General features: G+C 26.2%; 2 protein-coding genes across 2 annotated transcripts in view; one reads left to right on the top strand and one right to left on the bottom strand.

The window, feature by feature from the left end:
* The window catches only part of LOC135924260 (large neutral amino acids transporter small subunit 1-like), an 18,659-nt gene extending 10,886 nt beyond the window's left edge, over positions 1 to 7,773 (top strand). Inside the window, exons 5-9 of the mRNA XM_065459315.1 lie at positions 4,107 to 4,230; positions 4,300 to 4,403; positions 6,960 to 7,056; positions 7,300 to 7,449; positions 7,585 to 7,773. Of these exons, the coding sequence (XP_065315387.1) occupies positions 4,107 to 4,230; positions 4,300 to 4,403; positions 6,960 to 7,056; positions 7,300 to 7,449; positions 7,585 to 7,773 (664 nt within the window). The remainder of the gene's footprint in view (positions 1 to 4,106; positions 4,231 to 4,299; positions 4,404 to 6,959; positions 7,057 to 7,299; positions 7,450 to 7,584) is intronic.
* A 13,041-nt stretch (positions 7,774 to 20,814) lies between these two features.
* LOC135924568 (uncharacterized) lies at positions 20,815 to 62,312 on the bottom strand. The gene is made up of 3 exons (XM_065459634.1): positions 62,121 to 62,312; positions 21,706 to 21,805; positions 20,815 to 21,663 (listed from the first exon to the last, which is right to left on the bottom strand). The coding sequence occupies exons 1-3, from the start codon at positions 62,185 to 62,187 to the stop codon at positions 20,940 to 20,942; spliced, it is 891 nt and encodes a 296-aa protein (XP_065315706.1). The 5' UTR covers positions 62,188 to 62,312; the 3' UTR covers positions 20,815 to 20,939.
* Positions 62,313 to 72,089: the final 9,777 nt, after the last annotated feature.

Genomic DNA, 72,089 nt, shown 5'->3' with positions numbered 1-72,089 from the left:
TGAAAGTTTTTATGCTCCTTACCAGGATTTACCTTCGTCCTTCATCGTCCTTCTGTTTCTAAGCATACATCTAACCCATAAGGCCACCCCGGCGATACCAAAAAAGTATAAATATATAAGGGCAAATAAATCAAAAATAAACACTTAACCTGTTTTGCTATATGTGCAGGGCTGTAGCCAATAATTTTCAGCTAGGGGGGCCATCTGCTTACTTAGAGGGGCCACTATTTTTTTAAAATAAAACAAATAATTAAGCATTCGTAGAAATATTTTGCTATTTTTATTAAAAATTTTTAATGTAATATGAATACAAAATAATACTATTATATAATACGACGATTTTTAAATTATAACATAATTGAATTTAAGGATAAATTTGTTATTTTTTTTCCATAAGCCAACAATACTAAATTTTGCTTAATTTGAACTTCATCGACTCTCTAGTACTCGATAGAACTCCTCTCTTTATTATAGAGAAAGAAGCCATAGAAGAAGCCGTTGGTACCCCAATGATGATGGCTGCTGATTAGCATTTATACAATTCTTTAAATGCATGATGATATTTTTTAAAATATTTAAGGTATTTTCAAAATTATGTGTTTAACTTCTACAGCTAATTTTTTGGCTATTTCATTTCTTCATGTAACGTTTCCATATTTAAGTTTAATAATTATTCTAACCCGGTCATTTTATTCGATATAAAATAATCAGGGTCAAAGGGAGACAATGTATTGAAACATGATAGAAGATTATAATCTTTTTGTATAAATCTATCTAAAAAAAGATCAACAAAGTAATCCATAATTTCATAATTCCTTTTTAAAGAACTCCAATTGGATTCTTATTCACAATCAAATTGTAATTTGGTCTCGACTTAAAAATCTTGATAATTTATAGGCGTTTTACGTACGTTTGATGATTTTTGGGGAGTGAGATTATATTTTGTTAAAAATTCTTCAGCCTTAATTCTAATCAAATCAATAATCGCTTCTTCTATTTTTAATATATTGATTGTAGAATCAATGCAATTTTTAGTATCCACTAGATAAGTACATACTGACTGTAGACACTTATATAGTGGATTCATTGCTATTAATATCTCATAAATTATTAACGCATTGAGATATATGACCAGAGGCTTCCACTGAATTATGAGTGAATCCCTCTGAATTAAGAGTTCTATTAGAAAAGTAAAATAATACTTCACCAATAGCCTCAAAATTATCATAAATGATGCGAGGTGTTTCTAAATGACCAATCCACCTCTGGTCTTCTTAAGAGTATGGCCTGCATATTTACAGGATGATACGTTATAGCGCCTAAAGATTATACAATGCATTGGATAAATTAAAAAATACTAGAAATGATAACAATATTATTATACCAATTTTGAACCACATGATGCAACATGTGGTTGTAGCAATATATAAAACGAACCTTTTTATTAATTTTTTTTGAAGCAGGATTTGCACTCCTCGGCCAGACATAACGTTTGCACCATCATATGCCTGGCTTATTATATGCATTGAATTATGATTTAACTCATTAAGTTGCTTTAAATGCATAGTAATGCTTTCAGCAGAAGGATACTGTAAATGAATAATTCCTATTAAATTTTCATGGACTTCTCCAGAAAATAGAGCGAATAATTATGCTCAGGATTTCATAACCTGATGCATCTTTTGTCTCATAAGCCTTAAGACAAAAAAAGGCATCTCACTTTTGTTATATTTATCTGAAATATAATCAAGCATCATATCTGCCATAATAGATATTACTTCGTTTTGAATCTTGGGTGATGTATATCGGGTATTTTTGGCTTTAAATTTCATAATCTTATTTAATTCAGGATCTTTTTGGATGGTGTAAGAAAACATTGCTATAAATAGTCCAGAAGAATAAATTATGTTTCTACATTTGCAGCTCCGTAATTTTTGTTGAATAGCTCATGTAATCTAAGAAATAGATAGTAACGATTGCGGTTAATTTGTTATACCAAAATTGTTGTTATCTCAGTATTTTCTTCATAAATCTAAAATATTCACCACTGTTTTAAATAACTGGTTATATGGGGCATACTTAATATTATTTTGTCTATAATCGGGCCATTTTTAAAAATCAACCCAAATCGGGCTGTTTAGAAACACTACTTGCACAACAATTACCAAATTTTATAAAAATTTTATAAGACCCTTTTTTTTTTTTAATAAATATTTACGGAATGGTATCAATCTGTTTTCTTAGATTAGGTATATATATATATCATGACTTGAGTAACCACTTGATTAGCTTCAGAAAATGGCTATTTTTTATGTTTTGTACCCAGATCTATATCAGAGACCTTCATAAGATAATAATATTGTGATTGAACCATAATAAATAAAATAATTATCATTGAAATAAGTATTACAATTAAAACTTGATAATTAAGCGCTTATATAATGTTATACACAAACATACATGAAAATAATAAAATATTATAAAACAGGATAGTAAGAAATTTACAAACTAGACATGTTTTTTGAATAAATATTTAAAATTTATTTTAAAAATATAAAAATAATCAATTACAAAATTTTTTAATTAGGGGGGCCGGAAAAATTTATGGGGGCCAAAGATTTTTTCTAGGGGACAGGTTTAAGGGCCAAAATAATATTTTTTTTTTGGGGGGGGGGGGCTGGCTCCCTTTTTCCTCTGGCTACGGTCCTGTCTTGATATGGAAACTAAAGATCTCAAGCCCGACACAAGTTGCCTGCCCAGCTCATTTTTATCCTGCCCGGCCAGTTAAAATTATCTTATAAGTTCTCAACAACCCTAAAAAATTTGTACGGAATTTCCTGCACATTTATAATATCTATAAATGTGCTTTTCTACCAATGACAGTTAAGCCTCTTATATCTTTTTTCTATGCCCAACTATTTTTACAATAATTTTTTTATAAATCACTGTGTTTGATATCTGTATTTTATATTGGATATCATAAATAACTTGTTTAGTTCCCTGTTAACAATTAGACAGTCAAAACATATTCAAATCTAATCAAAATATTAGCTTTGAAATTCAAAAAATATATCAAAATGTTAATGTCCCGAGCTGTTATTAAAATCTTACAAAAACTCAGAAATTTGAAATACTCTGCCTGATTTATAAATATATATAAATAGCCACACCCGACCATGCCCAATTTATTTATCTAATTTCCTTGCTTGAAAATATTTATGTACGACAACCGACCGTCTCCGGTACAATTTTCTCGGCTTTTTGTTAGGCTTTTTTATTATTTTTTTGAATTTCGCGGGTTAGACTTTGCAGATCTCTAATAGGAACAACTCCATACCCATCTTAAATAAAGAAAATATCTATTTATTATAGTTTGAATGATACTACTATATATCCGAGGTAAAAATTTTAACCCCCCCCCCCCATTCTTTCCGACCCATATATGATTAAAATATATATTATATACACCCTTAGTTAGTAGTTTTATTTTATTTTTATATATATTACTGATTTATTCTCCGATGACTTTTATTCTTCCTACAGATTTTGTTTCCCCAAATTTTTAAAATAAAGTTTCTTTCCTCGCCCTGTGAGATTTTTTCACAGTATTTTTCTGTTTTTTTTTGATTTTTTTTCGTTTTATACTTTAACCTCATTATTTGAACGTTTTTTTCCACAAACTATTTCCCCATTGCCAATTCTCGTAAAAATAACAATACAGCGGGAATTATACTTAATATAAATTTTAACTAAATAAAATTGAATACAAGAATTTAACATAGCTAATATTTATAATTATTTTTATTGATAATTATATGTATGTTATGTACAATGCGCCCCCATCTGGGAGAAATAATTTTTATTATTTTTGGACAAGAGTTTTTAAGCAAAATATATCAAACTTGGAAAATTTTCCAAAGGATTAACAGTATTAAGAAAACATATAGAAACTACATTGTCATATTTAAGGTTTTATGCTCGAAAGCAAACGGACTATTTGAATTAACATTTACCCCATCAATCGCTCTACCTCTGTCTCTCCTATCTTTTTATCCTTGTTTTAAAATTTTAAAAATTATGAACAAAATTTTATTTTAATTTTAAAGGAATTTGCCTAGAGCAATTAACATATCCATACCTCTGATTACTATAGTTTATTTGTTGACAAATATTTCATATTTCACCGTTCTATCGCCCTTTGAGATGGAGACTTCCAAAGCAGTGGCAGTCGTAAGCATCTTTTTCTTATTGGAAAAAAATTTAAATGTTAATTGTTCATATTTTAATATAATTATAAAGACTTTCGCTAAAAACTCACCTGGAAGTTTGACTTGGATTATTCAACTTTTTGTATCTGCTTCTACGTTAGGAAGCCTGAATGGTTGTCTTTTTACTTCTTCCAGGTATATGCAATTTAGGTTTGTGTTAATAAAAATTTTTTAAATAAAGGGGACGCCCTAATGTCTTAAGAAGGAAACCCCGCCTTTAGTATTTCATCTCAATTTGTTTTAGAAATAGAACAAGAGGTCAGTGGTCAAATGTTTTTAATTTTTATAAGTTGTATGTTTTGCAAATCAAATTTTAAAATTATATATATCAGTGTTCTGCAGAAATACCAATTGCATGGTCCGGCTCGGATTTATAAAAAAAATTATGCAAATCCAAGTTTTTATCTTTAAGCCCGGCCCGGGTATTTAAAAATATTATTTAGACCTGGCCCGGACTTATTTAAAAACCCGGGTGTAAAATTTTTTTACGAACCCGATTTGTAAAATTTTTTAAAGGCCCACGTTTAAATAAAATTTTCGGAAAAAATATACCTATTCGGCATTTATATTTTCTAACAATCGATGAAATAGTTTTGAAATGAAAATAGGAAGTGTAAGAAGTGAATTTATGTAATAAATTATTCCATGATTCAACAATTTTTAATATATTTTTTTAAATTTTTATATACAACAGAGACCTGCAGAGGTGCTATTTGCACGGCGGCCCAGCCTGGATTTTTTTTAACATGATCGGCCCGGCCCTTATTTTTTTAAAATATATTATATTTATTTTTAATTTTTATAGGCAATAATGGCGATTTAAGATATTTGGTTTTAAAATATACGGCCTGGCACGGCCCGGGTATTTCTCAAAAAAATTTTTAGGTCCGGCAGCCCCGGAGTATTTGGGTCGGGCTACGCCTGATCGGGTCGGGTGACCAGGCCTGCAGATATAATATATAATAGTCGCAATTTAAAATATATTGCTTAATCTTTTTTTTTTAAATTTATGCCTCGGGTTTTGGGCTGGACCTGCAGGTCTCTGATATTTATATTAGAATAGTTTATATTTATAATTAAAATATTTTAGATAAAGATATTTAAAAATAAATTTTGGCAGGGTTTCAACTTCAATTTTACTATGCGCCTTTACAACTCAGATAAATTGATTAAATTTAAATATATAATAAAATATAGTTACTACTGTTGGCTCCAATTTTTATTTTTAGAGTTTACTATCATAGACTTATAATATAAATCAACTGCTCACTCATTATATTGATTCTGTGAAAATCATGAAAATATATAGAATCTTCCATTTCTGAACAAGAAAAGCTTAATTTATTAATAATAATATGTAATAATTTATATCTTTATAAATCATTTGTATAAATTAATTTAAAATCCTTTAGTTTGAAAGAAATATAGATGAATATGATAGGTATTTATATTTTATTTACCATAAAATTTCTAATGCAAGTTAGCGTTAGCCTTTTATAATATAAAACATTTTTAAAAATCAGGTCTTAATAAGAAGTATTGGTAGTACAGTGTTACAAATATCTTGGGAGGTTAAAACAGATACTTTTTTCCCACAAGGGAAGAAGTAAATTTTTATAAACAACTTGGTTTTGGACCTGATTGAAAGTTTTAAATAGAAAGGTATTAATATAAATCTTTTGGGTGTAATTTAAAGATGATAGTGGTAATTTTCTTTACTCAAAGAGGGAAAATAAAAATTTTTAATCAACTTGGTTTTGGACCGTATAAAAGATTTTGAGCATGATATAAGTTAAAACCTGCAAAATAAAAATTTTCCGCCTAAACCCGTCCTCCTGTGCCAATTTTTTTAGATCTAAGCCCTACCCATGGCCCGATACGGCCAGTTGTAAAAAGCATATAGTGAAGAAATTTTAAACTCAAAATATTAAGTTTATATACTCTATTTAAATGTTATGTAGTAAATTTATATATTCAGCAATGACTTTGATAATTTAATGATGTTATCTATTTGATTCTATTTATCACAAATTATTATAGGAAAATGTATAGAAAATATTTCCCATAATACATTTTTTTAGTTTTTTATTTCTTAAATTCATTTTAAACTAGTGATATTGAATTAGGTAAAAAGGACGAATAGGAAGGAAATTTAACGTTATTTTCTAGCTACAGGCCGGTATTTTCTTGATGTTATTACCTGTTTGGGCTGACGAGCCGGCTCCTTTGCCTTAAAATTGATAGATTTTGATTTCGATAATAACTTGATCGCATTTTTTTTATCATAAATTATAATATTTTTTCTGTTTAAAATTAGATGTGCAATAAAGATGTTAATAATTTCTGTCAATATATTTTCATATGAATTATTTTATAATATTAAAAAAAACGAATCATTCGAGTAATTCAAATCGAATACAAATAGTAAATTTATTATTCGTGTGAACAATTCTTATTGAAATTTAGTAATATCTGCCCTATCTAATTAAGTTAGAGTGCTAAAATTTGGCTTATTATTATTTAAAAAAAGACTTCCCACCCCCTTCCTTTACTAAACTTTTTAAGCCATGCACCTAATCTACCCTTCATAAGTCGCAAAATTTAAGCAAAGTCTGATAGCTATTGAATTGCCCAATATTGAGTATTTATTTATATTTCATATCTTTTTTGATGTTATTTAAATCTTTTTAGATTATTCTTTGTAGGAGCTCGAGCTCGTCATTTACCAGAATGTGTGGCAATGATTAATATAAACAAATTTAGCCCTATTCCAGCTATACTATTTACGGTAAAAAAACAATTAAAGAAGAGAGGAAGGGAGAGTAAATAGAAAACTAAAATTTAATAAAGAACTCTCCTCTCAATATCATGATAAGATTTTTTTTTATAGGGAAAGTAGCATGAGGGGAGTTAATTTAGATAGCAAATCACTTATTTAAATTCAGTATTTTAAAATATTATAATGGTATAAAATATTAACTCAAATAACAGTACAATTTAATTTTAACCCATTTGCTTAAATTATTTATAGGCTTTGATGTCAATATTGATGTGCATATTTGAGGATATTTTAGCACTCATAAACTATTTGAGTTTTGTGGAATCGGTATTTGTAGGCTTTTCGGTTGCAGCTCTCTTATGGTTAAGATTTAAAAATCCTGAGATGTATCGACCTATCAAAGTATAACTACTTAATTTATTTTATATAAATAATTTAGAAAATGTTGTTATTTCAATTGTTTGTAATTCTCGAATAATTAGTTAAATCTAATCCTGCCTGTTTCTATAATTTATTTATTAAATTTTAACTACATAGGTCAATCTTATTTTACCCGTATTATTCTTCTTAATGTGCATATTCTTGGTACTTCTCCCTCTTGTAACTAGTCCAGAAATTTGTGGTATTGGACTCTTAATGATCTTAGCCGGTATTCCCATATATTATTGCACTATTGAGTTTAAGAAAATGCCAAAATGGATTAAAAATATCTTTAACAGTAATTAAAAAAATATAGATAAAAATCTTTAGAATTATTTTTAGAACAACTTACGATATTCACTCAAAAGCTATTATATTGCTTACCTGAAAAAGAAGAATGAAATTTATATCATTCAAACCCTATTTTATTTTGAATTCGATTTACAATATTAAATTATTATTAGTTTATGCTCAATTAATGGATTGATTATTCATTAAAAATAAAGACTTATTTTTACAATGTGTTATCTGACTATGCATATATCTCAAAATTTTTATAAGTATTTCTTAAATTAAGCTGTTAATTTTTCTAAAGGTGCTGCTGAACTAAAATTTAAAAAAGTAATAGGGAATTTTTTCTTGAGAATTATCCGCGATTCATAAATTATAATGTTAGGTATTTTTTTTCCTCTTTAAAATAAACAAAAATATTTTTTGTACAAACTTGTGATATTCAAATTAATATTTTTATACAAAAATGTCTTATGCAAATTAGAAGAATTATATATTACATATGTTGGTTAATTTCATATTATAAACTATGTAAATTTTAATTTTTATAGGAAAATTATTTTTTTTTTGGAGTTTGGATAAATTCTTCTTCTACGTTTTTTTTAACAATTTTTATTTAACTTTTAACTTTAAATTTTTCATTTTTTAATTATTAATATTTTTTTATAATTTCATTCTTTTTTATATTTTTAATAATTTTTTTTTTAATTTTTATTTTATTTATACCTTTTACCCAACGGATTATAATTATGATTATTGGATTAATAAAGATTATTAAAGGGATTATATATTATTAATTAGAACCTTTATTATTTTAATATACACTTTTCTTCTTTACAAAGGTTACACCAAACTTCGTTTTTACACAAACAAACGAAATTTTTTGATTAAGAATTTTACATTATATATGAAGTATGAGATGTTTTGAAAACAACTCTAAGCCTACCCGATTAACCACTTACGGCTAATTAGAAGTATTTTATGATTTAAGGCTCTGGAATAATTTTTGGCATATGTTTTATTAGCCTAACATTAACAGTTATTATGGCTAAAAATAATTGGCAGTCGCCATTTTATCGAATAATTAGTTGGTTAAATTAATGAAAAATTGGTCGCCATATCAATCTATATTGATTTTGTTTTAATTAACAATCGCTCAATCCTGGAGTGATGGTAAAAAATTATTTATTGTAATCGATTTATCGCATCCATCTTATTTGGTTTCATATTTTTCAAAAAATGTCTTAAGTCTTCGTTATTAAATTACAAAAATATTAAAGCTACAGCCAGAGAACAAAAAGTCATATGTTAAAGTACCATAAAAAATTAATTTTTTATATTGACGATAGTAGGGGGGGGGGGGATAGATAATATTCTAAATAAAATAATCTCAATCATGCGCAAAAATATTAAAATTTAAAAAACATATAATGAGATCCTAGGAGACTAAGATAGTTGTATCGAGACACGGCGATTTTAGTTGATTGTTATATTTTAAAAGAGGATCCATGATCCCCATTCATTTGAGAATTTTTTTACCTAAAATCATAAATAATGATAGCCCAAGGGTAAGAACCCATTGGTGGAAATAACTATTGGAATTAAGTGAAAATCGGAAATGTGGTACTTTCTAATTTTTAATATTTAGGCTGTATAATGACTAAATCAATGGTTTGGGTTAGAGGAAAACTGGGAGAGTGAAATCCCAAATGAAGTGTTTTGAACCAATGGTGACCCTATCTGGTCCTTTCCCATCACATAGGGATAGATGAACGGGTTTCAGGAGATTTGAGCAGTTGCCCAACCCCTTCGAGAATTATAGAGTTATTAGCTCTGGTTTAGAATATAAACAGGTTAGACATGTCGGACCTTCAGATAGATACCTTATCGCACCCTTTACATTCAGTTGTTCCTACAACGGGAGGGGTGGGGGGTCTGAATCAACTGCTTTTTAAAATTTGAATGGGGTACTTTATTTCATTTTTACACCCATCCATAACGCCAAAAAATATTAACCAAAAAATATACAAATTCTTAATTAATATTTGACGCATAATATAAGAGATGATAAATGGACAGACCATAATAGAAAAAGACATGGTGGGCAAAGTTTTAACAATATAAAGAAACAATTTGAAATAGTAGCTTTTAAAGACATTATTGAACTATTTGCAAATTCTGAACCTGTCCGCAAATTGTAAAAAAATGAAGAAAAAAGAAGGGAGAAAAAATAAAAGGATTATAATCCAATTTATATTCTAATATAATGTTTCATAATAATATAAATATAAAAAAAATTCAAAAAGAGAATAGGTGTTTTTCAATAATAGTTGATGGTACATATGATGTTTCGAAATTAAGCTGTAGCTTTGTTAGTAAGTTTTATTGAAAAGGGTAACACAACTGGTCTTGATATATAAAAAATATAATATGCTGGGTAATGTATGATGGTGCTTCAAACATGAGCGGAAGAATCATAGAAGTACAGGCTTTGATTAGAGTTGATATCTCAAAGGCAGATTATTTTGGTGTTATTGTCATCGATTTATCTAATCATTTTGTTCAATTGTGCAAATCGATAAAGGAACTAAGAAATGTTTTAGGGATCTTAGACGAGATTCACGTGTATTTCAATGGCGTTAAAAGATATGCAGTGATCAAAGCATGTCAGAGTGAAGTGACAAAATCGTAACAATTTTTACCCATCAAGAATCTCTGACAATATTATATTATTTGTTTAGATATAAAATTTTTTTATATTTATAGTAGATGGCTATCAGCATATAAAGCTATTGTAAAAAAAATTCATTTTATAATTCCTTGAGGACAGCTTTGAAATATTTAAAGGATTCTGAAGATTCTGCTACTTCTATTATAGATAGTGCTATTGTTTTTAGAATAGAAAAATTTTATTCTATTTTATCACTTTGTGTATTGGATAAAATATAGTTGATAGCAAGCTTGGCCTGTACAAAATTCCAAACTATTTCGAAGGATATAACAATTGCAATAAATCAAACTCAATTGGCAAAAGATTGTATGATAAATTTGACAAGCATAATTTAAATCATTGTCTGGTATCATTTTTTAATCCTAATAGATAATAACACTGAATTTGTGAATGTTATTTCAGAGGCAGAAGATTTTATGAAGGGGAAAAATCTACCTTTTGATCTTTAAAGTTATAAACTTCATGCATTACAGTCCAAAAAAGAGATTTATATATGCTTTCATTATTAAATATAATATTTTATTTAGCTATGAAGCCAGTTTATGCTGGACTCATGTACTGCCGAAAAGGTGTTAAAAAATAATTAGCCGTTTTTGTTGAGGGGGGGGGGGGGGTATTCTGTTTCGATCGCTCAGAAAGTGTAGGGTTTATTTACATTTATGGAGTTGACGTAGGTCAAAGCAGTGTCTATACCCTAGGGCCACCTTCAGCTCCTCGCCGGGTAACAAAAAGACAAAAATTGGCAAATGGGACAGCTTCAAGCCATTTATGGCCAGAGATTTGTCCCATGTAGGAGTGTCTTCAATGGAGAAATTAATCCTCACCAATTTCTTAAGGCTAACAAAATTTTATTTATTATATCAATTTTAAGCAAGGATACAGAACAAAGACATTTTTTGTGCCTAGTTCTATTTTACCGTTTGGGTGAAAAAATTTGTTCCACCCCCGTTCTGTTTCACGCTTTTTTGAATGTTATGGAGAACGTTTATAATTAAAAATATCTAATTTTATTTCTATTTAACTTATAAAATTTTTTATACACTTGTTAATATAATCGAACAGATTTCATTGTTTTTTTATTTTACATTATGTTAACTTAAATTTTACCTTACGGATTATTTCTTTCACTTAACATTATTTATCCAATAGTTTCATTGATTATTATATTACTAAATTGAATTTTTAAAAAGTATAATATAGAAATAAATTTATTAGATTTGTAGTTGTATTTTAAAATGAATTAAATCAAAATAAATTTCGTTTTATTATTTATTATTCTATCATACACTCTCAACTTTAGCAACATTACAATTTTTATGATAAAAATTAATAATTGTATCTAACTTACCTAAATATGAATATTAATTTAGACATTCTTTAAAGAACTATTATTTCGCGGTAATGTTAATACAAATATAAGTGTTGAAAAACACTTTCCAACACTTGCTTGGTATAAAAATTTAAAATTCCAAGCTTTTATTTAATATTGATTTTATAACAAAATATTTAAAATTATTCTAAAATTAAAAAAAAGATTTTATAATCTTAAAATCATATAATAATATTAAATGATCAGGGGCATCGCTAGCTAGAACTTTGGGAACTAAAGCGCCCTCTTTTTCAAAATCCAATTTTATAAAATGGATTAGCACCTATTTTTTTCAATTAGCAATGAGTTAATATTTTATTTAAATAGCATTCGTACGGGCCTATTTTAAATATATTTTTATTATTTTCAGGTGCGTAAGCAGGAATTTTTTGTGTGAAAGGTGGGGGAGGGGGTGAGGTAATTAGATTTTTTTAAGGTAAAATTATTGTTATTTAAAAATATCAAGCATAAATATATTAGGACTAATAACTATTGTGAATTATAAAAAATTTAAATATAAACCGGCATATAAAAAACTATAAAACTCCTCAGTGGTAGAAGTCAACAGGATCTCTGATAGACTAATGAAAATAAAACTCTGCATTGATCAATCAATATTGGTCAATCAATCTAAACATTCTTTCAATATAGGCTTCTCAAACGGGTTACATAGAAAAGAAAAAGATGACTAGAGCACCTAGTCATAATGGAGACTTAAATGCGCATGTGGGAAAAGCAAGAGACAGCTACAAAAGGCATCATGGTGGTTTTTGATATGGAGAAAGAAATGATGAAGGAGAGCATGTACTGAAATTTGGGCAAGCCTTCGACCTTACCTTAACCAACACTTAATATAAGAATAAGGACAGTCATTTAATAACATATGAAAGTGGTACAAGGAAAACCCAGATAGATTACATGCTTATCTCTCGCAGAAGATGAAAAGATATAGACTGCAAAGTCATCCCAGGAGAAGATATTGCCGCGCAACACAAGCTACTAGTCATGGATTTACATCTCACAAATAAATTCACTCAAAACAAGATAAAACTTGAACCATGCATCAAATGAGGTAGATTAAAATCAATGACAGATGCCTTTGCAATCAATGCAAACATTGTAACAATAGATTCCTCACAAGTCAGTGAAAAAATGTGTACAGACCTTTCATCCAGATTAATAGACACTGCCAAACCGTCACTAGTCTTGACAAGGGGAGGCAACAAATCATACAAAGAACTATGGTGGTGGAATGAAGAGGTACAAACCACTATAAAGGAAAAACCCTATATAAAATAAGGTACAAATCCATAAACCCAGATGATACTACAAAATACAAAAATCCAAGAAAACAAAGGCGGTGACTAGGGACATATATTAATGTTTGGAAGATGAGCTTGCCTTGCTGTAAGTCGAGGGACATAAATTTTAAACTCGTGCTTTTGACTCAACATTAACATAAAATATGAAATTCTTCATCAACACTAGCCCCGATTTCCTTGAGTTTTAATAAAAAGCTCTCCGCTATTCCCATCTTCTCAATCAAGTCAATGTCATGTTTTTGAAAAGTATTACATAAAATAGATGCATAATCTACATTCTAATGAGAGTTAAAAATTTAAATATTGAATCATTAATTTGCTTGCTTGCCTCAAAGGAAATATCAATTTCAGGCCATTGTGATATAAGAGCATTAATAATAGGCTCTTCTAACTCTATAAAAGCTGTTACTGCTTGATGTCTAAGACTCCATCTCGTTGGACAAACTTTTTGCAATTTCTTTCTCCTTGATGGGCAAGGAGTTTCAGAAATAATTTTTGTTTAAAATATTTTATCGCTTGGGGTATTTAAACATCTCATAGATGTTAGATATTTTGCCTGATAAGCAATTTGTTATTAATGGTAAAGAACATGAAATAGATATTGCCAAGTTGAGTGAATGAGCAACACAGTGGTCATATATAGCTATTGGGCAATTTTTTTAATTGACCACAATGTTATAAAATTATTTGTACTTTTTTGTAAGATGACTAGGATTTTCATCACCATTAATATGTTTTAAAAAATTTATATGCCCATAATTATTATTTGATTAGAAATTTTAAAATGGTAGAATATTACGCCACTAGAAATTTGAAAATAATATTACGCCAAGGAAAATTTGAAATCGAAATTAATTGATAAAATAATTTAGTAAATGAATGTTATAAATAAATATATATTAAAAAAGAAAGAGATAAGGAAAAAATAATAAAAAATATAAATCAATATAAACTGTTATATATCAATAACGATTGTGTTGTATGGACAATAAAAAATATTTTATTTAATATAAATATATCAAAAACTAAAAATGATACTAAAAATAAATATAAAATAAGGTATATAATATATATATGTATTATAAAAAAAAAAATTAAACGAAATACATGGTTAAAGGCTAACATGTTTAAAATAAAAGCAATTTAAGTTAAACAAATTTAAAAAGTCAATCTCGATTAGCAAACAATAATATTTTTGAAAAATTTATCTGCTGCATTTTTTGGCTTGGGTGGGGGGGGGGATTTATCCCCCTGCATCCCCCCTTCGATGCGTATGCACCTGATTATTTTATTTGTGACATAAAATATTTTATTTTTTGTAATTTCTTTGTCGCCTTATGCAAAAACAAAATGGTGAAAGATCAAAATATAGTATATTATATGAATAAAAGGTAAATAATCTATTGATAATTAATTTTTATCATTTTATTATATAAAAATAATCTTCATTAAAATTAAAAAAGGCATATAATACAAAGAATATATCTTAAGTTTGTTTAAATTCAATATTCATTTTTCTGCTCGTTTTTTTAGATATATATAAATCTGAAAAAATGCAAAATCAAAGGAAGATTTGGTAAAGATTATTTTCTAATTATTTTGATAAGAAAATCTAAAATATAAAAACTTATACATCTAGGTTATTCAAAGATTTTATATTGGTTATGAGGGTAAAGCATTTGAAATAGATTCCACATTTGAATTAGATTTCACATTTGTTAAATATTATTTTGATTAGCGAATACAAGTATTATATATATTATACTAAATTTTGGTAGAAGATGCTAGTCTAAGATCATTAACCCAACAGAAAGCCGTTCAAAAGCCGATTTAAAGCTCGTCAAAGGGATAAATTAGAGATAAATAGAGTAAAAAATTGAAAATAAATTAGCACCTTATAGAACCATATAAAAAAACTAGAGACGCCCCTGTGAATGATGAGTATAATGATGTTATGTGATGGGTTTCCAGATCTCTTGATTTTGGTGTAAACTTCCAATTTTTGATGCTTGTTTATGACAAAATACGCCATCTATATTTAAGCCTTCTCCCGATTTTTATAAAAATATATGTATATAGGTTTTCTCGAGTTTTTTTTATAGAAATATAGAATTCTTAATTCGTCTAAACAGAAACTTAAGGCTCCTTTTTATTTTTTTTTAAATCATACATTTTTAAAAGGCATCATGTTAATGATTATTTTCATTTTTATTTTTAGAAAAGAAGGAATAACATTCAATATCTTATATTTTAAAAAAAAAGAAATATTATGCTAAATCTCTAATTCTGAATATGACTCTTATATGAAGGTGAAATAAGGATTTAATTTTTAAAATCCAATCTATATATAATGAATAATGATGATATTAGATACTAGAACTTTAAATCAATTCTGCATATTTTAATATTATTTTAAAAAAAATTGCAGTTTTATACAGTCAACGATTTTTAATTAGTTAATTAAAATTTACATCTGAATGACTTATTTTATGTATTGATTTTTATAATATTTTATGTGCATAATTTTTATGTAAAAGTTTTAAAAAAATTTGGAATTATGGTTAAATTCAGGGATCTGAACCGAAAGAATATCGGTTCTGTTTAGGATCAGGTTTGGATAAAAATAAAGGTTCAAGGTTCAGTTCGAAAAAAGTATATGTTCCGTTTGAACCAATGAAAACGGGTTTAAACACTTTTGTATATAAACCCACAATCGATTTATATATTTTAATTGTGATATTTTATGAAATTTAGTAAGTTCTAGAGAGTGGTTTCTTTTTATGTGATGCTCAAGATAGAGTTCGGTATAGGGGGAAGGGTTTCGACCAGACCGCCCATCTAAATGGGCGAGCGGAAGGGCGGGTAAAAATTTTTTCGAAAATGGGCTGGCGGGCGGGAGGTTAAAATTTTGAAACTATGGGCTGGCGGGTGGGTGGGTTAAGAAATTTAAACAATGGGCGGGCGGGTTGAGGAAATTAAAAATTTTTGTTCAAAAACAAATTAAGAAAAATCATAATTAATTAAATGATCAATAAGAATATTTCTTTTTTTATTATACCAATCGCTTTTTAAGTGAAGAACACTTTACTAGTTTTTCGACATCTTTATCTAATTGTTCCTCTTATATATAATGTCTCGTAATGGATTTAATTGATGTAATACCCAGATGTCCCGTTGCAATATATGTATAACTCTTTTTGGAAGTGAGTACGGAATGATTAATTTGTCATTCCAAAATAAAATACCGTCAACATTTTCTATTTCAACTATTCTTATTTTAAAAGCTTGTAATTCTGGTGCTGGATTTTGTATATTTGTACCATTTATTAATATTTTTACTCTTCTTAAAATTGGTTCTTTTGCGGTTTCCTCTCTAAGTTCTTTTCTTGATAGAGTTAATGTGTCATAAGTAAGATTTCTTATATATTTCACTTTTTTATTTTCACTTGTTAATCTATCATCGTTTTCTCTATTGGGTTTCGCGATGAAGCATCTGCAATTATATTATTAGCGCCATTCTTGTACATTATATTATAATTATATGCAGATAATTTATAATCCCAACGTAATAGTCTTTGGTTTGTTAATGAGCTTAAATCTCTGTTATTACCATGTATCTTTATTTAAGGTTTGTGGTCTGTTCAAATTATGAAATTTTTCTACGCCGTTTATTATTGCTTTTGCTTCTTTGTCTATTGTAGTATATTTCTTTTCAGCTTCTTGTACAGTTCTTGAGGTGTAAGCTATTGGAAATTCGTTACCATTCTCATATTTTTGCATGAATACAGCTTCAAATCCTTGGTTAGATGCATCTGTTTTTAATATTAACTCTAGGTCTGGTTTATAAAACTATATAGTATTTTGTTCTGTTACTATTCCGAATAGCATAAAGCGATTACAAAAATAGCACGGTATTTTATTTTGGAATGGCAGATTAATCATCTAATACTTACTTTAAAAAAGCGTTTTACGTATATTGCATACTGGACATCTAGATCTTACATGAGGAAGAAGATATACTCGGATATCCTACTTTAGTGGAAACGACAAGAGATTTGCCAAAGCTATCAAGATTAGCAAGAAAAATATTGACAATTCCTGCAACTAGTGCTTCTTCTGAACGAGGATTTAGCATTACTGAAAGGTTTTTAAAACAAAGAAGAAATCTTACATGAGGAAGAAGATATACTTCAAACGGATGTCCTACTTTAGTGGAAACGACAAGAGATTTGCCAAAGCTATCAAGATTAGCAAGAAAAATATTGACAATTCCTGCAACTAGTGCTTCTTCTGAATGAGGATTTAGCATTACTGAAAGGTTTTTAAAACAAAGAAGAAAGTGTTTGAATCCAGAAAATGTCGATTTATTATTATTTTTGCATTATAATTACATATAATATCAATTTTATATTTATTTCATAAATATTCTATTGGATCAAATAAATTGTCCATAATTTAAATTGTTGTAGAGGTGTAATGCTGAAATATTTTTATTAGATTTAGAAAATTGAAAGAATGGCCATAATTAAATTTTATAAGCGGACTTGGGTTAATATTTTTGATAAATAATGGTCGGGTGGGTATAAATTTTTGTACTAATGGGAGGACGGGCGGGCGGGAAAGGAATTTTAGACAAATGGGCCGGCGGGCGGGTATATATTTTTGGAAAACTATAGGCGGGTTGGGCGGGCGTGTAAAATTTTTTTTTAAAACATTAGGTGCAGACCTCTAGATCAAGATTTGCTCCCAGTTCCCCTTTATAGTTGATAATCAGTAATTTTACATTTTGATGTGTTATATTAATACTATATGTAAATAATTTATATATTGGACGATTTATTTCTAAGCATAAAACAAAAGAAAAAATTTAAATTTAAAAAAATAGGAAAGATAACCATGCCACCAAATACTTAAAACAAATTAAAAATAAGGTGTTCCAGTTCAAAAGCTTTTTATCCTAAAGCAATTAGTATCAAAATTAAGTCGATCCAGGACACGACCTAAAGCTTAAAAATATTTAAATGTTGTAAAATAGTGATATACTAATGGTTATAAAAATTAAATTAGAATGTTATCAATATAATAACTTTCACATAATTTTATAAGCACAAAATCAGAGGCTCGAACCGATCCAAAGGCAATATAGCGGTTCCGTTTAATTCTGTTAAAAATCATTTAGTAGTTCAGGTTCAGTTCAGATTCGATAAAAATTGTGGTTAATACCGGTTTAACGGTCCGGTTCAGATTAGGTTTGGATCCCTGGTTAAATTCTCTCTCTTTGAAAAAATCTGGCAACCCTGGAAGAAAACTGGAATCAGATAACTGACTATTTATGAGTAGGGAATCCGGGGTTAGATTGTTCATAAAAAATTGAATTGCTATAAAAAATAGACGAAGCAAATTTCCCAAATATTTAAACGTTACGGTAGAAATTGATATTTAAGAAAAAAATCTTTTAGTTTTTATTAATATAAAATTTTAAAAATAAAAATTTAAGAAAAGTGAAAAACATCGAAAGTATTTTTTAACCCTCCATGTTGCGAGATATGCTGCATCCTTATTTTTAGATTTTGTAAATGGACACTAATAAATTAGGAAGTAAATTAGACATTAAATATTAGTTCAAACCAGATATTTGGAGCTTCTATAATTTCCGTTATGGCTGCCAATAATATTTTATAATTTTGCCAATTTCCTTTCTCATATAATTATCTACCAAACGGATCGCACTAAAATATTTAGGATCTATTTAATGGTTTATTATACAGAATCAGAGTTTTCAAAAGTTTGGCTGACTTCACGTTTAAAGCTTGCCAATAAAGTTTTCTCTTAGAATTAGTGCTTATAATCGTTTGGCATGAAGCAAAACAAAAAATTAGACATAAACCCTAATTAAAAATTTAAATAGTAAACCCAGTCCACATCAAAAATTCTGGCTACACCACTTTTTGAGTTGTTCCCTTTTTAGAATAAGTTTATAAAAATTAAATATATTTAAAATGCGATTATAAAATATAAAACATAAACAACCAATCTCTATAATTTAATTATATTGTATTAGGGGAGACTGGAGTTAGTCGAACCGATTTTTACAAAATTGGCTATAGCTCCTGGTTTTTTTTAGATAATGTAAAAAATAATATATGATTAGATACTTAAAATACTCTATAAAAGCCTTATAAAAAATTTTTAAAATATATTCATTTTTTTTTAAATTTTATTTTTGTAAAAGTGAAAATGTCCAACAAGCCCCAATAGAGGGGGTGAGGCAAACTACTTCAAGGGGCTTCCTAAACCCTTAATTTTTTAGGCCATAATAAATTGAACTGTACTTTTATTTAAATAATGATACGTATAGAATAATTTTATTGTTAAAAATATCATATAAATTGAAGCTAATTATATATAAAAATTGAAACTTAATTTTGGTTGATTTAATAAAGATTTTGGATATAAAAAAATAAGGATCTTAAGGAGAGATTATGATTTCTGAGCACAAAACTAATCATAAACAGCCATGAAATTGCCTTTTCAAGATTTTGAATTTTTTTTTATTATTAACTGCCATAATTGACGTGTATGGTTTAGCAAGCCCCGCAAGCTCTAAATTAACAAATCATGATTGAAATAATAACTAGACATAATAAATACTCATAAAACTTTCCCAAATTATAAAAGAGTGTTTAAACTTTGCTATAAAATTTAATTTACATATAAATGATTATATATTTTAATTTACATATAAATGATTATATATTTTAATTTACATATAAATGATTATATATTTTAATAAAAATTAAAATTCTGTAATGTAAAAATCTTTTTTAATAATAATTAAATCTATATTGGGATAAAATTTTAACCTTCTGGTAAATTTAATTAAAGTGAGATTAAGTGGTTTGCTAAGTCCCGGGGTTTACCTAACCCCAGTCTCCCTTACGTTATAATAAATTTACAATTGAAAATATTATCTGAATTAATTCAGAAATGTTCCTAAAAAATACGATCAATGGTATGAAACATTAATAATTTTCCTTTATAAAAAATATTTCGTTTTGTTCATATCTTTAGCCACCATAAAAAATAAATAATACAATGCTGTGAAATGGGGAAAACCAAAATATAAATTTCTTATTAAGTAAGATGATGATCTATTGAGCTATTTAGTTTATATATGTATAGAAGCAGAAGATAATAATAACTTTATAAACCCTTTTAGAAGTGGGGAACACAATTTTATCAATTTAATTTCTTTTTTTCAGAATATTTTTGAATATAAAATATTATATTTTTATGTCATCATAAAACATGGTTGTAATTTATATTGGAAATTATAACCCAGCATGGGTTAATTCTATAGCCAAACTTAGAATGCGGTTTTATTTAAACAAATTTGAATAGATTATCTTACATACTTCTAATATTTTATACCTTTTTTTTCTATAACTACTTGCTTAAAACTACATTATTAATGGAAACATAAGATGCATTATGAAATGATACAAATTCTAGCTGTTGGACGTTGAAAATCTCTTTATAGAGACTATTATCAATTTAGCATCATATATTCGTTTAAAAATTTCTTATAAAACCAATTTTGGAAATTAATTATTATGCTTTATTTGTATGGTTTAAAAAAATAAAGCCGACAGGTATTATACAAACATAAATTAATGGTGCCTATAAAAATATTGAAATTGGACATAGTAAAAGACGAAATAAACAATAAATTAATTTTTTTTAAAAGAAGATTTGCTTATCAATTTCCCAATCCCCTCCACTGATATATTGGGTTTAATTTTTTGGTCTGAATTCTTTTCAAGCCAGATGAATCATGGAATTTATAAAAAGGGTAATTATTGTTATTTATGTATTTATTTGTAGCATCATCTTTAGCATCATATCTATATAAATTGTCTATTTTGCTTAAATTTCTAAATTTCAGTATTCCTTCTACAGCAGAAAAATCATTTTGTGCATTATCGGGTAAAAAAGAATTATAAGATGATGAATATAATCGATTGTAATTCATTCTGGGGGATCTCTTACCTAATCCGGTCCACTTGTATTGCATGGAACTCCTTAGATTTCTTGGGTCATAAAAGTTTCCATAATTATAAGGTTGCAATCTTTTTTTTCTTCCCAGCCCTGTCCATTTAAACAAGGTTGAACGTGATTGAGGCTTATCCATGGAAGCTGAATAAAACGGAAATTCGTCATCGTATGAATCAAACCTTTTGCCTAATCCAATCCATCTTAGATTTGACGAAGATCTGGGTTCAAATTGAAGGAAATTTCTTTTGCCCAACCCAGTCCACTTAAGAGCAGATGCAGCCCTCTTTACGTTTAACCACTTTGATGGGTCCATGATCACATCTCTTTGCTTGTATATTTCGTTGTTTTCTTTTTCACTTGGCATATCATAATTGGGTTCGAAAACATAAGGCGGCGCATCGTAAATTGAATCGTAGTAATTTGGATTTCTATGAGAGAAATATAAATAGTTAAAATATATATCTAATTACCCCAAAACATCATTAAATTCATTTTCTCTTGTGTCTCTTTTATATAAGTGGGATTTTTGTCTACTTATTATATCTTCAGCGTATCTTGATAAGTCATCATCTAAAATGTAAAGAAATGGTTATTTATTTTAAATAATAATTGGTAATAAACAACAAATTAGGGTGTTGAAAATTTCTGAGCATATAAAAAGGTAGTAGATCAGACGATAAATAAAATTGGTTGGTTGCTATATTATTTAAAATAGTGATATACTGCAAATAACAAAATTATCAGGCCCGACACAGTCCGGTGGGATTTTTACCAGGCCCAATTTCAAAATTTTCACTAAGTTAATCCAGATAGGTTTTTAAATTTTCTAAATATATGGTTTAAACCAAAATATATGTTGTTGACGCTAAAATAAACAACTATTTATAATCTTGGGGAGTGATTAAATTAAAATATATGATATATAATAATTCGTCAAATATATTTACAAAGAAAAATTTAGATTTTGCCCGTGTGCAGATCTATAAAATACAAAGTGTATATGTCGTAATTTTTAAAGGGATCATGACTATCCGGGATCTTCACGGGATATAAAGGGATAACTAAAAAATTAGGGTTGATAATTAAGGAATGATAAACGTTTTAATCGTGATAAAGAGGAATTTTATTTTAAAAGCGTTTTCCACGAGTTTCGTTGCGTTTTTAATTTTCAATTTTGTTTTTTTTTGGCCTTATGATATAAGATATGTCTAGTATAGGGTATCATATTCGATAGCTAATCAAAAGATTTATTCAACTGGAGGTCAATCTCTGCCCCAGTGATAATACCGTATAGTTCTTTATCCTTTAAAAAATTGCAATTTTAAAGGGGTACCTTTAAATCCCGTGAAGATCCCGGATAGTCATGATCCCTTTAAAAATTACGACATATATAATCAATTTTTACATGACCTATATCTTTCTAAAGCTTTTAACCTTAATCATAACAATTAAAAAGTTGTTGGGGGGGGGGGGAGGTTATGATGCAAATTCGTCATTGAAATTGGAGGGAGTAGGTAGTTATGATAATATCATTATTAAATAAAATAGGGGGGGGGGGGTAGGAGAATAGTTTTAATTTAGATTTTCTTTTTTTCTAAGTAGTATTCGAGGGAGATTTTAGAGGAGATCTGTAAAATTTTTGAAGGAATATTGATGTCCAGGACTCCATTCCTATTCCAATCTGCTTCGAAGACCTAGAGCGATTTTCAACAATTGGTTGAATAAATTTAATTTGATACCTTATATAACCTCCCTCCCCCTCTATAACCAAGATCCGAGGATTAAAAATGAAATTAGCAATCAAAAAATATTTTTAAATCAAGTGTTTAGATCCATGCCAAGAAATTTTATATCAAAAAAACCTTTAAAATTTTGGACCTCCTCCAATTCCTCAATATTTATTATAGTGATGAGGATGATAAGAACAATAGACAAAACTTTTTATTTTGAGAACCACATTGAAATATTATGTACGAATTTTTATCACCCCTTTCCCTTGGAGTTGGACTGAAAAATAGAGTAACAAATAGTTTTCATTATTCTCGATTCTTTTTCTCTATCTTCAATCTTGATATAAATTTTAGTAATTTTTGTATAATGACCTTTTTATTTATACAATTTACTAAATGGATTATGGATTATACTAAGATTTTTATATTTTAGCATTATATAAGCTTAGTGCTTCCAAAAGTTTGACAAATTTTCAAAATATGAGCTTTAAACTATCTTATTTCTATATATTAAATAAACCGAAGAGAATAAATAATATCTATAAAAATCGTAAACTCATAAGATTCAAATATATTTTAAATCGAGGGAAATATTTCATTTTTTTCATATTTTTCCAAAAATTTTTTATTTATTTTATCAATCATTTTTCCCCCCTTTAACACATCTAACAAACATGATAAAACATAATTGAGCTAATAAAGCATTACTTAATGTTTTGGTATAAGTTTTAGAATTAGTGTTTCAAATGATTTGACACACATCTCACTTAAACTTGACAATTTTTGTTTATAACTAGGAACCTATTTTGAGAGGAATTAATGTAAGGGAGATCGGGGTTACCTTGTCCATAAATAATTGAAAGGCTATAAAAATTAGATGAAGCAAATTTTTCAAAATATTTAAACTTAGTTTTATTTTTTACATATTCTACAGTAGAAATTAATATTTAAACTGTAATTTTTTATTAATATAAAATTTTTTAAAATTATATTAAACATATAGGGTATTTTAGCCTTAAGCGAAGCATGTTAAGGTGCTTCCTTTTTTGAGATATTTTTAAATTTTCTTTTTATGATAAATGGATTTGGAGTCACTTTATCACGCGTCACATCAAGCGACACTTTATCGTGTGACACTTTATCATGCGACACTTTATCACGACGACATTTTATCATGGCGACATTTTATCACGGAGACACTTTTATCACGACGACACTTGATCACGACGACAGTTTATCACAACGACACTTTATCACGACGAAACTTTATCACGACGACACTTTATCACTCAGTCACTTTTTCACGCGTCATTTTATCTTGCGACACTTTATCATGACGATACTTTATCATGCGACACTTTATCACAATTTTTGTAAATAATTTATATTTTTTACTCGTGATATATTGATTTATAGTTACTTATTAATAATAAGTATAAATTAAAATCATTCTTATTGCTTATTTCTCCTGTTTCTTTATTTTTAAAGGACATAAAATTTTGATTTTAAAAATATTTTTGGCTAAAAATTTGACAAATTTTGGAAATAAAATATAATGGCAATTGGATTTTAAATATAAAATAAATAAAATGGTGTTTTTCTAGATAAAATTCTAAAATAAATCTTAAAAATATTCGTTTGAAAAATTATATTCATATTGTATTTCGTAAAATAATAGATTATAAAAGGTTCTTCACTTTTTTTGTCCAAATAAAAGTTGAATTTCAAAAATTCAAACTTTTATGAAAAAGAAGAAAAATAATGGAACTTAGTGTTGTTAAACGACTCGATTTGATAATACTTATGAAAATTAAAATATGAGCTAATGCAAAAAAAATTAATTAAAATTTTTTAAATATCGGAATTCAAACGTAAAAGTCAAAAAATGAGATTTTATCAAAATTTAACTTTTCAAATATATTATACTAAGTTTCAAGTATATTATGATAAAGTGTCGCATGATAAAATGTCGCGTGTTAAACTGTCGCATGATAAAGTGTCGCATTATCAAATAACTGTGTGATAAAGTGCCGTCGTGATAAAGTGTCGTCGTGATAAAGTGTCGTCGTGATAAAGTGTCGTCGTGATAAAGTGTCGTCGTGATAAAGTGTCGCGTGATAAAGTGTCGCATGATAAAGTGTCGCGTGATAAAATGTCGCTAGGCGGATAAATGTTAATCCTAAGTAAATTAATGAATATACATTATCAAATATATAAATGTACCAGGTTTATCCAAATTATATATATCATCCACGGGGGAACTTGCTGTCATTTAAAACTGTCATATAATTAACAAAAAACAAGAAACCATCTAGTGTTGTCATTCGTGACTTAAGTTAAACTTGTGTTCTCATAAATATAGTTTTAAAAAATTAAACAAAAATAAATCCCTCCTTAAAATGACTAATACGCACACCATCAAATTTAATGGTAAGATATAGATATTAAATTAACAAAAAATATTGTCAATATTTCTATACTTGAAATTAAGATTACTTTATCATTTATAATATTGATATTTAATCTGGGTAACTTATATAAAAATATTTATTAATAAGATTGTAAAAAATTAAAAAGTTATACTTCTGATGTGTTAAGTTTTAAATTTGCATTTAAAACTTACATAAGCATATTTTTGAAACATTTTTAGAACTATTGAAGCATCATGTTCAGTCAACTAACGGGGATAAGTATGATATTACATATTTTAAAAATAAAATTATAAATAAAAAAACCAGGAGATAATTAATAATATCTAGTACTACTGGGAATTGGGAAGCTTAAGGGCGAAGTTCCCCAAAATATTTTATAGCCCATCTCCGTGGATATCTGAATATGCGAAGGTTTCATTTGATATCCAAGTAAAAATTTAGATAAAGTTTTTCAATGTAACCCTCCCCCCTCCAGGAACTATACCAATTGTCCTAGAGTAATTATTAATTCAGGAAATTATACTATTAGCTTTCACTTGATACTCTTGATAGTATATATCTTTTAGTAAGATGCCATTCGCCCCTCCACTCCCCCTACTCTCCCCATCTATTTTTTTACTTCCATCCCCTTCCTATCATCCCCATTGCCTATGTTAATTTCAATATCATTCAAGAAATCTTTCTATTAGGTTTCATTTGATATCGTAGCCATAATACTTTTTAAAAGGTGTTTTCAATTCAGAAACTATACCAAAAATCCCTGAGTATGATTAATTTTAATGGCATCAAAAAATCTTTTTATTTGCTTTTATTTGATAACCTTGACGATATATAGTAAAATGTTTTAACCCCCTTCCGTTGCATCCCTTACCTACTCCTCTCCTCCCTTCTACCCTCTTTATCTTCTACCCCCTTTCTTCATACGCCCCTCCCTTCTTCTCCATCACCCATTCTCCTTACCTAAACATGAAGCCTACAGTGTTATTTTCGATATCATTCAAATAATCTTCTTATATCTCTCATTTGATTCCATATCAAGATATTTTTAGAAAAGTTTTTAAACCCCCCCCCCTCTCCATATCTAGACCCAAAGTCCTTGAACAGTAATTACTTTTTATAGCACTCAAAATATTTTTTTATTAGTTTTCATTTGATACTCAACGATATTATTTTTAGGAAAATTTTCAAATCCCACGACCCTTCCTCTTTTTCGCCCCCCCCCCTTACGACAGGAGGCCAAGATTGTAATTTTAATATCATTCCAAAAAGCTTTTTATTAACTTTAATTTGATTTTCTTGTAGAAATACTTTTTTAGAAGGGTTTTTAACCCGCTTCCTTCCCCCACCCCTTCCCAACCCCGTCCATAGTACTTAGAGTGTTTATTTAGAACTCAAACAATTTATATTCGCTTTCTTGATACCATTTAGATAATTTTGGAAAAAGTTTAACCCCCCCCCCCATGACTTAGACCCGAGAGTGATTATTAATTTTATAACTTCAAAAAATAATAAACAATGTAAGGTATATATTTTAAAAAAAAACACTACATTTAAATGCACGTTAAAATAAAAAAGTTTTTAAATCGGAATAATTTCTGAGCGGTTTAGTGTATCTTTTGAGAAATATAATTTAATAAATTTGAGATAAATCAAAATATTTGCGAAATTCAGTAAAAATTCCTATAAGTAATATGCAATTAAGGAAGAGAATTATAAGCATTTTAGTTTTTATTCTGAGCGAAATAAAATAAGTCATATATAACATGTCACTCAACCAAACGATAAATGGCGCATCCTCGTTGATTGACTACTTTATTTAGGCAGTAAGAGGAATATTTGAAGAGTTTATGAAGATTAGATGCATCACAAGCAGGTATCTGAACCGAAACGAATATCGATTCGGTTTAGGTTCAAGTTAGGATAAAAATAAAAGTTCAAGGTTCAGTTTGAAAAAAGAGTATAGGTTCGTTCGAATCTATAAAAACGGATTTGAACGGGCTGATTTTTAAAAATTAAATCAACTTATCTGTGAAAAATGTTGTAAAATCTTTTAATAGAGCGTTTATCAATTTACTGCTCATATTTTTAATTTCCCTTTGAAACAAAATGCAAAATACTGCAAAAATTATTCAAAATATCAAATTTTAAAAATCTCGGGTCGGGACTTAAAAGAATCAAAAATCAAAATGCTGAACTAAAAAATTTCACGGGTAGGGGTTGGCTTAGAAATAAAAAATATTTTTAAATTTAGGCCGGTCTAGGCTTGAGAATAAATTTTATTATAATTCAGGCTGGATAAAAAATTTTGACCTTGGTTATATTTTTAATTTTAAAATGTAAAGTTTATAAAATTAGAATTATTTTTAAAATGTAAAGATTATAAAATTAGAATTATTTTTAAAATGTAAAGATTATAAAATTAGAATTATTTTTAAAATTACCATCTTATATATAAATAAATCCTATATTAATATTATTCTAAGCATTATTTACTAACCCAACCCTTAATATTATTACCCCATAGAATACTAATGTCATATCATAACTACTAAAATATATTTAAAGTTAAACATGATTCTGTAGCTTTCCTAAATACTAAAAGAAGTTTTAACTTTTATATATAATATTTTATAATGTTTAAATTGTTAATATTTTAAATGTATATACTCGGATGAAAAATTACCATTTATAAGTGCAGCTTAAATAAGTTGATATGGGGCAGCCCATAATACAGAAATAATTTAAAGGAAAATAAAATATTGCGAATATTAATTTATTACCATAACATCGTGAATTTTACGAAATTTTGGCAAATTAGGAAAATTTGTTAATCAGAAAAGGTAAATATTTTCAAGGGGCCTAGTATAATGTTAAATAAAGATATTTATATCCATCATAATTTAAAAATTTATTGCTACCCATAGTAAAAGTTATATGACCCTATGCGCATATTGATTATTTGTATAACTGATTAATTTAAGTTTCTAAAATTCTATTCTGTAGAAATAGAAATTATATTTTATTAATGGTGAAAAAAAATCTAGTAAGATCCATTAAAAAATGTATTTAGCTTTATTATAAGAATTATTATTTGACCACTAATAAAAATACTGTTAATATCATTTGAAGTAAGATTTTTGTTAGAACAGTGATATTTTATATAATTATTGGATTAACTGAATTTTATGTAACATACCATGCTTGCAACATCTATATATTTTAGGCAATTATATATTATAGGTAATATATAATAAATGTTATATTATATCAAACAATTCAATATCCACAGAACAGGCCACACTTTTAAATCTTTTTATGTATTGATTTAATTTATATAATTTAAAATTAAAATTTGCGTCTGGTAAAAAAATAATAATTTTAATGTATAAGTTTTGCGAATTCTGTTTAATGTTAAAATATTTTTTAATAGCAACTTTAATTTTATTTTATTTTGGAATATTATAATTATCTTTTATTAGTAATCTTTATAAGTTTTAGTTGCATCGAGCGTCACAAGGCAATAATTAGTTAATGCATTTATATTTTATAAAAAAAATAATTATTTAATTTATCTAAAGTAAATTTTCCTTGTTTGATTCAAAAAGATTATAATAATAGAGTATTTTATTCATATTATTCGAATAGCATGATTATTTACATTTTTTACAATCAAATATTTCACATTTAACATATTATTCATTTTTAATATATTTTCTTGGTAATATTGGTAAAATTTTTATAAACTTCTATGACCTTTGCATTCGCAGTTAGCGCGAATTCGCAGTGAAGTATGCAAAAATACAGAAAAATACAGTATATTTTGTAATTTAAGCCACGAATTCGTGCTTACTATTAATGTAGGGTAAGTTGTAAATACAAAAGATATAATATAAATATCAAAATCAGAGTTTCACTTTTGAGTTTCGGTAGGGGTAAATTAAATATACTAAATAAAAATCCTTAAAATGGAGGAGTGGTGAGTAATACTAATCGAATCTGTGATAAATAAAGATAAAGAAGCCCATCAAAATTATAATAATAGAGGTTGTAGTATGGTTGTAACTGGGATAGGAAAGGCAGAAACTAGTAGACGCACTGGAATTTTTAATTCATTTGATTTAAAATGATATTTTTTTTATAAAGTGATGTCTTTTATAAATTAAAAATTTTTTACAGCTAGATTAAGTTGTGCGACTATCTTACATATGAAAAAATTAATACCAACATTATATCTTTATGTTTACAGAAAAAATAAGGTGAGATACATAGTAGATTTGTCACTAGCGTAAATTAAACTGAGTCAGAAAATATATAAATCGATGATATTCTGAAGAAATTTCAATTTAATGAATAATTATTTTGATCCTTTAATTTCTTAATATTTTTTTTAAACTCCTTGTTCTAGGTTCTTTGGCTTACTGATGCTAAAATTATTTACATCAGAGATCTGCAGACGTAATAAAGCCTAATCTGATTTATTTATGCCCGCTAAAGATTGACTACTTATGGGTTTTTAAATAATATAATTTTAAAATCCAGGCTGCATAAAAGATTACAAACCCGAGTCAAGCCTGGTCGATTTTATTTTTTATCTTAGTAGAATTTAATACAATAAAATTGTATCAAGAAATTTTAAAAAGTCATGGCGGGTTGGCTCAAAGTATAAATTTGTTAGTATAATTTTAAAGTTATATTAATTATCATTAATTTATTATTCTTTTTATAATAAAAACCGTGTCCCAAAAAAATTTTCACAGTTTGTGAAAAAATGACTCGCAACATATCTACGACATGCAAATATTTGTCACAACTGCCTACTACTATGCCCTCACTAGCTCTTATGAGTTATTTATTTTTTATCTATTTATTTTATAAATAATTTAAAAGTTGAATAATTAGTATTATATAGTGATTATAAAATTTAATGATAGTTTATAAATAATTTTAAAAGTTGAATAATGATTAATATTATATATTGCTTATAAAATTTAATGATAGTTTTTAAAAAAATTCTCGTAAATATCTTGATCTGATAATATATATTTTAGGGAATTTTGATTCATAAAAGAAAAATGCAGATTATTTGATTTGGGCAATAAGAAATTCCTAATGAGATTGAATGGTGATCTTTAATCAATATTTCACAAAGATTTTATATATTTTAGTGAATTTTGAATCATAGAAAAAAAAATGAGAGTCAGATTATTTGATTTGGGCAATAATAAATTCCTACTGAGATTGAATGGTGATATTTAGTCAATATTTTATAAAGATATATATTTTAGTTAATTATTCATTGTTTGATGAAGAGGAAATGTGATAATATACCTGAATTTGAAGCTGCATATGAGAGATACATATATGATATTTCAGATAATTTTAATTTATAAACCAAAAGTTGAAAATATTCATGCCTTCAACTTATAACATTTACATTCAACCTTTGAAATTTTTGTGTCTTGATTCTTTATACTCAGTCCAGACACAAAAGATATGTTATATGAGAGATGACATTTTTTTAGCGTACAATTCACTATTTATGTTTTATAACTAGAGAATAAATATATTCACTGTTTGATGAAGAGGGAATGGGATATTTAAAATTTACTAAAGAATATAAAATGTAATACAAGAAATTTGATTATAATATTTGAAATAATTGTATTAGAGTCTATAATTTAAAAGAATTAAAATTGTGATATCTTAGATAATATATTAGTGATGTCTGGACTGAGTATAAAGACTCATACAAAAATTCAAAGGTTGAATATAAATGTTATCCGTTGAAGTGTTAAATGTCTTATCACTTTTGATGATTAAACTAATCCTTATAAAAAGATCAAATAATATAGCTAAAATCAGATCAAACCTATCTAAATATCATATATTTCTCATAAGCAGCTTTCAATATCAATTATCTCACTTCATTTTCATTAAACAATAAATGTTTATATTCTTCTATATATAAACCAGAAAACTTTGGACCGTTTGATTATGTAGACTTGGTTATTTTATCATTCATTTTGCATGTCAAGAATGATAGGAAATCATTTTTTTCTTTCTTCTATGATGATAGATAAATCAAAAATTTTCCTTTATTTTTCTGATTTAGGTTGATTTATCCATTATCAAATAAAGGGGAAATTCGGAATCCATCAACAAATCAAGGATATAATTCCTCAGTTATTTTTGACTAGAGCTATAATTCAAAAATTTACCTACATTTTTCTGATTTATCTATCATCAAATCTAAAGGGGAAATTTCTGATTTATCCATTATCAAATAAAATATTTCTGATTCATCCATGATCAAGTAAAAAGAAAATTTATAATTCATCCATCATCAAATTAAGGGAAATATTCTGATTCCCAGTCATTTTTGAAGGGCTTTCTGCTCGATTTATATAAAAAGGAAAAAAGATTAAAATAAAGCAGAACTTAGTCGAAATTAAATAAAATCCTTTGAATTATCACTTTTTATTTGATCAAAAAAATAGGTTAGATTCATTTTCTTATAAAATAAATTGTTTAATGTATTTGGGCCACGTATATCTATAATTTATTGGGTTATATGTCAATACTGCAGATATTTTCGAGAAAAATATTCTCTCAAATTTACTGCGAATGCATTACCGCGAAGATAATATTTCGAATGTGCGCGAAATATTATAGCGAAAATATTATAACTAATGCATTAGCGCGACTTAATTTTGCGAAACTGTTATCGCGAATTTATTATAGTGAATGCATTATCGCGAAAACATTATCGCGAATGTATTGTCTCGAATAATTTACATCAGTTGCTATATAGGGAATGCAGTTTGCCGAAAATTACATTTTTATACTTAGGCCTTTAGGGAGACTTAGTGGAACCTGAAAATGGGCTAAAGTCAAACTTGGGTCTAAAAACAATATTTTTGAAATAAGAGTTAAAACTTTTCATACTTTCTTGACCCAAAAAATATAAAAAAGATTGTAAACAATAAAATAGAATGTTTTCTCTAGGATTAGGGCAAAGGAATTAATTTTTATAATATTTAATTGTTTAAATATACTTTTAATAATCTTTTTCAATTAAATTTGAGTCATGACACGTGCAGTTCTAAAAAAAAAATATGACTGGGTTCGGTCCTAAAAATGATTAAAATTTTGGATGGAGTTTGGGCGAAATAAAATAAATTTGCAAGGCACTAAGAAAACTTGTTTAAAATATTCAAAATTGGTCTTCGGAAATCATTTATATTATTCTTTGACAAAACATTATTTAATTAGTTAGGAAGGATTTAAAGTTTTATTTTTTTGATAGTATGGATTTAAATATTTGTCAAAGAACACTTAAAATATAATTTAAAATTGTAATATAGGCATTTTTGAAAATAAATTTTTAAGTTCTCTTATCGCTTAATCAAAAGGAAAAGGCCAAAGCTTATCACAAAAATGCATGAAACAATATTCAGCATCATATGTAGGTTGAAAATTGTAAGGCTATCTCTCAGAGTGTAATTAGCATAATCTCTGTGATGAAATTGCTGTGACTAAGAAATTGGGAAAAACAATAGAAAAATATTTTCCTTAATTGATTCTTGTTAAGTTTTTTCTTCCTTTTTTTTAACTATGCTAAAGACAATTATAAAATGGATATAAATCAAAATAAATTTAAGTTAAGCTAAAAATGAGTTGAACATGCCCTCATATATTATTAAAAATAACTTAACTACTCCTTAAAAGAAGGGAAAACTAATTAATTTTATTTTACCTACATGGGTCTCAACAATCCGCTGTTTGCAGGCGTCTGATAGACAATATTAAAGACTTTAATTTATTTGAAATTATCCAATATTCTTGCCATTCACTTCTGTGAGCAGGATATCTTAGTATCAAAGGAATGTAATCAGATTGATAAATAAGGGATTATCAACCAAGAAAATTGCCTAAACTGTATCAATTAAAATTATTAAGACTTTATCAGTTAATTTTTGAACATCTGGTTCTAATGTTGTCGGATTCATTAATTTAGTTCGGATTAAATTTGAACTTTTGAATATAGCCTCTTCTATATCAATATTATCGAGATATCTTTCAATCTGTGAAATTTTAGATGTAGACATTTTAAATTTAAAATAATAATTTTTTTTAAATTATGATTAGTGAAATTTTATGGTTATCATATGTCTCAAAATTATCTTCCATGTCTATCTCTATTTGTGGCATTTTATATTATAAATAATTTGTTCAATTAGATTTTTTAAGCATTTTTGAAATAAAAATCAATTGATATAATATAATATAAAATTAAATTAATTATTAAATTATAAATAAATTTTAGTATTTTTTTATAGTTTTATATATTTATTATATAAAATTTTAAAAAGAGCGCGACCGCTATAGCTATTTTTTTTAAATGAGGCGCTATGTAGCGTACTACCTATGCAAATATATTGTGGTAAAAAATATGAGGCAATTATTTATACTAAATGATATTTAAAAAAATTATTCATGTGAACGCATTCCTTTTTTTGAAGGTGAACGCCTTTGATTTTTGTCAATGAACATTGAACGCATTCGATTTTTTTAGAAATGTTTACAGCACTAGTTTTTGATGATTATATAATAAGCTTGTGATTGATTATAAGGGCAGTACATGAACTATATTAATTGTTTTTTTAATTGAGTTACTCATATTTATGATTAAAATTCAATAAATTTTACCATATTACACGTTCTTCATTTTTGTCGGAATATGAAATTTTTTTTATATAATCTTAGATAAATTGTGGTTTTAGTGCCGTTGAATTAGCTTTTGCCCTAGACCGCCATAATGCTTGGCACGGCGCTACTAGCCAGAGATATAAATGATTTTGAAATCTAAATAAGAGTAGAGAAGTTAATGAATGTGATATATCATTCTAAGATACAATTTTTAAATATCTAGTTTTCAAATATTTGAAATTTTAGGCCCGACCCGGGTTCTCTGATAATTATTATGCATAAATATTAACTCCTATCATTAGTTTCTGTCATTGGTTATATACTATTCAAAATAATAGGGGCTTTCAAAGTCAAAAAATTTTGAAAAAAATAAATAATTCTCGCATTTATACATAATGCGTCCAAACTGGTTTCGAAAATTTCAATAATAAATTAATTTTTTTATTTCGAATAGTAATAAAATATAAAACAATGATATTATTATTTAACGTGAATTGTATTAGCCAGTGGCGTAGCCAGGATTGATCCATGGGGGGGGGGGGGGTGTTTAAATTTTTTTTGGGGTGTATTTTATGCTTTATTAGTGTCTAACAGTGGCGTTGCTAGAAGTTTTCCTTAGAGGGGGTCCATACATATAAAAGCCTGGGGGCTTCGCCCCCCCCATCTTGCAAATCATAACCATATCTTCGATAATATATAATAAATATATTTTTTAAATGCATCAATAATTTGTTTTATAATTTAGTAGATTATTCTCAATGACTTTATAATAATACTATCCAGAATAATTTCAATAGTAATATAATATCCTTCCACAAACATCAAAACCAGAAAAATATAAATGTTATTGGTATTTATTTGAAATAAAGTCACCACTTATAAGTCTTTTGAACGTATAATCTAAAAATAAATTTTTGCTCTGGGAGGGGTCCAAACCCGAAAACCACCCCCGTCACTATAGTAGCCAGCATAAATGGAAAAAATATTAGTAACAAAATTTTGTCCACATTTATGTTTAATACGTGACTAAAAGCATTATTCTGAAAATTTTATCAATGTTTAGTCAATTGTAAATTAATTCAATCCATTCGGTGTAGAAAGAAGAAAAAAATCTCCCCCCAAACCTCCCATTTTTTATGATCACTCAATATATTGTTCTATGTTAAAAATAATTATTTTAATTAAATTTTTGCATATAAATTTAATACAGATTATATTAAAAATTTATTCTAAATAACTATTTTAAAAAAAAAAATTACAATGAAATATGAGTAATTCTTGTACGGTATTTAAAAAAATCTAATTTAACAATTATAATTAATACAAATGAGTAAACAAAACAAAACTAGATGCCATATAACATATATCTTATATTTTGAGTAATTATAAAAATGAATTTCTATATTTAAATAAATTCGGGCGAGGCCGACAAAACTTTTTTTAAAAAAATTATGGGTTCGAGTTGGGCTGGGCTTCAAAAATTAGGCCCAATGCAGATCACTACTTCTTATTGCAAATGCAATATTTTTATTAAAAATCGTATAATATATAAATATTATAACTAAAAATTCATTATAATTACGTTTTGAATATAAAAATTTATGACTAAGAACATATTATAATAATATAGCAATTTTATGATTTGAATTTATAAAGAGAGGTCTGCTTTTCTCTGAGATTCTAGAATCAAATTTTTATCTAGAATAATCTCCTTATAAATATTTAATATTGAGAATCCATTTGAACGGCTTTCACCGGTGCTATTTCTTAAATAGGTTTTTAACCTTTCAAAGTTGAAAAAGACCTTTCAATTAATGCAGGTGTTAATCGGTAAGTTAGCTAAAATAAAAAGCAATTTTTTGATATTAGGCAGGGAATCTAAAGTGCAATTACACATGAAAAGAGCCTGCAAAGCATTTTTGGTCTCAAAGAGTACTCTATTCTGTTAAATTTATATCAAAATTCGACATCAAAAAGTAACTTATCATAAGATCTTGATAATTTATCAGAATAAAACTCTGAGATTTTCTTAATATCCTATCGCCATTCAAGTGTATTCAGACTCAACCGTCAAAAGAAAATAAAAGCTGTTTAAAATAAAATTGTGACTAATAAATCTTTCCTTTAATTGAAATAAAAATGTATCAATAAGGGAAATAAAAATATTTATTTTATAAAAATTCTCAATCGTAGATGCATCAATTTTTAAGCGATTGGACTATCTAGAATCTACTCTAGGTTAAAATTTTTAATCCCAAACACATTAGCGATTACCTTTATTTTCTCATTATATTTACCAAATTAAATGATTTTTATTTTATTTAAAAATTATAAAAAATTAATTAAAATTTTTAAAACTCTTTAATTAGTTTTAAAATATAAATTTTATTGTTATATTTATAAATATCTTTTTTAACTATGCCAGAAAAAATTTACAATATATTTTATTTGTTATTTAATATTTTACATATAATTTTTAATATATATTTTTAAACCATGTTATCATTTAAAATTGAAAATTCTTATTTGTTTTTTTAAATATATTTCATTTTCATATCGTATATAATTTTATTTATAAATTGAAACCGTTTTTTAAATAAAAAAAATTTTTTTCGGAGGTTATGGGGGACTTGTCTACGCCACTGGTATTAGAATTTAAATTAAATATTTTGAAGTGAGCAGTTTTTAGGGGACTTTCTATAATAGTAAAAAAGTCGTTTCATTGCTCTACTATTTATTTTATTATACTAATTCATAATAACAACATTTTTTTTTCAATTATAAAATTGTTTATTAAATTAAATAAAGTCTAATAAAATAAATGTAAAAATAGTGTTTAATTAAAATTATTTAGCTTTTCAGAATATTTTAATGAAAAAGAACCTATCAAATTTAAAGGAACTCTTACTTTATATAATATAAATTGAAAGTGGAATAAATGAAGTTATAAAAATGCAAATGTAATTAGTAATTTATAATATCATTGAGAAATAAAATTAATATAAAGAGGAAATAAAAATGATTTATAGCCTAAAGAGGGTTAGAATATTTAAAATTAGTCCATTTATCAAAAATCATTTTAAAAATTATTTGGATGAAATCATTATAAATATGTAACTTTAAATATTATTAAGTGTTACATTTAATCAATCACAAAATTTTTAATAAAAAATTCAAATTAATGATTAATGTTTATATTTATTAAATAAATGAATTAAATTTATTATAAAGATTTTATCTTTCTAACTGATAACTAATAAAGTTCTGAGCTTATATTCATTTTAATTCTTTTATGGTTTATAAATAGCGTATAAATAGTCAACCTTTTCCATTGATGCCATTAAATTTGTCCTTATGACTACATAATAGATCTCTTCAAAAATTCATTGAATAGAAAAGAATACGAATAAAAATTTATTCGTTTTATTTGAATACGAATAAACAATTATTCGAATAATTTGATATTATTTTCAATTTATATGAAATATTGGAGTAAAATATTTATTTTTATAGTTCCCTTACACCATTTTATATTTTTTTTATAACATTTGCCATTTTTGAATTTTATTAGAAATTTTATCTAAATATCTATATTTCAAACTCTAACAAAGGTATAAATTAATAGATAAGTAAATAATTCATTTTTTTAATAAGTTTCTTACGCAAAAATCTAGCATAATTTTGGATATGGATGAATTAATTGAAAATAGACGTTTGTGAACATGATTACAGTAATAGATAGTGAAAAGGCTTCTTGAATTAACGCAAGAACATTATAAAATGTAAAAGAAGATTTTCTCATCCCATCTTATTATTAATTATATTAGGCTACAATCACACCTGAACAAATAGAGATTAAGTAAAATTAATTTTTTTAAACCCAAATCAACAATTTTATTTAAAAATTAATTTTAAGGATAACTGGTTAAAATTAACACTCTTTATAAATAACAAAGCATTTAAACCTATGGATTCAAATGATATAAAATATATATATATAAATAATCTTGATTGGTCAATAAACTATATTCTAACACTATTAATAGCACATGCATATTATATTTGTCGAAAATGAACATTCCATAAAGAAAATAATATTCAAAAATAATGCTCAGATACATTTTTATCTGACATTTGGATCTAATCACCTCACTTTTTATAGGCTAACCGCCCATTTTATATATGTTAATTATAAATTAAATAACATAATGCCATATCCAGTTTGTTTTCCATTAAGGATTAAATGGCGTCTGGGAGAGATTACAATTCAGCTAAAAATATTTTATCAAGCAAAAAAATTAATTCGACAAATTATCATCCTTTGTTAAATAAAAAATTAAATGATAGCATGCCTAGAAAATCTTTGAAAAAACTTTATGTCTGGAAAGGCCTAACATTGCAATAAAATCTATGAAAAAAATCTGGAAAATGATACCTAAAATAAAAAACGAAGAGCCACAACTTAATATATTAATATGCATAATACATGAATGTCATAATTGTCTTGTTTGCTGATTTGAATAGAGAAAATTATCCGAGTTGTAATGAGGAGAACGAATAAATAGCTAAGGTATGTAGATTTCGAGGATAAACCTGATTCTATAGCTGACTCTAGAGAATTGGGCCAGAATTATAGCCAGCTAAAAATAGATGAAATTTGATGCGAATCCGATAAGTTGAGTATTAAAAAGACGTCTAAGATAAAATAATCTAAAATAAATAATAAAGGAAGAAAGAAGCATGTTTATAAAATGATTATGTATAAGGTAAAGTGAATGATAAAATAAAATTATATATAACATGAGAAAAGGTATGATATTATAGATGCATGCTCAAGGCTGTGAAAGAAAAAGCTAAAAGCAAAGTTTCAAAATGAAAAATAAAGCATATGTTTTAACAAGAAACCAGTTAAGAATCTGAGAAATAAATATTAAGAAATTAAAAAATAGTTTAAATATAAAAGCTTTTAAAATGTGGGTAAAAATAAATAGAACATGTCATTGGGATTTTTATTATAGATATATATTGATGTACGAATAAAAATAAAGTAAGCCAATTTGGAAATGTTTGTGTAGTGTCTTTTTCATTTGTTATCACTGCAGTTATCACATTTATGCTGACTGGAAAGTGGGATTTAGGAATCATTGATTCTTATTTCGAAATGATGTTGCAGGTTATATAGTCATAAGCATGCCTAGCATGAAATTGTCGAATATGATACAAAGTAAGCATAAACTAAAGAATAGGAATAAGCAGCGCCGTGCCTAAACTTGGCGGCCCAGGGCAAGAAATAATTTTGCAAGCCCTTAAAAAAACACAATTTACTTAGCTTAATAATTTTTTGCAATGAGAACTATTTCCAGTCATTATAGCCATCGTTTGAAAATTTGTTTGTCAAATTTGAAAAAGTTTACAACAAAAATAATATGTTGCATCTTTCTTATCGAGTTCAGTAGCCAACGACGAGTCTACAGTTTTGTTTAGTGGAAAATTCAAATTCTCTATTCGTTGAAGACCTTTTTCTACTAATAACATTTTCAGATTATCAGTTATTCACAATGGGAGAGATAGAAATATACTGACCAGTGTCTTTTATGAGATCAGATTGGCCATAAGAATATCAATGTGATCATGGAGATGGATATCGAGTATTTCTGGAATTTCATTTGTGGCGCATGTTGTCATTTTCATTTTAAAATAGCACCTTTTTGTGAATTAATAAATGTAGCTTGACTCTTCTTTTCCACTTCTCCGGCACCTGAATTAAATTTGTTTCCTTTTCCCATTTTGAAAATTCTTAGGTTATGAAAGTAAAGATTATAGCATCTCGTAACAATACTAAACAATATTTTTATTAATTTTGTTTCTAATTTTTGTCTGAAACTAGCATATTATATAGTATATATTTAATTAAACATTTAATAGTCGAATTTAAATCTTACTTAAAATAATAATTCAATCTAGATTTTCAAAGATCTGTATTAAATGAAGTCTATGGTGTAAACTTTTTTATTTTAAAATAACTAAACACATATCCAAAAAGTGCAAAATAAATGAAGTTTTTTAAAATATAAATCAAATTTTTTGTTATAATACATATGGCTAGACATGCCAAACCTTTTTTTAAAATTCGTATTCAAAAAATGAATAATGCCTCTTTTATATAGTATATACAAAAAAATTCTTATTTTTCAAAAGTCTAAAAATAATTAAGTAAAATTACAAAATTTGTCGACTCCTAATTCAGGAGCCAGGGGAGGCAGCTGCCCGCTCCCCGTCTGCACGGTCCTGAGAATAAGACATGATGAAGTCATGATAATGATTTTAATCAAGTGGTGGTTTAGATGAGAAAATATAAGTAGGGATGAATGTTTGATGGATTAAATGACAAGATTTGGGTAGAAATAACAAATAAGAATAGTATTGAAAAATAAGTTATATAGATCAATGATACAGCCACGGTTTCATGATATGAATTGGAAGATCATAGCCTAGAGATAATAATCAAAAGCCTGAATATTTTTAGTGGTTCCTCGGCGTTAGGCCTTCTTTTGTATGTCCTCAGCTGAGTTACATTTTTAAAAATAAATTATATCTTTTTGAAAATTTTATAATTATTATTTTATAAAAAAAATTAACATCAATTATTTGTTTTTTAAAATGTTTATAATGATATATTTTATTCAGTTGTGGGGAGAAGAGGTGAAGGAAAGGATTGCAGGGATTTTTATTCGCAAAAATGATATTTACAAATTTTGAGCCTATAGGTTTAGTATAAGAAACAACTAATAATTTTTTAAGAGGAGATTGGAGGTTATTAATCTGTTGGCCTGGACCTATTCAAAAACAAATCAAATACTCGATTAGTTTCGAATAGTTCGAATTTGATTTGAATATTTGAATTATTCGGAATAATAAATCAGGGGCATCACTAGCCTTTACAATCTCAGGGGTTTCAAAAATTTTTCAGGGTGCTCGCCCTGCGCCCAGTGACACTACTATAATAAATATATTTTTTAAATAAAATTCAATCAATTTCATTACATTTCTATTGCGCTAACCTATCAATCTAATGAGTGATGTTATTAACAAGGTATATATATAAACTGCTAGTAAAGGACTTTTAGTTGGAACTAATTTGTTGTCAATCTCATATCTTATAAAGAAAAGATAATAAGAAAACTTTTTTCCTTAAAAATTGGTTTGGCATTATAAATTAAATTAATATGCATTTAAATTTCACTAATAAATTTAATTTTCTGTTTAAAATTAGCAGAGTTGTTAAAGTAGCGCGCTATCTTTTTTGGTAGCTATAGCTAATAGCCGCTACTTTTTTTAAAATTATTTAATTTTTTAGCGCGCTACTTCGCTACTTTTAAAAAATATAATGAATGTAAATATAAACATGAAAATTTAAATATAATATCATAATTAATTATAATTTTTATAATTTATTATTTAATTTTGAAATTTAAATATATTTTCAATTTATATTTTCAATCTGTGTTAATAATCTAAAATGGCATCGCCCATGGATATCCAAATCCTTGAAAGTGATTCAGACATGGAAGATTCAATGGAAGAAAATGTACTTAATAGCTCTAATAACGATTTCCCATTCCCTAGATTTGAAAAAATTTTTAAAATAAATATTAAAACAAAATCTGGATTCACATTCCTGTGCTTAAAATGTAAAAAAAATATATCATCAAATCAATCGAGTAGCTATAACCTGAAGAAACACCTAAAGGTAAATTGTTATTTTTACATTATAATATTATTTATTTTATTAGACTGTTCACGCCAATTTCTATAAGGAAATAAAGAAACATATAAAAAATTTTGGTATAAGAGAATCTTCATTCAAAAAGACAAATACTATCCAAACCAAATTAACTGATAATAAACATGCCAATATTTCACAAAAATTGGCTGATAAAGTAATTGTTGATTTTATTATTGACACAGTTCAGCCATTGTCCTTGGTTGATAATCCATCATTTACTATGATGATTAAAACTTTATCCCCTGGCACAACAGTTTTAGGTCGCCAGACACTTATGAATAAAATAGCCGACAACTTCAAAGTGATGAAAGATGCTCTAATAGTAGAGTTATCAGATATATCTTATGTATGTACACCGGCAGATAGTTGGACACATAACAGAAGGTAAAAACTTATTTATATTTATAAATTGATCTGATTAAATATTTTTAGAGCTTCATTGCCCTCAAGTGCTTCGAGAGATTATTTAGTAAAGCAAAGCTTATACTTTCTGATCGTCGCTCTAGACTTGGGGATGATAATATTGAAATGATATTATTATTAAAATGCAACAAATTAAAATAAATATTTATTTATATTGCTTATTTTTTTATAATCTAAATTAACTATATTTTTACATTTATAAATGTTGATTTTTATATATTATTTATTATACATTTACATTATAAGCAAAAAAATAATAAAAAAAATTTGTTTCATTTGTTTCTAAAATTTTTTTTATAAAAAGTAGCTTAAAAGTAGCTAAAGCTACTTTTGGGAAAAAGTAGCTAATAGCGCGCTACTTTTTTTGACAAATAGCGAAAGCGGTAGCGCGCTACTTTTTTTGACAAATAGCGAAAGCGGTAGCGCGCTACTTTTTTGACAAATAGCTATAGCGGTAGCGCGTTACTTTTAAAAATAGCGTTTAACAACTCTGAAAATTAGATATGCAATAAAAAATATTTAAAATTCTGTCAATATATTTTCGTATGAATTATATGATATTTTAAAAAACGAATTGTTCAAATAATTCGAATCGAATGCAAATAGCAAGTTTTATTATTCGTACGAATATGAACGATTCGTTTAAATGAATTAAATACGAATAATGCACTATTCCATTCATATTCCTTTTTGAATATGCCTATGCTGGTCAAACTAAGACACATAATTTTGGGGAATTTGATGCAAAAAGAAAGGGAAGAAGACTTAACTTAGAATAGAAACATCTAATATAAAGGAATAAGTCTAATAAATTTAATCTATGTGAATGGATATAATAAGAGCTGAGTTGACAATATGCATCGATTAATATTTTGTGCTAACTATGATGGAGTTAAGCCATTCATTATCATCATTTATTCTTAACTCTTAAAAATGATGTCACAAATTTTAAAAAATTTTTTTTATTAGTTTAAAAATATTATAATATATAAACTGAATAAATTATATTTCTTAATGTAAAAATAATTAACTTATATAGTATATACGCAACTACAAATTCTATAACGAAAATAATGATTTATGTTTGATTATTTATCTAATTTTTTAATTAGAACTAATATTAGTTATTCATATAAGTAAAAAAAATTTAATTTTTAATAAGGCTATATAATATAATTTATAAATAATCTTAAATTTAAAATTTATATTAAATTTATAAAAATAATTAATATATAAAATATTCTATTGTTAAATTATAATTTAAAAAATTTACGGTCGTGTTAGTAGTACGACTGAAAAAATTAAAATAAAATTGTGTTTTTTTTTGAATTTATGAACGAAGGATTTAATATATGATAATTTTGTCTATTTAAAATTTTATATTCATAAAGAAATACATTTAATTAATTTCCTTCTTTGATATTTTGATTATCACCTATTATTCGATTCAATTCGAAATAAATTTACTGAAACTTTATTTTACCACTAAATTAATTACAATTAAACCTCCAATGGTGATGATTCTAACATGGAAAAATGTATCTGCTTACACTTCCTGCTAAATATTTTTATCCTGAATAAAGCCAATAAATTGACATAAAAGTTTCAACTAAAGTCTATGGTTAGTTAATTTACCTTTTGTTATTGATTCTTAATGATTTATGATCTTCAAATTAGCGGAAAGTCCCAGTAATTCAGGCCTAGGCCTATTTTTGTTTTCAAACTGCCACACAAAAAATTTTGTGCCTGCCCCCCTCCCCCCATTTGAAAATTCTTTTGGTTCCTGGAAAATATTTTTTGAATAAAAATTTTTAAAAATAAGAATGTAGAGAGATGGAATTCAAACTACGACAAGTTTAGAATATATTCATTCATGTCTGCTGAAAATAGTGATGTTTAAAAGCCCGATTTGGGTCTAATCATTGATTATAATATCAATAATAATATAATTATAAATATTTTCTTAATTTTATGGGCCGTATTTTAAAATTTTAAAATATACCCGGGCCTGGCCTGAAAATTTTTTTTAAAAAATACCCGGGCCGGGCAATATTTTTTTAAAAAATGTATACAACATGAATTATTATATTCGTCAATTAGATATGGTTATATAGTTATGATTAATATAATGTTTGGTGAAAGATAACACTAGCTAACACTCATAGTATCTATTATATAATATTATTATAGTTTTCTGCCATGGAATAAATACGCAAAGGATTAAATACATTATTATATAATATATAATATATGTTATATTTTTCATTAATTAAAATATCAGTTTTATTTTTTATAAATACAATGAATATAGTATATTCTCAAAATATTATTTACACAAATTTTTATAGTACCAATTTGTAATATACTATATATCTGTTTAGAATAAATAAAAAAAAAAATATGTGTAGTATTGTTAAACGGCTCGTTTTGAGCCGATTTTTAAAAACGGCTAACTCAGTTTTTTATCCAGAAAAATATTATGCAAGCCTAAAATTTTGCTCATAGAGCATAGGTCTAGACATATAGTATCGAAATTTCGAGGCTTAGTCTGGCAAAAATATTGAGTTAGCCGTTTTTAAAAATCGGTTTAAAACGAGCCGTTTAACAACATTAGCGAATATACTTGCTTATTAAATGATAATACTCGCCGAAAAATATGATAAAATACGAAATAGATGAATTTTTTGTATATACCAGGTCGAATATAATTTTAAAAAATTCCGAGCCGGGCCTAAAAATATTTTTTAAAAAATTAAGGCCGGGCCCCAAAAAATTTTTTTTTTAAATATCTGGGCCGGGCTTAAAATTTTTAAATCCGGGCCGGCCGTAAAATTTTTTGAGAAAAATATCCGGTCCGGGTCGAAACTTTTTTAATCCGGCCAGGGCTGTGCAAATGGTACCTCTGCAGGTCTCTGATATTTATTAAATCATTAAATCACTTACTTCTTTTCAGCTATAAGTTAATTCTCATCTTCCGTCTATTTTATAAACATATTTCATCATAATTATATTTATTGTACATTTTTATATGTGCGATTTTTTAAATAAAATCATTGTTTCAATTTTGTATTCAAATATTCGTTCTATGATGTTAAAAAAAATTTCTTAACTGCTACTCCAACATTTTGGTCTGCCACCCTCCCCTCAAATGGGTGAATCTAGAATCAGGTTTGCTGGAATTTAAAAAAAAAAATTTAGTGCTGTATAACAACACATTTGTAAGAGTTAGAATATTTTTCTGGTTAAAATATTAACTTAGCCGTTTTTAAAAATAGGCTCAAAGGGAGCCATTCTGCATCACTACATAATTTTTTATCAAGTTATTAATTAATTTTAACCCTCTATTGCGCGACATATCAATAAATGATATAATTTTAAAAAAAACTTATTTTTGTCTAAAGGACTCTTAATAAACTAAAAAGAATTTTTTTTAAAAAAAAAAAATTTAAACCGTAAATTAAATTTTAGTGTGTATATTTAAATGCACAATGCGTGTAAGAAGTATCATATTTTTTCAATTTCTAACCTATTACAAAATAAAGATATATAATTTTATTATTTGATAAATAATGTAATAAAACAAATTTATATTAATTTTCATGAAATAATTTAAAACAATCGTATTTGGATCACTTTCGTAACAAATTTACACTCAGGGTTTTTGCACCGCGCCTTTTTACTATATTTTGGCTAATGTATTATTAAATCCTGTCTTATTTCTTTCTGTGTAATAAGAATTGTCGGCCCCTTGCTAAATTTTTCTTTATATGGTGTCAATTGATATTCGTTTTTTTACGCTTAGCATTTATATTTTTGTTACATTTACAGAGTATCTGCTATTGAAATTGTAAATGTTAATAATAATAACATCTGTTCTTTTGCCGGTACCTTTAAAGCTACAAAATCTCGCCCATACATTCACCATGATTTATGAGCATTATATCAAGCATATGGAATACTATACAGTGATACCATTTACGTGATCTTATGTGAATCCTTGCTCCATCTTTTAGAATTCTTTTTCAGTTGGAAACTGGCAATTATAAATTCTATTAGCTCTCGCTGTAGCAATACTCCCTTTTGGGCGAGTAATACTTGAAGTTCTATACCACAGAACCAATTAACAAAACACAATTTAAAATTGGAATGTTGTGGTACCAATAGTTGAATACCGTATTTCCATTAGATATCAACATGTGCTGATCTTGAATCAAGAATTTCCACATCTGATGAACCGCTAAGGTTATAATCAGGATTATCTTCTGGAATAAAGTATATTTTTAGATAGCAAATAAAGAACATTTAATAATATAAAAAAAATAATCAAAAAAGCCCAAATTCATAATGCATTTGTGCGCATTATGTATCTGGGTACACATACCTTAAAATTTAAACACTATTAATGAATATAACAATTTTATTTAATAGGATTTTTAACTTCCTGTTCTTTAAAAATTTGTACAAGAGAAATGACATAATTTATAAAACGGTATAAATGCACCTATTCGTAAGTTGTAAACTATGTATTTTAGAATCTCTATATTAATAACTGCCTTTCATTTTTGACAAAATTAACTATAAAGATAAATAAATATATATGTGTATTTATTATACATCATGTGTATTAAACTTTAAAAATTTTATATTAAAATTTATACCTTTTTTTATGGTATGTGTATTCAAATATGATGTATACAATAGAGGTTAAAGTTTTATAGGACTTTTGAAAACAATATAAATTAATTATTATATTTCATTTAGTAATTGAAGAATTACCATCACCCATTATTCATATAAGAAATTAAGAAAACTAACAAAAATGTCTTTTATAAACAAACATTATTTTATCAAATTATCATATTATAGAGTGTACATTAACTGACAAAAATAATACATTATCTTGGGAGAAATTTTTTAAAATTCCATTTCACATATGAAAAGCACCAATACACTATTTTCAAAGGTCAAGGGCAATACAATTAAATTTCTAAATAAGAAACCTAACTTAAAGCTTAGAGACTTTCTTCATCAAAATGCAATCTTATATGTTCTAAAATTAACCTACGGTTTTATATTTTAAGCCCATGCCTAGAAGTAAGTTCTGATTTTATTCACTATAAAATTTAACTTTAATATCGCTTAAATTTCATCCATGTAATTTGATTCTTAAAAAAGAATGACCAATAAAAATAGGGGAATATCACTGTATTCATTTTGACTAGCGTTTACAGGCTTTAACCCTGCTTCCTCGCAAGGACTGCATATATCAAGTGAATGGTGCAATTATTCAATTGATAGCAGCCATTTACAATGATAATTATGGAAATAAAAAAAATTGTAAACATGCCAATTCAGATACACTTGGAATTGCGGAAAGAGGCTATGAAACCAAGCAAAAAAATACGAGAGATTGCATAATAGATTAATTTACTACCCAAAATTTTGCAAATAATTTTTTATTTTATAAATAATACCCTCCAAAAAAAGATTTTTAGCATTTCACATATATCAAACTTTGATTAGTAAAATTTTGCATATTCACTTTCAATGACTCAAGCCAATGTACTTGATCAGTGCGCAATTACTCATTTTCTGGTAAGCTATAGAGTGGATAAATTGAGTGGATGCCATCAAAAATTTCAAATAATTTAAGATGAGATTTTTGTTTGTTAGAAAAGAAGTAATAAAAGAGACTATTGATAGTGGTAATGGTTATCATAAATTAAGTTTAATATTTTGGGGGTAGAAGGAAATAAAGAGGCTTCGATCTAATGAGGAATTGAATTTTGGAAAAATTTTAAAATTTTTTATTGATCTAAAAGGTCTGTTGGAAGAAAAAATATTTATGAATATTAAGGTTTAAAATTGAATTAATCTATAAAAATGCTAGAATGGCTACAAATCTCCTAGTGGTAGCACCGCCCGAGAACGGAGAATTTATCTTTATTCATATGGAGAAAAGTAACTATTAGCAGTGGAAGAAAAATTTAGTTGAATAAATTTCGCATTTCTAATAATTTAAGGAGTTGTTGAGTCGTGATCTGGCTTCTGGGAGCAATTAATCTGGCTCCAAAAAATATTGGAATTAATAGGATAAGGTATCCTCCATTAACTATTCAGTTCTAAAGATCAGACAGTGCTTGAAATTGAATGAGAGGGCAAGAAATGTCTATATTTTTAAGATCTTATAGAAAAACTGGTCTGATATCATTTAATTCTCCTGCGGAGTCTATAATCTAATATATATAATCGCCGTAATCAAGAAATGAATGTTTTTGTATAATTTTAATCTTATTTTTATTTTTTCTACCAACTTTCCTATCATCTTAATGTTAATTTTATTTTTTCTAACAACTTTCCTATCATCTTAATGTTAATAATTATAGGGGGACTATATATCTCTAATGTTAAATTATTTTTTTTTTAAAAAGAATTTTTTTTTTATACATCACCGAGATTCGAACCACTGACTTAACGTTCGATAGGCGAACGTTCTTTCCAACTAAGCCCCCTTCTATATTAGCTTTTGTAATACAATTCTTCTTATACATGAATATATTTTGATAAAGTAATTTAATTATATCAATAGTTATTTTTTTTATTGGAAGCTCCAGCCTTGGGAGAAAAAAAATTCAAAATTATTATCGGTTGGCCAGGTTTGAAAATTTTTTTTAAAATTATAATGGATCGGGCTGAGCTTTGAAAATATTTTTATAATATTTTTTTATTGGATGAAAAAAAATTCAAAATTATTATCGGTTGGCTAGGTTAGAGAAAAATTTTTTAAAATTATAATGGGTCGGGCTGGGCTTGGAAAATATTTTTATAAATTATATTTGCTGAGCTAGGGGAAAATTTTTCTAATCATTATAAGCTTGGACGCTTGGGAATTTCTTTATTATTAACTATGGATCAGACATTGACCTAAAACAAATAAACCAATGCCCATAAAATCTGATTTTGATTGTAATTTTAAATTCATTATGATTTTTTAAATATTTACTCCAGTTCTCAACTACCAAAATTATTATGATCTTTAGTTGGGGTTGGGGAAATTTTTTCAAAATTATTATGGCCTTGGACCTTGCTTGGTAATTTTTTCAATATTAAATATTAGACATAGGTGATCAATAATATTTTAACAAATAATATTGATATGGGTATCAAGTAAAAGCTTTAAATTTGACTCATAGCATTTTAACTTAGTTTTAATGGATTGGACCTGGCCTGAAGGTGGGAGGGGGTTATAAAGAATAAAAATTGGATATTATTTTCAAATAACAGGTAACAACTATCATAAAATAGTAAGGAGAAAATTCTCATTCCCCGTCATTTTTGACAGGCTCAGCAATGCTGACTAACGGGAGCTCTGGTACTCTTAGTTATATATTTTTCATTTTGCCCATCGAAAGATGGGTCATCATACTTTTCTTCCTTATTCGATGATAGATGAATCATAAATTAAGAATATATTATGAGGTGTGATTCACAAATTTACCTCTTTTTCTCCTAAATTTTAATATTTTTTATATAATATATTAATAAAGTATATTTAGTACCCAATATACACAATCTATTTACCCCTGAACCCCGTCATTTTTGACGGGTTAATAACTAGTAAATTGATAGTTTCAGACAGACGATGGCTTTAATAATGAGAAAGGATTGTTATATAATGTTTGAAAAGCAGTTCTTTTAAAATTTGACTTGTATCAAGAGAAACGTGTTCATTGTTGTAAAAGCATTCTAAAACAAAAGAAAACTCAGATATCCTTATATTTTAAAGGATTATTCTGCCTTTATAAGATTTGGAATATAGAATCAAATTATTTAATAAAGGAGGTTTAAAAGATGTCATTAAGTAATTTTATTTTCTAATAAATTAAGAAATGTAAATCACTATGTGTATAATTAATTGGAACTTGGAAGGTGCATATTTTATTGATGTATATTTATTTTTTATCAGTTCGAACCGAATCTAACTGCTAAACCGAAATGAACCGTTATAATTTTTATAAAAAGAGCGAACCAAACTGTTATAAATATTTTTGAACTGATTAGATACCGGTTCAAAACAGTTTTTGAAATAATTAATTTTAAATTATTAGGCTAAAGTTGAAATTTTAATTTTCTTTGTGAGCAATTTAAGAACTGATTAGATACGGGTTCAAAACAGTTTTTGAAATAATTAATTTTAAATTATTAGCCTAAAGTTGATATTTTAATTTTCTTTGTGGGCAATTTAAATTTCTGATTTCTTTTCAAATTAAAATTTTTTATACAAGTTTATTGTTTTTACTTTATATACCCAATTTGGTAAAGATTAGGCAAATTACTTTAGATAAGAAATAATCTTCATGGTAAAATTAAATATGATCATAAAAATATAAATTAAAAAGATTTTTATTTATTATTTATGATTAATTTTTTGAAAAAATCAAATTTATAAAAACAGGATAGAACCTAAAAGAAGCGTTCTAAATTCCAAATCAAACCGATATTAATTTCTTAAAAAAACCGAAATGGAACAAATCCTTTATAAAATTTTATACAAAAACCGAAACGAACAAAACTGATATAGTTCGAAATCCTGTCTTTATACATATTTTTAAAATGAATGATGAAAAAAGAATATTACTTTTAAATTGAAGGAATAAATCCTTGCCTAGCCATATTACCCATTATTATTAACAACAATATATAAATTTTTCCATATAAATTAAATATTAATTATTGATCTTTAAGATTATTTCGAATTACCAAATGCAAAATTTTGAATTTATTAAAATAATATTCCTTTAACTTTTAAAGAATAAATTATAAGTTCAAATGTAAAAATTTTTTATTTTAATGAGAATTTGTTCGAAAGAACGGTAAAAATAGGTATTTTTTTTTACATGAGGTTCGTATTGAATGAAAACAAGATATAAAAAATGTTTACGTAATTTATATTCTCATGATTATTTTACATGATTGGCATAATTTAAAATATTTTTAAAAAATAGTATAAATCAAATTTATATATGGTTAGTTATGTTATTTAATTTATTTTTTCTTATTCATGTTTTATAATAAAATGGAAATTTAATTTATTTTCTTTAATTAACTCGTTTAGATTATGTCAAAACGAGATATTATTATTAATATTGTTTGGTTTTTATTTTTAAGATTTAAAAATATATAATTCCAGGCAACTCTCTATAACAAAAATTTTGAATTCCAATCAAATTTCTATTAACTATTATTAAAAAATGTCTTGATAAAATGGGCAACTGTTAAACATGAAAAGTGGGCAGATTTTAATTTTTTATTCATTTGAGTTTGTTGCATTCATTCATTTATATTATAAAATTTTATCATCTTTTTAAAAATATTCATATCAAATAAAAAAATTAATAAAAAGAATTATTTATTCCAAAAAGTAATAATAATTTATCGAATTAATTTTTTATACGATGCTATATTTTTTAAAAAACGTAACCTCTAGGTTTCAGACGCCATTTAATCATTATTAAAAATTAAACTTTAGAAAAAATAATTCGACAAATTATTATTCTTTGTTTAAATAAAAAAAATTAGCTGAAAACATACTTAGAAAATCTCTTTAAAAAACAGTCTATCTGAAAATGTCCTTAGAAATATTAATAATATTTTATATCATCTTTTCCAAAATCATTTATATACTATTATTTTATATAAATATTTTTTACATAAAGCTGCTACAATTAATTAGTAAGACATTACCATTCACAGATGAAAGGCTGCAGATATTTTCATGATAGAAAAAAATAACGGGTGAGTATTTTATGTGTATTGTAAGTATGTAGTTAAAATTTATTATAATATTTATATTGTCTTATTCACAATCACAAACCAAATAAAATACATTGTTTACTACGATAAAAAACATATACATGGTCTTAACAAAGGAGTATCCAGGATTTTCCTATAAGGAAGAAAGCACTATTAAACCGGTATTTCCACAATAAATTTTATTTTAAATCAACTTATTGTTGACATTTTGGCTATGTTACAGTGTTGTGATGATTTAATTAAACATGTTGACGATTAAATTAAAACCCATCCAGATAAAAATATTTTGTTTGCAAAAATAATGAAAATAACACATTTATAATTTTAAAAAATTATAAATAATTTTTTTTTTCTTTAAAATTTTTTTTTATCACTGAGGTATTTTTATAAAAATTTTTTATTTATAAACTGTAAGACTTTCCGAAGTTAAAAAATACACAATTTCTTTTTGGGTAAAACTTAAGGTCAAATTATGATAATTTTTAAACTAATTTTTTCATTATTTATTTTATATTAGATTTACCTTTCTTATATTACAGTTTCGAAAATGATATTTTATTTATATATAAGATCAAAATATATTTATTTTTCTATTTGTAATGAACATAATATAACGAAAAAATATATTTATATTATATAATAATCTAGTGTAATTATCTATTAAATTAGTCGTTCAAGGAATAGATTGTATTCCTTCTTCGATATCTCGTATCGTATGTGAGTAGAAGGCTGTGAAATCTTAATTAGTGAAATTAAACAAAAGGCTATTAATTGTTTCGATTATATGGATTCTGTTATTTGGTTTGGGATATTTAGATCAATATTTTAATAGCCCAAAACAATTTCAATGGGGTTTCGTTGTGGGGAATATGGTAGAAGATATGCTATATTTTAATAATTTTGAGTTATTATATGGGCACGATGAATATGTGCATTATCCATAATTATAAGTGAATTCAACGGTAAAGGATAATTAATTCATCCATGTATCCTATGGTACACAAAACCAATACGTTTTTTCCCTTTGAAGGAGGGAGTTTTACGGATGGCCTTTTACCTAGAGGTGCCTATACATAGTGGAAATTGAAGCCTGTTTCATCTAAATAGAATGTATTTTGAAATGGCATGTTCATCATTTTTTAGCAAAATTCTTTATTAATATTGATAACATTGGGTAATTCCGTCTAATGTTCTTTTCCAACCCTTTTCCGGCTCCATCTCATTGATTGCATCTTGATATAGCCGACTCGTTTAACTTAGATGTGAAAATGTTCTATTATGTTTATAATGGTGTTATTATTACCAAACAATTCATTCTGTGTTGTCTTTCTTCTTCCGGCCTCGTTGTTTTATTATATAATCAGATAAAGGGTCGTCTTAATATTCATAGAAAGTTTCCCGCTTTAAACAATGAACCGGACCAATAGATAAATTTAGATAAAGGGCAATTGTCTTTGCATATCATCAATTGTTTTGCTCAGATATTTTAGCCAATTCCATTTTTTTATCGCTCCATTACATTTTTTTTGTCTCAAACGAATAGGATCAAAATTTGGTTGCTTATGAATATTCGAATTCGGTTTGTAATGTCAGTTAGACAGAATTTAATTGGATAGGTGAATAACTTTGGTATCTATTTGTTATTTCAGATAATCTCCCGAGAGAATATGAAGTTTCATTAGGTTTATCTAAAATTATGCATATGAAGTTAATAAATAATCTAATATTATATTAACAAACCTGAAACTGGTGATAGATTCAAAATAATAGCGATAGACATTTAAAAAAAATAGAAATATAGTTTTTGATCGAAAAAATATATTAATTAGAAAAAATTACTAGAAGTTTAAAATTAAAATTGTTTCACAATTAAAAAAGAATTATTACAAGTTTTAATTTAAGTTAAATTACCGGAAGTTTTTAAAAATAATAATGTTTTTCTCAACATTTACTTTCAAGTAGTAGATGTTTTATTTTAATTATTTTTGCAAACAAAATATTTTTATCTGGAAGGGTTTTACATGTTTCATTAAATCATCACAACACTGTATATTTCTATAAAAATAATTTTGAGTTTTCACTTTTTTTATATAAAAATGATTTTTCTAAAAATTTTGAAATTATAGTCGTTATTTCAAATAATAACTTTTACATTTTGTATATATTTTGAGTGGGGGGGGGGGGGGGGTGATATTTTTGAGAACAGGCTTATAAGTCTTGGGGATAAGTAAAATGACTAGAAAAATACAGGCATACATTTAATTAAAAACCTTTAAAATCAATTAACTTGGCTTGAGCCCACAAAGAACTTATTATTTTTTGGTCCACAGACCAAACCTATATTATATAGACTAAAGAAACAGATTTTCAATAGATAAAGGGGATGGACCAACTAGCCGATCCTGTTGCTTACAATCTCAGTATGTCTTAATTACTTAAAGATTCGAAAATCTACCATCACTAAAAGACATGGTGATGGAAATTCTTTCAGTATAATTGATAGGAGAAATCAGATTTTTAGAGCCCTAAATGGCAAACTTTATTTTAAATTTAAAATATTTATCCTGAGTTAATTACTTTAGAAAAAAAGCTGCGTATCTATATCCCCGGGTTCAATGTATGCAAATTCCACTATATTTGGAAGGATTTTTAGTTTGAAATATGTACAAGGATGTTTATGGTTATGAACAATATACTAATCAAGGTTTTTATTGATCCAAACCCATTCATGTCACTTTCCATTGAAATAGTTAGATAAATAAATAAAAAAATGCAATTTTTGACAGATGTGCTTATCAAAGCAGATATATTAAAGAGGAAGCTTACGGTGGAAATATTTAAAATGTCACAAAGCTTTTTATCATCACATCCTATTTTGATAGCAATGGTTAAAAAATTAATACGATACTTTTCCTTAGATTTGTGAACAGGTTTATCATCACAACCTCATAAGACATTTAGTTTCTCCGTTAGATATTGGTGCTGAAAGGTATTTAAAAATAAATTCAAATTTGTTTCAAAAAGGAACAATAAAATAATCATGTCAATTTTTTAATAAACTGTTTTTTTTTAATATATTTATATAAATATACTTTTCCATTTCAATTAAATATCTTTAATAAATGATAAATTGATTAGGAAGGAATCCGATAATTTAGAAACGAATCTAAAGTGTTTTGACTTGGTTGAAGAAAAATTTGGCCTTCCAGCGAGGCCACATCCCTTGACCCCTCCAAGCCTGGCTTTAAATATAAGGTAAAAAAATATTTTAATTTATTTTGACAATTTTAATTTACAAAAAATAGCTAAGCATTAAAAGCTATATATGCCACAATGCTGTTAATTTAAGAATCATATGTATATATACTCCTTGGAAAATTATAGTAAAAATTGGAAATTTTCGACCATAGATAATGCGCACCGCACCTCTGAAATAAAATTCATTTGTAGGAGAATGACAATATAATTTTAAAAAAAATTCTCAAGCGTATTATTATAATTATTTTGATAAAATTTCAAATCATATCATACTTCATACATAAACATTATGTACTTTTTAAAAAATTTTATTTTTATCAAAAAATCTATACCAATTTTGATATCCACCAACTTTCATAATGTTTATTTTCAAACAAGAATTTGTTTTCATAAATAATTCATTGAAATATAAAAAGGAACAAAGAATATTTTTAGATAATATAGTTATGATAAATTAATTAAAGAGAAGAAGTGCTAGTGACTTTCAATTGACATTTTATTTAATAAACTCTTTAACCATTATCTATCTACTATTATATATCGTGATCAAATTCATACATATATTAAATTAGTTTATTTAGAGAGATTTATGATAATTTATTCACTTTTTTTATTTTTACGAGCATTAAATTTAACCGCCCCTCTTTCCTTCCCAAAATAATAATTCAATATTTGTATAATGTATATTAAATCTATATGATGTAATTCAACATTTTTTATGGAATATACTATTGAATCTTTTTATATCTAAATTGATTCCTTTGATTTTTGTCTTTAATAATATTTAATGTCTATTAATTAAATAAAATCATGAATATTTTGATCTTTTTTTCACCTAATCCTGGTTCATATTCTCATATCAGTAAAAGTAAGATATAATTCAGAAAGTGATGACATACTCTTTGTTAAAAGAATATGGATTATTTTAATAAAAGGCAACCAATTCTTACACAATTTTTGAATTATTATTCACCCTTCCCAAATATCTCCATCTCGTTCACCACTTTTTACATGAATTAGAATCCAACCTAAATAACTACATTCTATGTCACACTTTTGAAATGAGAAAGCAAATGTGATATTTTAATGCCAATATTAAATATGAAATAAACACAGGTACCCTTTTAAGATGAGTATATTCTCTTGCTTATTTTTTTGGCTTATAATATAAAAATATAGGGATAAGAATTTTAAAGATCTTTTACAGAGGTCTGTTTAAAAAGCTAGTATATTTTATTAGCTATTTTTTATATTTTTACTAATTTTATGTTGACTGGTGCCATTTTCTGTTAATTTATAAAGAATTATGCATCAGTTTATCACTGCTTTTATATATATTTTTTTAGCTCTAGTATTTTAGTAGTTGGATGCATCATCTTTGCCCTTTTTATTTCTATTTTTTCGCACAGTTTCTAAAAATTTCTTAGTAATAAAATTAAAATATCAATTAAATGAGCCATTCCTAAAGGGTTTCTTGCCATCTTTGAGGAGCTTCCAACAAACAATATCAATAATCTCCCCTCTTTTATATTCCCAAAAAAGTGAAAAATTGGATTATTGGCAAGTGATCTAGGACCAAAAACTTTGACAATATAGTTCTACTCAAATTTGAGAATATTTTTTCATACAAATGATCTTATTTACTAATATAAACTTATCTCCAAAAAACTAAGTCTTGAATATGTAAATAGGACCCTGAATTTGGCCACATCATCTGATAAAATGGCCATACCAATAAAGCATATCCGCACCCTATATGAGAATCACCCAAGACTACCCTTGGACAAATATTTTCTAGTTTCTATATCTGTATTTCTCCTCCCCTTCACTAGTGAAGGAGGAAGGAGGGGAGAGGTTAGCGATAATAATAAAAAAAATTGGTGGGGGAGGTCCTATGGTATAGTTATTAATATAAACTTAGTGTATAATTTTTGAAGTACACGCTATGGATTTTAGTAAGGCTAAGGTTGATTAAAACTTATTGCATTCCATAAAGCAAAATAATTTAAAAAATAAATCGTTTTTTTACGCTAAAAGAGTTTATAAAAGATTGTGCTACAAAAAACAAGGAACAAAATTTGTTGAAGAAAATATAAAGAATGTTAAGATTATTGCCATTTTTATTGAATAATTTTAACCTTTTATTTGAAACCACTGAAAAATAGATTTGTAACTACTGGGCAATTAAAAATTTCTTTGAGAATTTCAGTTTAATAGTAAATTTCAAGTCTAATAAGCATTTCAGCTAAAAATACTCAAAACAAAAGCAAATATTAGAAATAGGAAAAAATTATGAGTAAAATTTAAATTTTTTTTGAGCAAATCCAAATTTTTACTTAACAAAATCTTCGCACATTTAATAAAATTGAGTCAAAATCAGTAAAATTTCTTAGATATTAATTTATTGTTCTTAAATTTTTTTTTATTTCTTACCAATTCAATTATTTGGTTTAAGGGTTTTATATATTATTCTAAGCAATTCATTTTGAAATCTAAGAATCTTCAGTTTTATATCTATTTTTATAATGCCTAAATATTTTTTTGTATTACCTGAGCATTAAAGCATAAATATGTTCCTTCAATATTTTTTGTAATTTTCTGATTGTTTAAGGATTTTTTTTTATTTTTACCATTTCAATGTTTATTTTGAGCTATTAAATTAGCTGAAAATCCCTATTAATTAAACACGTTGTTATAGTTTAATTGTATTAATGGGAAAATGCAAGTTTAAAATTATTTTTAATCTAATGTTCTAGAAATATAATATTTATTAAAAAGTTAATTAAAATTTAAATTAACGGATTTTATTTTAAATTAATATTTATGAAAAAGGAAATTAAAAAATAGATTTATCGTTAACGCTTATTTCTCCTATAAAAATCGATCTGATAATATTATTGAAACTTGAAACTCCTTATTTCTTAGTAATAACTAATAAATGTATTATCAATTAGATTAAAATTTTTATGGTAGAAAAATAAGCTATTGAAGTTCTTAGGAATATATCAATCATCAAACTATTCAAGATTTAGATTCAAAAGTATATATAATACTTAAAGATGAAAGCTCAAAATATTAGAATATATTTACTAAAATCGATTTTTTAATGATGTTGAATTATAATATTATTTTTGGAATATAGATTTTGATCAATATTCTACTTGTTTTAATGATATTTTTCATTGTTTAATATTTTCCAAATTTTTAAATTTAGCAATATTTTCTTTGACTTTCCATTACTGATTCTTTGAGGTATCTACTATCTACTAGTGATCTGCATCGGGCCTAATCAAGCCCGGCCCGAAATTTTTTTTAAAAAAGTTTTGCCGGCCCCGCCCGAATCCGAAATTTATTTAAAAAATTTATCGGCCTGGCCAGACCCGAATTTATTTAAATATAGAAATTAATTTTTATTATTACTTAAAATAATATACATATGTTATATAGCATTTAGTTTCAATAAATTAAATCAAAAATTACATAAAAAATTCTATATTAAATTGATAAATTTATATTAATAAAATTTCCAAGGTCCGACCCGACCCGGCCCCAAAATTTTATTTAAAATATTAGGCCCGGCCCGAACCCGATTATTTTAAATAAAATTAGACACGAGCCCCCGAAGCCCGTTTGGGCCGGGCCGGACTCGGGTCGGGCCTAACTTTGCAGATCTCTAGTATCTAGTAGTTCATAAATGAGGGCGCAGCCAAAGTATTTTATATAATTTGTTTGGACCAGAAAGAATATTTATTTCAAATTATATATAAATCATATTATCGATTAACAAATTAAAAGTGTGAGTCGGCTTATTCCGCCTGATTAAAAGAGTATATAAGGCAAAACAATAAACAACAAGTTAAAACTGAAAAATAAAAAAAATCTCAACATGCTGATAATCTGATTAACATATAGACATTCATACGAGATTTTTAAATAAAGTTTATCTTTCGTGATATTTTATGGGAACACAACTATCAAAGCATCTAGGGTACAAAACATAGATCTGCAAAAGATGTGTAAATTATCTTATTTTCTAAATTTACAATTATATTTATGAGAGAAAATGGTCACTTTTAAAATAGAATTTTAAATTTTATTGTTTATATATAAAATATTTCGATCAAAATTAAATTTTTAAAAGGCATGTTAGGGGGAGACTGGAGTTAATCGAACCGATTTTTACAAAATTAGCTATAGTTCCTGGTTTTTAGATAATATGAAAAATAATATATGATTAGATATCTAAGACTATACTCTATAAAGGTGCCTTATATAAAAATTTTAAGAATATAATGATTTTTTTTAAATTTTATTTTTTGTAAATGTGGAAATTTTGTCCAAAAACCCAATAGCGGGGTGAGACAACCCACTTCAAGAGGTTTCTTAAACCATTTGTTAATAAATTGAAATGAATTTTCATTTATTAATAATGATACGTATAATATTATTTGTAATGTTCAAAATATCATAATACTAAATTGAAGCTAATTATATATAAAAATTGAAACATAATTTAGGTTAATATTTTGGATAAAGAAAAATAAGGATCTTGAGATTATGACATCTTAGCATAAATCCTAAATACCAATCATAAACAGCCATGAAATTGCCTATTCAAGATTTTAATTTTTTTCATTATTAACTATCATAATTGATGTATATGGTTTAGCAAGCCCCGCTAGCTCTAAATTGGCAAATCATAATTGAAATGATATCTAGACATAATAAATACTCATAAAATTTACCCAAATTATAGAAGAGTGTTTAAATTTTCCTATAAAATTTATTTCACATATAAATTATTATATTTTAATAAAAATTAAAATTCTGTCTTGTAAAAATCTTTTGAAAATTTCATCAAAATTTTATTTCTTAAATAAAATTTTTAATAATTAATTATTTTAAAAGATTTTTTGTCTATAGGTGTAAACTAATAGAAACTATATTAGGATTAAATTTTAACCATCTGGTGAATTTAATTTTAAAATGAAATTTTGACAAGCCCCAGGGTTTACCTAACCCTAGTCTCCCCTATGTAGAAAAAGAGAGAGGGGGTATCACACATGTGAAGTAAATGAATAAAAAGCTGGAACGATTGACTTTAAGAAAAATCTTTTGGTGAAAATAAATCTCTCGCTATCGATACCATTATCAAGAATACTTCCCTATATATTCAATGATGATTTGTACTAGATCAATATAATTTGAAATATCATATTAGAAAACCCTAAATAAGATGTATTTAATTAATTTTTGAATATACCTGACAAATGTTTATCAGAAATAATTGATTACAATTAGAAATCTCTCATTTTTGTATTATTTATTCAAAGGAATTTTTACATTTTAAAAACCTGATTTAAAAAAAGTGTATTCCAGCCTTGTACCTATCCTATGAATTTCAGTTAATTTTGGCCATAAATTTTGTTATATAAATATAAAATAAGAATAGTTCAAAAGTTCACAGAAAAATTACCTGAAATCTACAATATGGATAGGAGAGACCGGGAATAGTGTTATTTGTTTAAATCATGAATGTATTTTAACAAGATGCTTCTATTTCGCAGAAATATATTTATGTAAAGTTTTAAATGCAAATTAAAATTTTAACAGATCAATAGTAACTTTTTAATTTTTTACATTTTTACCAATAAATATTTTTACATAAATTACTCAGACTAAATATCAATTCTAAGTGATAAGTAATCTTAATTTTGTCAGATATAAAAATATTGATATTAATATTAATATCTTTAAATTAAATTTTAACTAAATATGAAGATCTTTAGCATGTTTTTAGATATTTATTTTTAATATAAAAAAATCCAACTATATTTATGAGAATATCAGAAGCCGCGAGTTTATCTAAGGTCTCGAATGACAATATGAATATGGTTGACTTGTTTTTTTTAAATTATATGACAGTTTTAAGTGACAACAAGTTCTCTTGGGTGATGTATATTTTATGGATGAACATGCTACATTTACAATATTTGATAATATATTCTCATTAATTTACTTAAAATTAAAATTTTTGTATTAAAAAATTTTTAAAAATAAAAAGGTGAAAGGCTAAAAGATACTCCGGGTGTTTTTTATTCTTAAATTTTCATTTTTTAAAAAAATTTTATATTAATTAAAACTAAAAGTTTTTTTCATAAATATTAATTTCTAGCATAGAGATATATAAATAATTAAACTGAATTAAGATATTTTGGAAAATTTGCTTCATCTAATTTTTATATCACTTCATTTTTGGACAATATAATCTCGGTCTCCCTTACTCTAGACATTTTATATTACATTTTCTGTCAAACGGATTTTTCAAATTAAAAAAATTCCTCGGTAAATGATTTAAAATATAAAGATTTCAAATCTCTATGGATTTCATATCTCATTTGACATATACAAATTTAAAATCTTCACATATTAAATAAATTTTTGAAATTTATAAAATTATTTAAAATCAGAGATATTTTTTTAAAATGAAGCCTGTAAATTTATTTCAAATAAAAATTTTTAAATATAAAAATAAATGAATGTCTCAAAAGGCTGCTTTAACTTTGTAAATCGGGTTTCTCTATGTGTATTATTGTATGAATATCTTAGTAAAAGATTAAATTATAATATTTTAAGTATAAAATGAATTGCAAAATATAAACATTCGTTAATTAAATCTAATTTAAGTTTTTTTATTTCCATGATAAAACTTTAACATATAATGCAAATTTTACTTTTCTGATTAAAATGTGATGAGGCTTTGGCAAATATCATAAAGACGATTGAGAATAGCATTAACATCTTAGTAATTTTTCTATAGAGATCGACCAATTATCAATATTTAAAATATTTTTAAAATTTAAGAAACTATGTCTAATGGACCTATAACAGACGAGTAGATTATACAACTAATATTTTGAATATAAATGTTAATTTCAAAAATTAATAAAGAATAAATAATAAACGATTTTATATTTGTAAAATTAATATAATAATAATCTTAAAATAAATTATTCAGTTGAAGCGAAGATATAAAGCATTCCCCAAAAAGTTGATATAAATCTTCATTAAGATCTTGTACAAAGGATCGATTAAGGTATTAAATATAAAAATATGATAATTTTTTAGGACGTATTTTTATTATTATTATATATATTATTTATAAAAAATAAACTCTATATAATTTATTAATAATATCCTCCTTTTTTAAAAAAAAATTGTGTAATTTATTATACTTTCAATTAATTATATATATATATAGAGACGAGAGAGACTAATAATACCAATTGCATTCATTAATTGAAATTACAGGATTAAATGAAAATTTAATTAATATGTATTTGTGCACCATTTAATGAATGAGTATTTATGAGTAACAAATAGTTTTATGTTTATTCATACATGATATAGGAAGCGTTTTAAAAGATATATTTATAATAATAGCGATGAATATTTAACCCTTCACTTAGATTAATATAATTATACGTTAATCCAAACTTTATTCTCGCGGAAATAAGCCAATGTCAATAACACTTAATCCAGTATTGCAATCGTTCCTTGGAATTCACATTTGACTTCTTTTAAATTATAACTTTGAAGCCATGGCCACGGGGAAAGACCTGTCCTTCCCCCACAAAAAATTCTCTGGCCTCCGGAATTTTTTGGCATCCAAAAAAGGTTTCCAAAATTATTTCTGGCCTCAAAATTTCCAAAAAATATTTGTCATTTAATTTTCCTTAGTCATTAACCATTAAATCTAAATAAAATAACGACGAAATTAAAAAAAAATTGTTAAAGCATGAAACTCTAAAGGTCATTTAAATTCAATATGACTTGATAAAAATAGTAAGAAAGATACCAAAATATAACGATCCATCAAGTTGAGCTTAATTGATATTATTTGAAATCGATATTTGATTTGATATAATTTCTAGCATAAGTCTCCCTGGGGGTCTGATTCTACTTCAATAACTGATGTTGTAGATGGAAACACCTGCCAAAAAGATGAAAAAATTATAAAATCAATACCAAATAATTCACATCACCTCAAAGTCAAAATGAAGTCATATCTATTATGGCAGAAATAGTGTGGAAATCTATCTCAACAATTATAACAAAAGTAAGAAATGATGCAGCAAGTTGTGAAAATTTGAGTTTAATAATTTGGTATATTATTTGTGTAAAGATCATCTTGTATCTTATTAAAAAATTTCCACCAAGTATCTTAGAAATAAAATTTCGGAAGCATCGGGCCGGGCTGGGTCGGGGTTAGGGCCGGGCCGGCAAAACTTTTGTAAAAAAAATTTCGCGGTCCGGGCCGAGCTTGAAAAATTAGGCCCGATGCAGATCACTATGTAGCTCCTGTTTTCTTATTTATAAATTTTTTTAAATTTTATAATTTTTATTACTCATGTCATATCCCTATAAAGAAATCTTGAAAATCAGCATGCATGATATTTTCACTTTCAAATTATAACTGCCATATGTGGTACTCCAGTGGCGTATCCAGGATTTTCCTATAGGGGGGGGGGAATTTTTTTGGGGACTTTGCCTCCAAACCCCCTTTGGCCAGCTTTTTCCTCACCTTCGGCCGGGTCATATCTTTGATCTATTCTTTTAAATTATTCATAATTCAATAATAATTATATTAATATTTTTAACTTTTATTTGAATTTTGGTTCCTTTTATAAATTAATTATTTAAGAAATTTTTTTTATAATTTTTAAATTTAACATTTATTAATAAAGACAAATTAAATCTGACAAAATGATAGTATAAAAATAAAATCATGTCCAAAACATAATTCTAGAAGATTAAAGAAATTTAACAAACAAGGACTTCATCATCTTTATAAATAATTGAAAGTATTATTTAAATGAAAATATGCTTTTTATAGTATTTCTATAATTATATATTAGAAAAGTATAATAATAGATATAATAGAAATATAATAAATGCAAATGATTATATGAAGAAGGGGGGGGGGGGGGGTTTAAATAATTTAGGGAAGAAGAAGAAAATCTAGATTAATCGGCTTCGAGGAATGAACCTATGGCGTGTAAAATTAGATTTTATAATCTGAATTCCTATGCGTTGACGTAAGTAGTCGCTTTCTTTTGGGTCTCCTGATTACTAATTCGCGCTTATGAATATAAGAAGAAATAAAAGTTATAACCCAATTTTTATTTTAAGTTAGGTATATTATAGATAAATTTTTTTTAAAAAATATAAAATTGAAATAAAGTTTAGTGTCATTTTTTTTTTTTATAAATTTGCTTTAAAAACTAGCCTCAGCTTAAATTCTCATATAATATAAATATAAAATTTTTTTGATTGAAAATTCTAATTGTAGTGTGTATAAAATATTGACTAGAAAATTTTTTAAAGAACAAGTTTTTATAACTTATTAAATACAATATTATATAAAAAATTTATTAAATACTAGAATTATAATGCGATTTTTAATTTTCGTGGGAATTTTTCCAATTCATCAAGAATTTTCTTTGTCGTTGGAAATAAATCTCTGTGGATATTTAACATGGCTAACCCATTTAGCCGAGAAGTAGTATTTTGTAAATAAGTTTTCAACCTTCTCAATTTGAAAAAGTTCCTTTCATTCGTATATGTTGTAATAGGCAAACATGCAAGAATATTAAATACCTTCAAAATATTTGGAAATTAAGCCTCCTTATACCGATTGAGCGCATCAATAGCATGCTCAGGTAAAATAATAAACGTAGTAAATATTTATACCACAATTCGAATTCACTGATTAAATTGATTTCAGTATCAACATCATAGGAACAAAATTTTGCTAAATATTTAATTATACCAATAATGGCATCAGAAAACGAAGAAGGGTCTTTAGGTAATAAAATTTGAAGATTACCAAAGGACTTGTTTTTTATCTAAAAACCGTACTTTAATTTGCGATAAAAAAGTATCTAAGAATGGAATGAAATTGGATATTTTATAAGATTTAGTTTGATTCAGCGTCTATATAAATATTATGAAATATTCAACTACATTCATTCTTCCTGTCCACATTTTCCTCCAAATCAATAACTTGAACCAAATCGAAATTTTGTTTTTGTAAATTTCTACATAGTAGTGAGCTATAGGAAAATCATTTATTAATGCAACTAGTAGTAAGGATAAACTCTGCTTGATATTGAAAAATTTTGATGGAGCAGGAGGGAGGGGGTCCGGGGGTCGGGGTAAAATTTTTTATTATCTTAAAATAATATTTAGAAAAACAGTCAAATTTGCTATGGGGGGTGAAATTTCCCCCTCCCCCCCCCCCATTGGTTACGCGCCTGTGGTACTCTTTAAGATAAATATCAAAAAATTATAATGGCATTTCAATATAAATTTTATAAACATGATTATATAATCTTTCTAAATGTCAAGTCATTTTTATCAATATTGATGTTTTTATTTATTTATTTTTATATAAAATAATCATCTCTGTTCGCGATATAAAAAATATTTATATTTATTATTATTAATAATTTTGAAAAGTACAATATCCACTAATTTAGCAAAATTTAAATGAATATTAACATTCTGGATCCTTTTAAAAAGTTAAACATGATTGTACATTCATTTTTTAAAAATAATAATTATCAAGAATGCGTAGGGATGTGTATTTTAGTAATGGCTAAAGTTTTTTTGATATTTGATAAATTTACCTGTTTTTTTAAAAATTAATAACATTTTCTGAATGATAAGCTAAACAAGACTCTATATTAGTTTTATTTAATTAGCGCGTCTATTATTTTAAAACTTTATTTTTTTGGCATTAAATGTAAATTTTCGATATATATTGATGTAATTTCAATATTGCTGTAAAATAAAGTCGATGAAAGGAACGTCGTTCATTACTTGTTTCGAAATTTAACGAGTTTATTTTAAGAGTAATGGAAACGCAAGATCTTACTCGTTATAATTTAAGCTGAGTTTTCAATTCAGATCCACCAAAGTTCTTCATTTTTATTTTATTTATTATATTTTTGTTAATGAATTTTATGCAGACAAGTTGGTTAATCTTATCAATATTGAACCAATCAAGATACGTTAATTTATGTTCTCTAATATTATAACTTATTTTATAAAGAATGTCAATAGTAGTTATTTCTCCAGATAAAATGATGGCCCAGTATGAAACAAAAGACACTAAATTTACTTTGTAGGTGTAGATTGTGCCCTAATTCAAGTATCTCAACTTCAATGTCCAAGCTCAAATCTAAAAAAAGTATATGACACTAAACACATGAATTCAGATTAAATTCAGATTAAGTTTTAAAAAAATTGATGAGGTTCATAATGAAATTCTTATGAATCTAATAAGATATTTTGAAAATAAGACCATATTTTAAATATTTTTTTATAAATTACTCCAATTAAAATTTTTATTTATTAAATATAATACAAACCTCCCATCATCTGCGGGTTGGAGTGTTTACACAGAAACCTATGTTGATCACTAAGCGTACTTGTTTATCTAATCAAATTTTGAAAATCAATTGTTGTTAAAAATAAATATAAAATCATTACAAAAAAACTTATCTTATTTATTTTTGTATAAATTATTTTTATTATCTATGGGGAAAAAAATAAATAAAAAGAAATTTATATAATATTTTAGTATTTTTAAGTAACGAGTAACGTGTTCCTTTTTTCGCGAGGTAACGTAATATAATAGTAACGCGTTCCATTTTTGAAATGTAACGGATAAAGCGTTTCTTTTTTGAAGTAACGTTTACAGCACTAAATTTCAATGATTAATATAATTCACAAAAATCACAATTGTCATCCCTATTTTTCTTTAATAAATATCACTAAAAACAAATTATTAATTATTTTAAACCCCAAGACATGTGGATTTGAATTAAGACCTATTTTTAAAGAATTCAACACCATATAATCTATCGCTGCTAAAATATATTTTAAAAAATATTTCCAAAAATGAATTTAAAAAAAACATGAGTTCTAGCAAAGCACATAAACAGATGGAGTTGAATGAATCAGGGTATGATTCTACACAATATTTTTTATTTATTTCTATGAAATTGAAAATAAAATGTTACCATTTTAGGCGGGCACAACACAAACAAGTGAGGGGATAGTAAGCAACTGCATGAAAGAAAAAATTGGAGCCAAATATTTACCCCCGCCCCACCCTACCTTGTGATGTTTAAGATATGAAAGGTTTTATAAGAATAAAATATAATTTTATTTTAACAAAATGAAAAGATCAAATGATAATTTAACTTAACAATAATATGTTTTTATTTTCATCGAAAGTACAATCAATTAAATTATTATATAATTGTATAAATTGTATCCTAAAATTAAATACAATTTTTTAAAGTTAATATATTAAAGTTCTCCCCACTCAGTTGGTCGGCATGCTTGTTTTTTTTACAATACCATCAGACTCAACATCATACAATATCGCACTGAGCCACTGTCCCTTCATGCCAACCCGCAGTCCTTTCGTTTTCTACCCAAACCTTTTGCTTTTCTTCAAATTCACGGAATTCAACGCTTCTCTTTTTATAATATTTTTGTTTCCCGTTTTCAGTCCTTTCTCTCGTATATATTTTCCACTGATCTAAAGTCGTCCTGAGCGGCCTTCCAAACACAATTTCAGCAGGTGATTTTTTAGTGAGTAATTAAAACATGCTAAATTTAATTGATCCGTAGTCCCCCATTTTCTTCCAGCATAGAAACGCGTCTTTATTGTATGTAGCGCTCAACCAAAACATTCGATTTTGGGCTATAAGGGGCTGATCTAAAATAGTTTATGTTGTCTCTAAAAAGAAAGGTCTTAAATTCAGATCCAGTAAACTGAATACCGTTACCTGAAACAATGTAACCCAAATCTAGTTAAATAATTAAGCAAATTATTTATTAAACTCGCCAAATTAATATTTGTTAAAATTGCAACTTTAACCCATATAGTGAAGGCGTCCACCCAAATTAACCAATACTTCCAAATATGGAGCCTGTCAATTCAATATATTCCTTCCAAAGGTCGGGTAGGAAAATGTTCCAAATGTATAAAGGCACTTCTCTGGGTTCCAGTGTTATTTCCTGATACTCTTGCAGTAGTTAACGAAATCATCAACATTACGATCAAGATTTGCCCAAAAAACATAGTATGCATAATGATTATATCCTCACTATCCCAGAATGTCCTTGATAAGTGACATTCAAAACCTCCTTCTTTAGATTATCAGGGAAAATAATCCTATCAATATAAATTAATAATCAATCTTCGAACGAAATATTATCTTTAATTAAAAAAAAATTTTTAGATTTCCGAATAATTATTTATATTATCATTATATCATTGCTTGTTTTACGGTTCCACGTCATTCCAGAGAAACCATTACAGAGAAAACAATTACAGAAAAACATTTTACAGAGAAAACAATTAAAGAGAATGTCGTTTAAAGAGAAAACAATTAAAGAGAATGTCGTTTAAAGAGAATTTTTTTATAGAGAATTATTTTATAGAGAATGTATTTTACAGAGAAACTTTTACAGAGAAAACAATTAAAGAGAATGTCGTTTAAAGAGAATTTTTTTATAGAGAATGTCGTTTAAAGAGAATTTTTTTATAGAGAATTATTTTATAGAGAATGTTTTTACAGAGAATGATTTTATAGAGAATGATTTTATAGAGAATGATTTTACAGAGAATGATTTTATAGAGGATGATTTTATAGAGAATTATTTATAAAATTTTATTTAAAGAATATGATTATATTATAAAAAATGTTAATCTATATAATATATAACATTTTTGTATAAATTTGTGTAATTATTACTTAGGGTGTGCATATTGTTTTTCTGGCCAGTCAAAACATAGTATGTATTGACTGGCCATATACTATGTGTTAACTTTTATTATAAATATTAAATATTTCGATATGTATGAAATACTTACAAAAGACCAATCTTACATCTCAATTTACCATCATTTATTTAATACATTAATATCTTAATTATCTTTTTTTTTAAATTATGGCTGAATTTATTTTAAGTAGTCGAAACAAACAGTTACTACTTCTTGATTTTTACTTATTTCAATAGAAAAAACATCTAACCAAACAACCTATTGGAGATGTATTCAATTCAATGTGGACGAATGCAGTGGACGTGCAAGAACTAAGAACGGAATCCCTAGATTCCACAATCACAAACATAACCATGTACCAGACATTGCAGATATTGAAGCAAGAAGAGAGCTAAATAGAATTAAACAAGTGGCTTCTAGTTTCCAATCTCTGCCCAATAATATAATAGCCGATATATCTAGCAATATATCCATAGCCGCCACTGGGAAAATGCCCAGTTGTTCCTTAATTAAAAGGACAATTCAAAGGAAAAGACGCCAAGTAGGAAAAGCGCCTGCCGTTCCTGTAAGCCCGATTGACTTGGTCATACCAATCGAATATCAATTATCCAATAATAATGAACAATTTTTACTTTATGATAGTGGTCATCATGATCACCGATGCATAATATTTTCTACCATTAAAAATTTACAATTTTTATCAACATGCGATAAATGGTATGCAGATGGCACATTCAAAACATGCCCCCCTCTCTTCCAGCAAATATACACCATCCACGGGATGAAACATAAAACCATTATTCCCGCTATTTATGTTCTGATCACGTCGCCAACAAGATTACCTTAATATTTTCAATCAAATTAAAAATTTCCAAATTTTTTTAAATCCAAAAGTTATTATGATTGATTTTGAATTAGCAGCCTTATCTGCTTTTAAACAGTCATTTCCAATGACTGCAATGCTCGGGTGTCTGTTCCATATGTCGCAATGCATATGGCGCACGGTCCAGAAAAATCCCCGCATTTGCAATGCATACAAAAGCGAAACTAATTTTGCTATGTATATAAAGATGTTAATGTCACTAGCATATGTCCCAGTTGAGAACGTAATTCACGAATTTGAGGAATTATGTGCCTCCATATCCTATCAAGAAAATAGGGCTATTCTCGCCCCCTTGATAGAATATTTTGAAGAGACATGGATTGGGAAAATGATAGCGATGGAGAGGAGGTCTCCAATATATGGTATTTCCCTATGGAATTGTTATGAATCGACACTAGCTAGTGAACCGAATACAAATAATTCTGTAGAGGGCTGGCATCGGAGTTTTTCGTCTCATATAAGTTCCCATCATCCAACGATCTGGAAATTTATAAAGAGTTAGTAATTATATTGTATTTTAAATTTTAAAAATCTTTTCATTTATAGCTCTCAAAGACGAAGATAGCCTTAATAGTTACAAATTGGAACAATATTCTTTAGGACTATTAGCTCCAGTGTCAAAGAAAGAATATCGAGAAAGATCCAAAAGGATTCTTCTAATTGTTGAAGATTTCCATTCAAGAACCATGATGGATTATTTAAGGGCTTTATCCCACAATTTAAATTTAAATGTTTAATTTAATAATATAATTGTATTTTTTTTATATTGGTATATTATTTATACTATGTTTATTTGGATTTATTATGAATAAAAATTTATTTGATATTTCGAAATGAACATTGCTAACCTCTTATTTGGTATTTTATCTAGGTTTATCTTATAATAACTTCATATACAAATGGTATTCTATTCTCTAATTTGGCATTCACAAAATATAAGAAAGCGCTCTATATAACATTTATTTCTTATTTATCATCATTTTAAGATTATCTAAGGTTTATTATATTAAATCACGGATAAATTACACAAAAAGCTCAATAATTATTTTTGAGAGCGTTATAAATTTTTTAACCAAATTTTATAATATCATATGAGAAATTCTAATAGTTTTCTCTATAAAAATTTCGTTAGTTATTTATGAAAAATAGTAGTGACTAGTTATATTTAAAAAAAGAAACTAGTAACTGTAACTAGTTATATTTCTCCAAATTTAGCTACTAACTTAACTAATTACAGTTACATTTCCAAAGTAACTTTTAACAACATTATATAAGGTAATTATAATATTTAATATTATTTCAAATACTGTAAATTTTTTTCCTTGTAATAATTACAAAAATTTTTTATAAAATAATTATATTCTTTATAAAAAATTCTCTATAATAGTTTTCTCTATAATAGTTTTCTCTATAAAATAATTCTCTTTAAACGACATTCTCTTTAATTGTTTTCTCTGTAAAATACATTCTCTATAAAAAAATTCTTTTTAAACGACATTCTCTTTAATTGTTTTCTCTGTAAAAGTTTCTCTGTAAAATACATTCTCTATTAAATAATTCTCTATAAAAAAATTCTCTTTAAACGACATTCTCTTTAATTGTTTTCTCTGTAAAAGTTTCTCTGTAAATGTTTTTTCTGTAATGGTTTCTCTGTAATGACGCGATACCCGTTTTACTATTGACTTTACTGAGGGTGAAAGATGAATTTTCTATTAAATTAATTTTTAATTATCTGATTTCATCTTCGAATTTTTTTGTAACCTCATTGGTTTTGCTTTCACTATCCCCAAACGGGACAGAGTGTTGGCACATTTGTATTGATTACCAGGTTGATGAATTATCTTATAGGAGGCGCGTACGCAGGAATTTGGTCTGGTAGAGGGTAGGATAATAAAATTTTTAAAGAAATATTATTGTTTTTTAAAAATGTCAAGCATAAATTAATAGAACTAA

The sequence above is a fragment of the Gordionus sp. m RMFG-2023 genome, chromosome 2, assembly GCF_954871325.1.
Source record: "Gordionus sp. m RMFG-2023 chromosome 2, tfGorSpeb1-WG-v2, whole genome shotgun sequence".
NCBI lineage: Eukaryota > Metazoa > Nematomorpha > Gordioida > Chordodea > Parachordodidae > Gordionus > Gordionus sp. m RMFG-2023.
This window is presented reverse-complemented; position numbering and strand designations above follow the sequence as displayed.

Bases quoted from the DNA above. Each gene is read 5' to 3' on its own strand.
- LOC135924568 (XM_065459634.1), bottom strand. From the start codon at position 62,187: ATGTTAATGCTATTCTCAATCGTCTTTATGATATTTGCCAAAGCCTCA. The intron at 21,806-62,120 runs GTAAAATTTGCA...TTTACATTTTAG, and splicing joins ATCACATTTTAATCAGAAAA to ATGATGACTTATCAAGATAC. The intron at 21,664-21,705 runs GTAATTAGATAT...TTTCTCTCATAG, and splicing joins GAATTTAATGATGTTTTGGG to AAATCCAAATTACTACGATT.